This window comes from Canis lupus, chromosome 1, assembly GCF_003254725.2.
Source record: "Canis lupus dingo isolate Sandy chromosome 1, ASM325472v2, whole genome shotgun sequence".
In the NCBI taxonomy this organism is placed as follows: Eukaryota; Metazoa; Chordata; class Mammalia; order Carnivora; family Canidae; genus Canis; species Canis lupus.
Window position 1 is genome coordinate 25,512,459 of NC_064243.1, and position 72,089 is coordinate 25,584,547.

A 72,089-nucleotide genomic window follows, 5' to 3' on the forward strand; every position below is an offset into this window, starting at 1 on the left:
GACTCTAAATTCATATCTTTCAATAGTAACTCAGAATGTGAATGGACTAAATGATCCCATCAACAGACGCAGGGTTCCAGACTAGATAAAAAAGCAAGACCCATCTATTTGCTGTCTACAAGAGACTCATTTTAGACCTAAGGACACCTACAGCATGAAAATGAAAGGGTGGAGAACCATTTACATCGCTATGCAAGCATCCCTCAAAAAATTGGGAAAAAACCTTAAACATGCAAGCTAACCTCACACCTAAAGGAACTGGAGAAAGAACAGCAAATAAAACCTACACCAGCAGAAGAGAGTTAATAAAGATTTGAGCAGAACTCAATGAAATGGAGACCAGAAGAACTGTAGAACATATCAACAAAACCAGGAGTTGAAAGAATTCATAAGAGAGAGAAACCATTAGCCGGCCTTATTAAAAACAAAAGAGAAAAGACTCAAATTAATAAAATCATGAATGAAAGAGAAATCATAACCAATACCAAGGAAATACAATTTTTTTAAATTTTATTTATTTACGATAGTCACACGCAGAGAGTCAGAGAGAGAGAGGCAGAGACACAGGCAGAGGGTGAAGCAGGCTCCATGCACTGGGAGCCTGACGTGGGATTCGATCCCGGGTCTGCAGGATTGCACCCTGGGCCAAAGGCAGGCGCCAAACCGCTGTGCCACCCAGGGATCCCCCAAGGAAATACAATTTTAAAAACGTATTATGAGCAGCTATATGCCAATAAATTAGGCAATATAAAAGAAATGGAGGCATTTCTGGAAACCCACAAACTACCAAAACTGGAACAGGAAGAAATAGAAAACCTGAAAAGGCCAAAAACCAGGGAGGAAATTGAAGCAATCATCACATACCTCCCAAGACACAAAAGTCCAGGGCCAGATGTCTTCCCAAGGGAATTCTATCAAACATTTAAAGAAGAAATAATATCTATTCTACTAAAGCTGTTTCAAAAGATAGAAAGGGATGGAATACTTCCAAACTCATTCTATGAGGCCAGTATCACCTTAATTCCAAACCAGACAAAGACTCCATGAAAAAGGAGAATTATAGACCAATATACCTGATGAACACAGACACAAAAATTCTCAATAGATACTAGCCAATAGGATCCAACAGTACATTAAGATGATTATTCACCATGACCAAGTGGGATTTATCCCCGGGATGCAAGGCTGGTTCAACACTTGTAAAACAATCAACGTGATAGATCATATCAACAAGAGAAAAAACGAGAACCATATGATCCTCTCAATAGATGCAGAGAAAGCATCGTTTCCTGCCTTTTGACTAAGATCAAGTGTAGATGCAGAGAAAGCACATGACAAAATACAGCATCCATTTCTGATGAAAACTCTTCAGAGTGTAGGGATAGAGGGAACATTCCTCAGCATCTTAAAAGCCATCTATGAAAATCCCACAGCAAACATCATTCTCAATGGGGAAACACTGGGAGCCTTTCCCCTAAGATCAGGAACACGACGGGGATGTCCACTCTCGACACTGCTATTCAACATGCACTAGAAGTCCTAGCCTCAGCAATCAGACAACAAAACGAAATAAAAGGCATTCAAATTGGCAAAGAGGAAGTCAAACTCTCCCTCTTCCCAGATGACATGATACTGTACATAGAAAACCCAAAAGCCTCCACCCCAAGATTGCTAGAACTCATAGAGCAATTTGGCAGTGTGGCAGGATACAAAAATCAATGCCCAGAAATCAGTGGCATTTCTATACACTAACAATGAGACTGAAGAAAGAAATTAAGGAGTCAATCCCATTTACAATTGCACCCAAAAGCATAAGATACCTAGGAATAAGCCTAACCAAAAAGGTAAAGAATCTATACCCTAAAAACTAAGAACACTTCTGAAAGAAATTGAGGAAGATACAAAGAGATGGAAAAAATATTCCATGCTCATGGATTGGAAGAATCAATATTGTGAAAATGGCAATGCTACCCAGGGCAATGTACACGTTCAATTCAATCCCTATCAAAACACCATGGACTTTCTTCAGAGAGTTGCAACAATAATCTTAAGGTTTAAGTGGAATCAGAAAAGACCCCAAATAGCCACGGGAATATTGAAAAAGAAAACCAGAGCCAGGGGCATCACAATGCCAGATTTCAGGTTGTACTACAAAGCTGTGATCATCAAGACAGTGTGGCACTGGCACAAAAACAGACACATAGATCAATGCAACAGAATAGAGAACCCAGAAATGGGTCCTCAACTCTATGGACAACAAATATTCAACAAAGCAGGAAAGACTATCCACTGGAAAAAAGACAGTCTCATCAATAAATGGTGTTGGGAAAATTGGACAGCCACGTGCAGAAGAATGAAACTAGACCACTCTCTTTCACCATACACAAAGATAAACTCAAAATGGATGAAAGATCTAAATGTGAGACAAGAATCCATCAAAATCCTAGAGGAGAACACAGGCAACACCCTTTTTGAACTTGGGCACAGCAACTTCTTGCAAGATACATCTATGAAGGCAAGAGAAACAAAAGCAAAAATGAACTATTGGGATTTCATCAAGATAAAAAGCTTCTGCACAGCAAAAGAAACAGTCAACAAAACTACAAGACACCCTACAGAATGGGAGAAGATACTTGCAAATGACGTATCAGATAAAGGGCTAGTTTCCAAGATCTATAAAGAACCTATTAAACTCCACAGCAAAGAAACAAACAATCCAATCATGAAATGAGCAAAAGATATGAACAGAAATTTCACCAAAGAAGACACACAGACGGCCAACAAGCATATGAGAAAATGCTCTGCATCACTTGCCATCAGGGAAATACAAATCAAAACCACAATGAGATACTGCCTCACACTAGTGAGAATGGGGAAAATTAACAAGACAGGAAACAACAAATGTTGGAGAGGATGTGGAGAAAGGGGAACCCTCTTGCACTGTTGGTTGGAATGTGAACCGGTGCAGCCACTCTGAGAAACTGTCTGGAGGTCCTCAAAGAATTTAAAATAGAGCTACCCTATGACCCATCAATTGCATTGCTGGGGATTTACCCCAAAGATACAGGTGCAGTGAAAAGCCGAGACACCTGCACCCCAATGTTTGTAGCAGCAATGTCCACAATAGCCAAATGTGGAAGGAGCCTCAGTGTCCATCAATGTGGTCTATATATATAATGGAATATTACTCAGCCATTAGAAACGATGAATACCCTCCATTTGCTTGGACGTGGATAGAACTGGAGGGTATTATGCTGAGTGAAGTAAGTCAGTCGGAAAAGGACAAAGGTTATGTGGTTTCATACAGGGAATATAAGAAATAGTGAAAGGGATTATAGGGGAAAGGAGAGAAAATGAGTGGGAAATATCAGAGAGGGTGACAGAACATGAGAGACTCCTAACTCTGGGAAATGAACAAGGGGTAGTGGAAGGGGAGGTGGGTGGGGGGATGGGGTGATTGGGTGATGGGCATGGAGTGGGGACACTTGACAGGATGAGCACTGGGTGTTATACTATGTGTTGGCAAATCGAACTTCAATGAATAATATACCAAAAAAAGAAGGAAGGAAGGAAGGAAGGAAGGAAGGAAGGAAGGAAGGAAGGAAGGAAGGAAGGAAAAGGAAGAAAGAGAAAGAAAGAAAGAATTTCCTGCATTAAAATCAGAAAGGATAAATTTCTAACTTTTGAAATTCTTTTAACTTCTTTTGATGATTAGAATGGAAAAAAGGATAGATTATAAGGCAATACTTAAAAGTAGTTGCTCAAATAGGCAGTTTTATTTTTTTTATAATTCTCAGAATTGGAAAACTTTATTTTTACCACAAGGAAGGACAGAAATTGGGACACATCAAACTGCAGAAACCATGATCAGCAATCTTTCCCACCCTGCTACTGTGCCGCTTTGTTATGAGAGTGTGAATGGATCTTGTGTGAGAACTTCCTACTTGCTTGGATCCAGGTTGATTCTGTACTCAGTGTTTCGTTTTGTATCTTTGCTAGCTGTGTTTGGAAACCCCCGGGTGGTGATTTCCATCCTGCATGTCAAACAGCTGCACTCTCCAACCAGTGTTATCCCCTCTCTGGCTTGTGCTGACTCTCTGGTGCGGGTGACGGTCATGTCCTTCATCAAGGTCAGGTCTGTGGACAGCTGCCAGTACTTTGGGCCAAGTTTCTGTACCTTCCACATGTGCTGCAAAGTGGCATTTTGCTACTCCTCTCTCTTCCACTTGTACTTCATCTCCATTGACAGGTACCTTCCTGTTACTGTCCCTCTGGACTATCCCACCAAGTTCACGGTGACTGTGTCAGGGATATGCGTCAGCATCTCCTGGATCCTGCTCCTCATATACAGTGGTGCCATGTTCTACACAGGTATCTATGATGACGGGCTGGAGGAGTTAGTAAGTGCCCTCAGCTGTGTAGGAGGGTGTCAGACAGTTGTAAATCAAGACTGGGTGTTGATAGATTTTCTATTCTTTTTTTTTTTTTTTTTTTAATTGGTGTTCAATTTACTAACATACAGAATAACACCCAGTGCCCGTCACCCATTCACTCAGATTTTCTATTCTTTATACCTACCCTTGTTAATGATAATCCTCTATAGCAATATTTTTCTCGTGGCTAGACAACAGGCTAACAAGACTGAATATACTGGAGGGAAAACAGAATCATCATCAGATAGTTAGAAATCCAGAGTGGCCAAGAGGGAGAGAAAAGCTGCTAAAACCCTGGGTATCACGGTGGTAGCATTTATGATTTCACAGTTACCATATAGTATTGACTTATTAATTGATGCCTAAATGAGCTTCATAACCCCTGCCTATTTTTATGAGATTTCCTTTTGGGGTGCTTACTATAACTCACCCATGAACGCTTTGATTTTACCCATGGTTCAGGAAAGCCATAAAAGTCACTGTGAGTGGCTGGGTTTTCAAGGACAGTTCAGCCACCGTGAATTTGTTCTCTGAACAAATGTAAACAAATGGGCTGAAGAAGTTAAAGAAATCTTTACAATTTCTGAATGAAATGAATTTTTGAAAATCAAACAAGACTATTCATGAGGAGAAAACACAATACCCTTCAAGTTTAATTAGGTAGATCAATGTTTTTCCAGTCATGTTAAATTGTGCACTTCCTTGTCACTTCTCCAAAGGCATGCACTTTCCTAATAAATGTTAAAATTTTATTTGAATTACTTCAGAACTCAGCCTATCCCATTTCTAAAAACACTTCCCTCCCTCATTTCTTTTAATTCACTGACTCTTCCCTTTGTTCTGGGATGTCACCTGAAAACATCTTTCGTCTTTGATACCCTTTCCTCTTGTCTTACAAAGCTTTTTACTCTCTCGCAACCTGTCAGATATTTCACCTGTGAATTGCCTTCGCAAGGTTCCTGCTTTCTGTTGCTTTTCTTAATTTCCCAAGGGAGGCTTTTGGGGGCAATTATTTGTATTGTGCCTAATGTCTGAGGAGAGAGATCTGAAATAATTATCTATAAATTGTGTGTAGAGTAACACAGACACCTTGTCTGATTCACACTCAAGACCTCTTGGGGGTTGAGGGTCATCTGCAAACATAAACACCATCCTGACCAGGCTGTTATCATTGCCAGACAAACTTCCATCCTAATTATGTCCTCCCCCAATGTGGGAAGCAGAAGCCATTGCACTTCCCTAAGTGATGATAGGATGATTATTTGTCTGTTCTTCTTACTACTAGTAGTACTACTACTATTCAAAACTGTGTTAATGGTCGGTACGGATAGCACTCATTGCTATGCTATTCTGTTCAAATACATTGAATATTGATTTTTCATTCAGGAAGAGTCTCCTTTGAATGAAGCCTCTAGTTCTTTCTTTTTCTGTGACAAAACTTAACTTCAACAGAAAATTTGCTACTTTTAGGAGACAAGTGGAATATACATCAATAAAAATATTCATGTATTCATCTTTCTTTTTTTACTTATAAAGCATGAACCACATGCTCACATTGTACCAAATCAGTGCTATATTATATAGAAATAGGTAATAGGCACATACTTTATCTTTAAGAATCTGTAACTCTGGCAAGAAGCAATGTTGTTTAACTGCGGAAAATTTTAAAAGGACAAACACCAGCTCAGCTAGATTAAGGTTAACATCAGCACTGACAAGTCATGTTGATATCAGAATGCCCTTGTATGATATGATAAAAATGACATGTATTTCTACAGTCTTTTTACCCAAAACTTATAGCCCCAGTGAAATAGTGAGAAAAACATCAAACAAACTAGTCATTGAGGACTATCCTACAAAATATCTGACCAGTGCTTCTCAAAACCATCAAGGTCATCAAAAATAAGGGGAGTAAAAGAAATTGTCAGGGTCTAGAGGACCCTAAGGAGACATAACAACTAAATGTAATGTAGCATCCTAACTGGGAAGCTGAGACAGAGAAAGGAGATAAGGGGAAATGAGGAAATCTGAATAATGTGTGGAGTTTTTAATGATACATTAATAATAATATTGTTATAATATCTTTATAATAATAATGTTGGTTCATTAATTTTAAGAAATGTATGACAATAGGAGAAATGGGCTGCAGGGTATAGGAATTTCTGTACTATCTTTGCAAATTTTCTGTAAATTTAAAACTATTCTAAAATAAAAAGTTTATTTTTAAAGATATAGGTACACAATTATGTGATGACAACAGGCATTGATCCTTATACTGACTCATTCATTGATCCATTTCACAAATATCTCTGAAGACTTGGCATTCTGAGTTCTGGGTTCAGAGTTTCAGGAATACAAAACAAAAAACTTAGAATATCTTGTAGAAAAAACCTGATATATTGACAATTATGGCTTGGGATTCACAGAGGTTTAAATGATAAGAGGTGTGTTTGAGGAGCACAAAAGGGAGGAGATTGGCACCCCCATGGAAGATCATGTAGGCATACTAGAAGTAGCATTTATGCCGGGCTTTAAGAGATTAAGATTTTTTTGCAGGAGGGAAAGGAGGGAAAGGTATTTTTAGGCCGAAGGAATAGCTGACCAAAGAGACTGAGAAAGTACACAGAGTATTCAGAAAATATGGAGATAAAACAGCTAAACAATTACCAAGGGAATTGTCACCTCTTCCACCTTCCTAAGGTTGACATTCAAGCCTCTCCCTACAGCTTCCCAAGCATTCTCCATTTCAATGTAAAGACTTACCTCCATCCCTCTGCTCAGGTCTTGACTCCTCTAATTCTCATTATCTTCTGAGCCAACATTTACTAAATGGGGTTTTATCAGTCATCTTATAAAGTACTCTAGGGAAAAGAAGTTTCTGCATCAGCAATGTTTTGGAATTGCTACATATTATATCCTGCTCTTGGAGAATAACACGAGACATGGCATAGTAAAGACTCTTGAGACATCCTGTTTCAACAAAAACCTGTCTAGCAACACTTAAATATGCATTTTTAAAAAATTATTTATGTGGAGTTCCACCTTGTGATACAGCTGAGTGTTCTTCTAAGACAGATAATGCTATCTATGTTCAGTGGAGTGGGAATAGGTGTGGATTTTATTCTAGGAAGAGGAAAGTAAGTTTTTTAGAGTGGTGACTGATTTATACTTTGCAAATTATATTTATTCTTGTATCTAAGGCACAGTGTTCCTTGATGTCTCAAAATTGTATATGTTAGGATGAATCTTAATTTATAATTTTTTTCATTTAACTATGTGATAATACTTGAGTTAATTAAAAAAGAAAGAATAATTACTCCCAAAGAAAAATTAAGCATTAAAAATACATTGAAAGGGATCCCTGGGTGGCGCAGCGGTTTGGCGCCTGCCTTTGGCCCAGGGCGCGATCCTGGAGACCGGGGATCGAATCCCACGTCGGGCTCCCGGTGCATGGAGCCTGCTTCTCCCTCTGCCTGTGTCTCTGCGTCTCTCTCTCTCTCTCTCTGTGACTATCATAAATAAATAAAAATTTAAAAAAAAATTAAAAAAAATACATTGAAAAATGTTTACAATAAATATTTTTTTAATTAAGAAAAACAGTAAAGCCAATTTATCTCTCTAGCCAGAAAGAAAGAATGAAATGAAATAAATTTGCTTCAGCAAACTTCAATGACAAAATAAAACATTACTTTTTTGGATTGATTGGTTTATGTTTGTATCTATAGTACATTTATTTGTACTTCAGAGACCTCAAATTAATTTACAAGTAAGTTTTCCAAATAAGCAATTATCAATTTGAAAAATATTCAGTGAGAAATGTGGGAGTTTCTAGAGACCTGTAGGAAAAGATTTAGGAAGAAGACAGAACCAAAATGTACATAGAAGATGTCAGTACCTTTACTGGTAATAGCCTATAAGAAATACTTGGTTCAAAGTGGAACAAGAATGTGGCATAGGTACTTGTTTTTCCAAAGAAAATCATATACTAGTGTCCCGGGAAAGACAGTAGGTCTAATTTATGTGATTTTTTTTTTAAAGGAAGAAATATTATAATGGAATGATGTGGATCATTACCACTTTACAAAATATTCCACTATTTCCAAGTTTCAATTATTAAAGAAAAGGAATAAAGCAACCACAAAAAATTATTAAAGAAAAGGAAGAAAATATTCCTTCAAGAATATAGTACATTTAGTCAGTAATCATTGAAATGGATGAAGCCGGCTTAAAATCCTGTTTAGTGGTGGGGTTCCAAGGAGACAGGCATTCTAAAGGGAACATTTTGAAAAAAGAAATAGTCTAAACACTTGACTATGATTATGAAAAGTGATGTGAAATTAAGATTCAAACAACATTTCCCAACGTTAAATTGTACAATATTTGAGCTTCAGGATACCTTAGAGAACAAACATTGTGAAATCCTGATTTTCTAGCTGGAGCTCTGTTAGATGGGGAGGAATTCAAAGACTGCCAAAATAGCGTCACCCAACACTGCCAGTTGGCAGAACAAGGAGGAGAATTCAGAAATCCCGACCTCATGCTCTTTTCTCTCCACCTCTGTATCTCCTCCGTCTCAAGGAAGTTATAAACAAGGAACTGAATATTTTCACAGAATTTTAACTTATCCAACAAATATCTGGTTGATTTAATTTTCTCCTTGTCCTAAATTCTACTATAGAAACATTCAATAAAAAGAGTGCTATATTTCTTTCTGACTTAATAAATTGTTTTTTTTCTCCACCACTTAACCCATGGTGCCTAAAAAGCATGCCCACAAACTCATGACACAACACAGCCCACTGCCACAGCACGACTCATCCTTCCTGCAAAGACCTACCCCTTTCCTGCATTCAGTTGAAGAAGTCATTCTTGGTACAAATCAATAGTGGGTGTCCGAGGTGAGAAGATCTCCTGACTCAGGCAGAGTTTCAGTGCCTTTCTGAACCACCGGTAGGAAAAGACATAGATGATAGGGTTGCAGGCTGAGTTGAAATAAGCAAACCAGATAAAGATGTCAAAAACCAGTGGTGGTGTGATGAAGTTAAGGAGGCTGTCAACCAGAGTGTCAATGGTGAAGGGAAGCCAGCACAAGAGGTATATGCCCACAGCGATGCCCAGGGTCTTGGCAGCTTTTCTTTCACGTTTGGCAGCCCCAGCCAGGTTTTTGCTCAAGGTGCTGATCTGCTGAGCCTGCTTAGTAGCAACCACAAAAATCTTCACATACAAGCTGATCATGATGAGGCAGGGGAAAAAGAACATAGGAAAATTTAACCAGCCCCAAAACTTATTGAATAGCAGCTGGCAACTGCCCACACAAGGCATCTCTTCCAGCCACTGACTGAGCCCATTTTCTACCACATCTGTGTAGAGGAAGAAGGCAGTGTAAGCCGCTGGAATCCCCCACCCTGCCAGGATGTACCTGACAGCCACCCTGACTGTGAACTTGGAAGGATAGATCAGGGGCTCACAGATGGCACAGTGGCGGTCAATGGAAATGAAACAGAGATGAAAGATGGAGGTGAGACAGAAGAGGGTGTCCAGGTAGGTATGCAGGCGGCAGAGGAAGTCTCCAAAGAACCAGCAGCTCTCCACTGAGCGAATGGTACTGAGGGGCAGCACCAGCAGACCCAGAAACATGTCAGCCAGGGCCAGGGAAAGCAGCAAGAAGTTGGTGGGAGTGTGAAGCACTTTGAAGTAGGACACAGCAAACACCACAAACAAATTTCCCAGGACTGTAATCAGCATGCCTACTGCACAGGCCATGTAGATGGCCAACTGGATGTCCAGAGGATGGACTGTCCTGGGGCAAGACCCATTCACCTGGTAGCAGAAAGTGGTGGGGCGTTCTTCAGAACCTTGGCTGAGGACAGTGTCCATTTATGGTTTCTACTCTTCGTCTCTCTCTCTGGGAACTGACCACCTGTCTCACTGGGGGCGGGGTGGGGGGAGATAAAGAGGAGAAACTGAAGGACAGTTTGGAACCAAGTACAATTTCCTTGGCTACTGAATCAAATGTGCTTTGAAAATCAGTGCAGCATGGGACTTATGGTCTCATAAGAGTCACTTCTCTACTACCTCTGGTTTGTCTGATTGGGCATTTCTGAAATTAGCATAGACTGTATCTTTAAGGAAAAAGAAGAGCACAGGCTAAACGTTCCCTCAAAAACAAAGCAGGCGATGTTACAGCAGGTACTACACAATTTATTGAGAGCACGTCTCTTCTATTTTGTTAAGTTCACCTATGGTCAAACGTATGAATCTGAACCAAGGGAAGAATTAGCTCTTTGCAACAAATCATTACTTGGAGAAGGAGTAACTTCTGATTCCTCCTTTCAAAAATTAAATAAATTTTTTAAAAAATTAAATAAATTGACAGTGAATAAATAGATTAAGCATTTTAATTACATGTCAACTCTTCTAAAGAAAATAATTCAAAATATAAATAATTAAAAGAGTAGAGAATGACCCAATTTCAGTTTTGCATGTTACACAATTTTTAAGGAGAACACACATTGTTTATACATTTTGAAAGAACTATCTGATATGATATGAAAAAGTATTCTATATATCTTAACAGTCACCTGTGACATTTTAAACAGGTTCTAATGAATTGAATTCAACATTTCTAAGCTACTTACAGAGGTAAGAATTAGAGTCACTTCATCAGAAGAAGCCGTTCCTATAGCCAGTGAGCATAGATATGTAAAATTCTCTCCAATCAGCAAAGATGACAGATGTGCAATCAGTTAATGATCTTACACTCCAAATAGAAACTAGTCCTCAGTGTGGTATCCGTATGAGGGCTGGAGGAGCACCTAGGGACCTAGTTTGCACTATTCACAAATCTCAGTAGTTTGAGGCTCCTACTCAGGACAGGATCATTTATCCTGCCAATTAATTAAAGATGAAAATTGAAGACACTGGTTTTATATATCCTTTTGTTTAATTTTATTTTCAATGAGTTCCATATATTCCTTCTGTTTTGGGATTATTCATGTACATTTCTTTCAAGAAAATAGTTGAGAATAATTAATTATAAGCTCTTTGGTTTGTGCCCCCCACACTGAATTCATCATGGTGTTTTTTGTTTTGTTTTGTTTTTAAGTTCTATGCTTTGTGTTGGTTAAAGAAATCCCAGTAGATGAGGATCCCTGGGTGGCTCAGTGGTTTGGCACCTGCCTTCGGCTCAGAGCATGATCCTAGAGTCCCAGGATGGAGTCCCACATCAGGCTCCCTGCATGGAGCCTGCTTCTTCCTCTGCCTGAGTCTCTGCCTCTCTCTCTCCCTCTCTCTCTCTGTCTCTCATGAATAAATAAAATCTTGAAAAAAAAAAAAAAAGAAATCCCAGTAGATGAAACAGTGTCCTGAACACAGCAGAGTTAGATTCTGGTTCTGTTACTGCCTGGGTCATCACTTATCCTCTTCATGCCTCTGTCTCCCCATTGGTGAGAGTACCTACAATTAGACTTATATGTCCATGTTTTACATGGATATTATCAAGGAAAATAACATATTCAATCATATTCTGCTCTCTCTAATTTTTGGTACCAAACCTCTAGAGGATTGAACACCTCTTTATGGCCTTGAAAAGATCATTGTATAATGTAAGTCAAACTGATGTTGCAAAAATAACATAATTCTAAAGGTGACAAGAGATTATATCTGCCAGTGTGGCCTTTAGTAGATGGTGTAAAGGCCAAAAAAAAAAAAAAAAAAAAAAAAGAAGGAAAGAAAATGGAAAAAAATGAAAATGAAGGAGGTTGGCAGGCATTTCCACCTTCTCTACAAAGTCTGGGCTAAACCCAGTGGTGACTGCTAGAAACATGCCTTGTATCAAGTCCATGTGCATGGAAATAGATTTCTGACTCCAGAGCTTAATAATCAGACCAGAAAGGATCCTGGATTGTCACATACCATGACACCCCTCAGTTTATAATAACACTAAAGCCACTAGCCTAGGCTATAAGGCAGAAATATTAATGTTTTCCCCCCAAAGCAATGTCAGACTACTTTGAAATAAACTATTAGTGTCGGTTCAGGAGATAGAAAAGCTATTAGGAGATATTCTCAAAAAAGAAAAAATCTAGTCCATGATCCCCAAGGAACCCTCAAATGCTCATCAATATTTGGGACAGGCAGTCAGTAAGTTTTTAAGAATTGGCTCTATTCATATTTGTAGTCTGAAACAGCAATCACACTGATCACTAAGGTCTAAGGAAGTGAGGGCTTTTTTTTTTTTTTTTTTTTTTTTTTGCAGAAAGAATAGTAAAAACAATTCCCTTGAAGATACAAATAAAGAAGCATTTCAGATCTTGATTAGGGAATATAAGATTTCTAGTTTTTAGTAGCTCCTCTGCAATCCAAAGATCAACTAAATGCATACGAAAGGGAAAACCTAGATTAGCAGTAGATGAGGTAAAAAGCATGAACTTTACCAAGAATTAGACCTGGTTTTGAATCTTGTAATATTGGAAAATTGCATGATCTCTTAAAGAAACAAGGATTTATGCTAGAGATTAGAGGGAGTGCTAAAATCAGATATTTCAGTGGTTGGAAGTAGCTCAATCTAATCACATTCCTTTGACCTAAAATGAGGACAGTCTTCTTTACATCCCAAGCTGGGCAAAATATTCCTCCTCCACATTCCTATTGCTTATTGTGCCTGGCTCTATCATAGGACAAATTACCATGTACTGTAATTGAGTGGCTATGTCTCTCCTGTTAGACTATATGCCCCTTGAAACCAGAATTTCAATTTTATTCATCTCTAAACCAAAAACACTCAGAAGTAGCTCTTGGCACATAGTAGATGCTCAGCAGTGAATATTTATTGAACTGAGTGGTTTTCAATACAGAGCAAAGTGTCTATGGCAGCCACCATCCTCTTGAGATAATGGCTGCTCTATTCAACCTAGATATGTTCTGGAAAGAAGAGCACTGGATTTGGAATAATAATGGAATGATTCACTTTTCCTCAAACTAGCTGTATGTCAACAGATAAATGAGTATGTACTGAGTGAATGGCTGCCCTTCCTGTTCAGTCCCTAGGCTCAAGCAGTTCAAATAGCCTTGCTGAATCCTTAAAGAGAGAGGAAGACCCATTATGGAAAGCCGATTGCAAAACGCTCCTGCCATCATGCACTGCTTTATCTACTGCCCCATCAGACCCAGAGAGGGTCTATCTTTGCCTAAAGCCTCAGAAACTCCTCCTGCTTCTTTGGTTCTTCAAAAGGAAGCAGTATCTTAGCCTCTGGAATGTTACCTTCAGGATTAGGGGCAGAGGAAATCTCCCCCTAAAGGACTGAATTACTGTAATCATTAAAGAATAAACCAATACTCTACTAAGCATCTCAAAACCTAATTTCAATTTCAATTCCTGTTCTTTGACAACAATAATTTGGTGAAACATCTCAAGACCAAATTTGCTATATTCAAATGACTAAATTACAAGCAGAAGCCCCAGGAAGCTCTTGATATTCAATAGAACACAGGCATACAGAGAGTATTGGGGATTCTCAACCTAATAGAGATGTTATTAAATGTGTTTGGAGTAATGAGTCATTCCTAATAGTTAGTCCACAGTGAGAATAGAGTCAAAAAAAACAAAAAGGTTCACAACAGCATTTAGGATATACATATAATAAACTTTAGAAACTTCAACCATATACGTATGTATGTATGTATGTATATGAACATTAGAAACCTTAAAGAGTAAGATGTCCTGCCTGGAAGTTAATGTCTCTTGGCCAGGTCAAAGAATGAAGACGGTATGGCTAACCAAACATTCTGATATTATTATAAGAATCACTGTAATAAAATGCACTTATCATTAAAACCTATGCTGATGGTAACAAGTTTTCTCCTTAAAACCTACCAGTGTCTGAAAGTTACATTTTGCAAAGTAACCTTACCTCCTACAAAAGTAAGCAAAGGTTATAAATAAATTGCATTGGCCACATATGAACAGTTATAAGTTTGTAGATATATTCTATTTGGCTGGAAAAGTCCTTTCATTGAATATCTCCATTTAAGAAATTTCCAACCTGTCAATCTATGAGATAGTTAACAATATTTTTACATGACCAAACCTTTCTATAAAACACTTCCACTATTGAGGTATTAGGAAAGGGAAGGGAAAATCTGATTTCTATTCTCTCAGGAAGCTCACTATATGAGCATGAAAGCTGTATTTTGAATATTGCAAGTGTTTCTGAGTCAATAAGCCATTTTCCACTATATGCCTTTGCTAGTGGGGTGTGCATAGAGGGATGATGCTAGATACGTTGAGTTTGAGATCTTAATGGAACATTCAAAAAAATATTTCACTGGTAGTAAGAAATGAGGGACTCAAAGTTGGAAGAAACGATACAGCTGAAAAGAAATATATTTAAAAGAAATCTAGACAGACATAGACATGGATGCTGTGAGCTTAGCTAAGGTTAAAACAAGTTTCTCAACCATGGACTCTATTGAAGTTTGGGGCCAGATAATCCTTTAATGTTGTAGCTGTCTGTGCAGCTCCAACTGTGCAGCAGTTGGAGACTGTTTAGCAGCATTCCTTACCTCTACCCTCTCAATGTCAGTAGTCCTCCCTCCCTGGTTGTGAAAACCAAAAATGTCTCCAAACATTGCCACATGTCCACAAGGAGCAAAACTGTCCCTGGTTGAAAACTACCAGGTTAGAGAGATGAAGAGATGGTGTGAAGGATGAAAAGAAGATTGTAACAAAACAAGTTTATGGGATAGAAGGAAGAAAAAGACATGAAGAGAGATTTGAGGCATTAAGTATTATCCTAAAACTCTGGGATAGGGCAGGAACTTAAGTTTGTGAATGAAGCTCGGTGAATAATTACTATGTACACACAGAAACCCAAATATGTGGCAATACCACCTATATGTATATACACAGGCCATATATATATACACACACACACACTCATATACATATATACATATAGATATACATATACACACACACAGTTATATATTGGGAGAAAGAAAGAATATATTCCCAAACTCTTTATTTATTCTTCTTATTCAATAAGACATTTCAATTTTATCAAAATATTACAAAACTCACATCAATTCTTTTTGAAAGAGGTTAAAGTCAGAACACAAAAAATGAAAGTAGTTGCGCTTGTCTGCTTTCTTCTCCCCTTCCACATCACTCACATGCTCAATAATCCAGGTTCCCAGTGTTCTCAAGCTCTCTCCCCCACTCTTCTAAGATACAATAACAGTGATCTTTTTTTAAAAGATTTTATTATTTATTTATTTATTTGACAGAAAGAGAGAAAGAGAGCACAAGCAGGTGTGGCAGGCAGAGGCAGAGGGAGAAGCAGGCTCTCTGCTGAGAAAAGAGCCTGATGCAGGTCGGGGCTCGATCCCAGGACCCTGGGATCATGACCTGAACTAAAAGGCAGATGCTTAACCAACTGAGCCACCCAGGTGCCCCAGATATAACAATTATCTTAAGAAAGATTTAGATAAACTTGGTGTGGCTGTAAATAAGTGTGACAACCAACTGTGTCTCTTCTTCTGATGTGTATAAGAAAAAAAAAAAAAGAGGATCCCCCATTGGGTTTAAGCCAAAAGAATGAAATTCTAAATCCCTGATTTTGTAAATTCAGGAATTAGTAGGCCATGCGACAGAGTTTCTTTTTATTGGAGGTGCCTTCCCCAGAACTCCAGAAACCAACCACTTTGGTAGCTCTGGTACACCCAGAAGGTTAGATCTATTGCTCCTACTTAAGTGTCCATAACACCAACTGGAGGAATCTCCTTACCCAGTAAGTTCATGGCCCTACTTTTGGGAAAAGATCATCCAAGATTCCCTACTAGGAAAGAATCTTGGAGAATGGAGAACATTGCCTAAGTATCTGCAGGATATAGGTTTAGGGTAGAAGAGTCAGGGTGGAAGATTGTTCCAGTGACAATCATCCTCAATGCTTTTCGAAACCAGGGATAAAACATGCCATATATAATGGGATTGAAAGTGGAATTGAAATAACCCAGCCAGAGGAAGACATTGTACAAATCTTCAGGAGTTGTAAAATTAATGAAAGGGTCTATGATTGTCAAGACAAAAAAGGGCAGCCAGCACAACACAAACACTCCCATGACTATGCTTAATGTCTTGGTGGCCTTGCTTTCTGTTTTGGATGATACTTTCATTTTGCTTTCTGACCCAGCTTGTCTCTTGATAGGACCCATGCCAATTTGCCTAGCATGCTTCCTAGCTACTGTGAAAATGTGTACATAAATCCCCACCATTACAGTTCCAGGGAGAAAGAAGGCTATAAAGGAAGCCAGCACCCCCCAGAGTTTATTAAATATCAATATACACAAACCTGTGCAGTCAATGGCTGCAACAAAGTCCTCTGTACCAATTAGGTTTAACTCTGAGAATACCAGGCCAAAGGCAAAAAAGATGGGAATAGACCAACTGATGAGCAGAAAGACCTCTATTACAGGGATGGTAATTTTGATGACATAATGCAAAGGGTCACAGACAGCATAGTAGCGATCCACTGAGATGAAGCAGAGGTGAAAAATAGAGGTGGTACAGAGCATGATGTCACAGCAGCTGTGGACTTTGCAGAAGAGGTCTCCAAAATACCAGCAAGACTCAATGGACCTGACCATACTGAAAGGCATGACCACACAGCTCAACAAAAAGTCAGTGGTGGCCATGGATAGGATCAGAAAGTTGGTAGGATGCTGGAGCTGTTTGAAGTGGGCAATGGAAATTATCACAACCAGGTTGCCCAACATGGTCATCACTATAGCACCAATCATGACAATATACATGGTACACACACTCAGCATAGACCTCATATTTCTAGGGCATGAATTGTTGACCAAGGCAAAGCAAAATTGTAGTTCTGGAGGGTTGTAAATGTCAGGTGAATTCATCATCTTTGTCCTGTGGATACTATTAGTCTTTTGCAAAAGTACTATGCTTCTCTCCTTTCTGTGAAAGAAAGAGGAAAAACAATAAAAAATTGTTGGTTGGCAATTTTTCAGAAAGGCCCAGCTAGCTGCATATCCGATCCCAGATCGAACTCCCTATCTACCAGAAGCATTGCTTCTCAAATATTAATGTACATAGGAATCACCTCGTGATCTTTTTAAAACACAGATTCTGATTCTGGAATGGAGGTTGAGAGTCTGCATTTCTTATTGGCTCTTGGGAGATGCCAATACTATCAATCTAAGGAATGCCTCTTAACTAGGAAGAGATTAAAAGCAACTAAATGAATATTGTCACCCAATGTCTGAGTAACCCAGTTAAAACCACCTAAGTGACCCAGGTAAGTGCCCATGTTCTGATTGCACTAATATGTAGTCCTTACTCAGGATTCCAGATCTACAGACACATCAAGACTTTTGTCTGTTCCACTTACATTAACCAGTTTGCTGATAAAAGCCAGGAATAACTAGGATTATTGAATAACCAGGATTTATGAAACCATCATTTAGTGTTTAGCTCAAACAATAATAACAATCTAAAAATTGTGTTTTTTCTCCCCGTTAACTTCTCTTGTGGGTATTTGCAAATGCTCTGGATCCCATTGCTTGACACATCTACTCAATTTAAGAAACATTTCTCTTTCCAATGTGAACAATATAGTTTTTAGAATTTAGAGCAATTTATGGTAAACTAAAAATGTGCTAAAGCCTACAAACTTATATACACGAGTAATCTAAAAAATAGGGAAGGGGATGCCGAAATGATAGATTCTGTAAATCTCATAGGTTATCTCCTTCCATTTAGCAACTGCATCCATGAATTTGAATTTAAGTTGAGGTCTCCTTGTCCATAGATTGCAAGGCTAATATTGGTAACAAATTGGACACACAGACGTGCTCACTGTGTAAACTGTCACTTTACATAATTTATGCTGTTGACCTAAAAATGTGAAAATAATGAGACTGACTCACCCAGAGTATGACTGAAGTTTGATTTGTTTTTCCAATGCCAGAATTGGATGTGTGACTCTGATGACCAAGAACAAACGTTACTGAGCTATAAGGCCAGGTTGAAGAAGTGGACTTTGGCTTGAGAAGAATACATTAAATAAGAATGCAATAACTTTGAAAATATTGACAGTACTTGCTACTATAGCTCAATAATTTTTTCCAATGTGTATTATTTGAAATGTTAACATTATGACACATTTTATTTGCTCTAGACATAATAACTTAATGTCTCAGATTACCATTTTTCTTTAGATATGTTTTATCTAATCATACACTTATCCAATCAAATATTATGCGATGGAGTTGAACTTGAGAAACCAAAACATAGGGAGAAGTAAGAGGTAAGAAGGACAAAAACTTATTCAAGTCCCATTTAAATTGGATTATCGATTTTGGAACACACGGTACAAATAATTTCACTACTTAATCACTTTAGCCATAAAATACTGAATATAATGAAATCTTAAACACCAAATTAACTTTCTTAATAAATTAACTTTATTCTGATTTTTATTTTCTTTATTTTTGTGACTTTAAATTTTTTAATTCTTTAAAAAATTATCTTTAAAGGTGGATAACAGGTATCACAAAATTACTTAAGCATTTGTCACTGTACATCCACAGACACAGCATTCCTTATAAAAAAATATACACCCTTCACTAGTTGATGGTATAATTTGGAGAGTCTGAAGTTTCATTTTTGAAAACTTAATGCCTGAAAGAATTGGTATAACTTTCTAGGTTTGCAAAGTGAGTATCATTGATTTCATCTTATTTATTTTGTGTGGGAGGAAACAAAGTATAAAACAGCTGCCTGAATGAAATAGCATCATCTAAAGATTGTGCTGCAAGGTTACATATATCAGGTAAGTGTTTAAACATTTAAGTGTTATAATAAGACTAAAAGAATAATGCATACGTTTACTTAAAAAGTTATTACAGAGGTGAATTGTGAAGGTAATGTCAAAGGTAATAATACTTTTAAGTTCTTGGCCACAAATCACAAAAGCAAGTAAACAAATGCCTACATGGCTGCTGGTCTACTGCTTCCTTAAACAAGGAAATTGTCATGAAATCAAGCACAGTTGGGTTTTGTTTGTTATTTAAAACTGTAACAAAATAGATTCCTTTACTTTGAAGATTCACCTTCAAAAAAGATACAATCATTTTTAATAAGATTAAACAAAGTTAAATCTACTATGACATCTCACTTTTATTAGAGAATATTATCACATGTATATGATATATATATATTTCTTGATTTTTAACAATAACATTTCCAGATGCCAAATGAATGACAACATTGTAAACAATCACCAGATATAAGCATAGGAAATTGCTAGTTATTTTTGCTAGGAAGTAATAAGAAACAGTTGCAAACAACTCTGGAGAATTCCTTAAGGGAAAAGATAACCTAATAAGGAAAAGATAACCTAGTAAGGAAATAGACACAAGGACTCTGAAAGAATGATTTCCCCAGCACTGCAAAGAAAAAATGGAAAAGGACCTACATAATAATTTTCCCTAGTCATTAAATACTAATTAAATATTAATATATTTGCATTTCTCTCAAATAAGAGGGAAAATATCCATCAAGGTCAATAATGTATTGTAAATAAAGTGGAAATTTTAGGAAGGACATAACATACCTGCTTTACCAGGCATGATTTTTCTTCTCTTAGCTGGTGACATACCTCAGCTGTTTTACCTCTGAGACTATTTCTGCGGAAAAAAAAAAAAAAAAAGTTTTTATCTTATTTTGATGTATCTCACTCACACAGTAGTTTCTCCCATAAGGGCACTTACTTGTGAAGTATATTCAAGAAAGAAGAGCTGTGGGTCCTCTTATCATTGCCTCTTTAGAATCTCTGTGTTTTTTTTTTTAAGTATCGAGATATATTTTTTAGATCAGTATTTTAAGTTTGGTTCCTTTCAATGTGCAATCAATAAATAAATATATCTAATTTTTTTCCTTCTTTTATTATATTTTTCTCTGGCTCACCAGAATTTGTCTCATTAGGTAATTTGGAGCTAAAATCATTGAGAGATGAATTATCTGTTGTACTAAGGTTTCTTACTGTGCAACTGGGCATCGTGCCTCATGGCTCTCCTCTTTGCTGATACCGACCAGGAAAGGCACGTAGGCCCAAGCTCTTCTGGGTAGACTCTCAGCAGGCTAAGCTGTCATCAGTACATATCCACAGAATATGCCTCCTGAGACTGCATTACCTACTTTTGTCCTACTTTGGATGGGTGTGCCCTTTAACAAGATTCAATGTGCTACCAGCAAAGCGATTACAGCAGATCACCAGAGAATTGGCTCTTGGGGAGTGAATCAGTTTGTGCGGTTTTCCCTTTGACTTCAAAGAAACAGCATGGACTAGCTTCACAGAAGGCCAAAGCGGAGAAAAATGAAAGGGAAGGAGAGACAAGGAAGGAAGAAGGAAGAGTAAGGAAGGAAAAATAATGAGTTAAAATCCAAAAAAAATGCTCACTCCACTTATTACCAAATGATAGATGTTGTTAAAAAGTTTAATCCCTAGTGAAAATTTGACTCATTTATACCCTTTCCTTTTACTGCCATCCACAGTTCAGTGATATTCACACTGCACTGAAGTCCATAATTTTCCATATGAAGGTCTCAGCCAAACAAAAGTAAGAAGAATCATGTTTCAAACCAACCAAATGAAAAGTGAAAACTCCCAGCACCATGTAGGTGTCATGTGATCCCTGGGGGAAAGTGTTTCTATTAGGCTACCTCAGTTCTGAACACTAAGCTTCAGCTTGTTTACATTGATAATTTTGTCATCCATCAGGGACACAGAACTGTTATATCTAAATACTCAATGCTTTAGACAGCATCAGAGCTTAAGTATTTATATTTTAAAAAAAAGAATAAAATTATTTGTATTTAAATTAACTAGTAAAAACTAACTTTATTTCATCCTCTGAGGATTTTTCTTTATAAAATGAAAAGCCTCAGCAAATAGGGATGGTTAAAGAGGTTGGGTTTTCTTTTAATGCTTATCTGGGTTTATAAAACTTCTCTTTCTAAGCTTCTTCCTAGACGGACCACCAGTAACTATAGTATATTTTTATAAATTTTCATTGTATCAGGCCGGGTCCTGTCAGGAGAGTAGAAAGGAAAATTGTTATTTTAACCAAAAGAAATTAATCATGAAATTTTCTTAAGAGATATTGGAGGATGTGTGACCTCTTAATGGCTTTAAGAGTTTGTCCAGTCTCAAGCTGAGGCTCCAATGTTTCAATGGTGTTTGACTCAACAAAATTATTTAGCATGAAGATAACTCCTCAGTGAGCTTCCGAGCTGATAAAGCATAAAGTACAGGCTTGGCTGACTTGGCTGCTGCAGTCAGATTCTGAGCTGTCTGACCAATGGTCACAGCTCTTCTGGGGCTCTACAGAGGGTAAAAGGACTTTTAGAGCACCAGGACTTAATTATTACTAAAAGAACTTAGTTTGCAAAAGGAAAAACAATGACCGTAGGAAGATTTTTTTCTTTCCTTGGCATTAATTTACCAGTAAACCACTCTCAGCTGTTCATCCCCGAAGATGCATAGAATAGTATAGGACAAAGCATAAATAAGAATAAATTAAAATAAAAGAAATAAGAATGAAGTAATAAAGAATAAAATAAAGATCAAAGATTAAAGTAAAAAAACAAAAGGAGGGAAGGAAAGGAGAGAAGGAGGGAAAGGCAGACAATTAATAGATACAAACAGCACACTTGAATTTTCAACAGGATTCTCTTCATACACTAAAAAAGTAACATATCTAAATTAAACACAAAATTTAAATGGATCAGGTTAGGTATATTATACCTGAGAAGCTTTGCGAAATATGTGTTCATTTGCCTTTATGTTTTCTTCTCTTTCTTCTTATGTTTCTTTTCTAGGATTCAAATTTCTAGAGCACAGGATTTGATTCCAGTTTATCACTGTGTCTGTTCTGGATCCCTCTGGTTAGGCATCAATAACTATGCATTGTGCTCAGTCACAGAAGGAGGAGTGATATACTGTAATCGTTGAAATGTGATAAAACAAATATCACAAAGCTAACAACTAAGGTATTTACTGATATCCAATGATGAATATACATGTGCTTACATGGATATTTATTGCAGCATGACTTGTTACAGCAGAAATCAGAAACAGTAGGGATCCAGTTAAATAAATTATGATATTTCCAAATAAAGGAATATTTTACAGACTTTTTGAACAATTAGGCAAAACTGTTCCCCAGTATAGAATGACTCCCTAAGATGTGTACTAAGTGAAAGAACTAAGTGGCAGAACAGCATGTATAGATATTTTGCCATTTTTTTTAAATTGTGAGAGAACAATATGTACATTTATGATTATTTGTGGAGATGCCTGTGTATGTCCAGAAAGATATGTAGGAAAGAGATTGCCTCTAAAAAAAGAGGTCTATAAGATGAAAGGACAAAGACTAGAGGGAAATTTATTTTTTTTAATGTACAGACCTTGGTTCCTTTTGCACTTTTTAATATGCATGCATTCCTTTAAAAAATAGATTTTTAAACAAGCTTTTCTTTATTTTATTTTTATATATGTCATTCAAACTATTAATTAGAACTTTATCTAGCTGTATGCAGGGTTTAAAAACCCTTATAACTTGGGACACCTGGGTGGCTCAGTGGTTGAACGTCTGCCTTCGGCTCAGATCGTGATCCCAGGGTCATGTGATCGAGTATCGCATCAGGCTCCCTACAAAGAGCCTGCTTTTCCCTCTGCCTATGTCTGTTTTTCTCTGTGTCTCTAATGAATAAGTAAATAAAAGTCTTTAAAAAAATACTCTTATAACTCATGCGCATGAGGCTCCGAATTAGTTATAGAATGCTGTCATCCAAATTCATAGTATTAGTATAATTTATGTTCAGCTTAAAAGTAATCTTTGTAAATTTGCCATTTTCAGTATTTGTAATATTTAAGAGAATTTAGCAGATTAGTACCTTTATCACCATAGCTTTGTGATTCCCACTTAAAATGTGTTATTATTTTTTTCTGTTACATTCTTAAAAGTTTTTTTTATTGTAGTACACATACCCAGTGCACAAATATCAAGCATACAGCTTATGAGTTTTTAAATGCATATAGACCTACATAGCCATAATCCAGAAGAGACATAGAATATTTCCAGCATGTGGGGATCCCTGGGTGGCTCAGCAGATTTAGCACTTGCTTTTGGCCCCGGGGCATGAGCCTGGAGTCCCAGGATCGAGTCCTGCATCGGGCTCCCTGCATCTCCCTCTGTCTGTGTCTCTGCCTCTCTCTCTCTCTCTCTGTGTCTCTCATTGATAAATAAATAAAATCGTAAAAAAAAGAGAATATTTCCAGCATGCAGATGATTCCCTCATAACCACTACTCTGTCTTCTTTCATCGAAGATTAGATTCTCCGGTCCTTGCAAATTTTTAAAAGTTTATTTCATTTTATTTTTTAGTAATCTCTATACACAACATGAGATTCAAACTCACAACCCTGAAATCAAGAGTTGCAGGCTTCTCTGACTGAGATACTCAGGCACCCCTCCTACAATTTTTATAGATGGGATTACAATATGTATACATTTAGTGGTGCTGCAATCTTATGTCAGGTGACCATATATATGTGGATCTGGTTCTGGAATTTCTGCTGTGTTCTATCCTTGCACCATGGTAACTGTGCAATTACTGTAGCATAGTAGTATGGAATACTTGCTGGGGAAGTCCTTAAGTTTGTTCTTCAAAATTGTTTTCTATATCCTTTGCATTTCAACATAAAGAATGGTTGATGGGAGGGCAGGATTTATTTCCAAATTTTGGACAACTGGTAAGTCTTCAGGAATGTAACTTAGATCCATGGTGCTTTATTACTTCAAAAGCCTTTTTCTAGGAAGATGAATCAGTGTTTCTTCTCTTCTTAAAATGATTCCCATAAATGTGAGCTCCTGAGATTTTAATAAGATTCAAAGTCATCTGTTACTAATTCATTTCCATATTTATTTATGTAATCATTTAAAATAACTCAGGAATGAGTTATCTGCTGCATTAAGGAAAGAAAAGTTTCAACTGCTTATTCTTTCCTGTTCTTGTTTATTCTATTCCATCCATTCATTTATTTACTCAACATGGGTTTATCTATTGAGTGCTCTATTCTTTTTAATTTATTGGAAGCTCCTCAAGAGTTTATTCTACCTATATAGGTATCTATAATAGTCAAACTCATGAAGCAGAGAATACAGTAGTGATTACCAGAATGGGGAAGTGGGGAGTTATTGTACAATGGATGTAAACTTTCAGTTATGCTAGATTAAGAAATTTTAGAGCTCTGCTGTACAACATAGTACCTCTAATCAACAATATGGTATTGTGTACTTCAAAATTTGTTAAGAGGCTAAATCTCATATAAGTGTTCTCAAAACGCACACACAAACAACTAAAACTAAAAAGGGATGGGCAGAAGGTGTTGGCAATGTCCATTACCTTGATTATGGAGATGGTATCACAGGTGTTTGTGTATGTCCAAACTAATCCAATTGTGCAGTTCTTTGTATACCAATTATACCTCAGTAAAGCTGTTAAAAAAAAAAAAAGAATTTGTGGTCAACTTTTACCTTGAACAATGACTTTTCTAGAAACTCCTTTGAACTACAAGTTAACATCTCTCCTAAAAATACTTAATACACGAAAACTAAGTGAGTTCACAGTGTTTTTCTTTATGCATTCTTTCAATATTTCAAAGTCTTCTTTTTAAAGAGTCTGTAGATGTTGTAAGAGTTTTAAATGGATATGACTGTTGAAATATATGGAAAACTGGGGCATTTGCTCCTCCTGCTTGTGCACTCCCTCTCAAATAAATAAATAATTTTTTTTTAAAAACGAAATATAAGGAAAATCATGTACCTATGGGTCAAACCATGAACCTGGGTCAATGCTTCATAGCTTCTCTACTCTCTATTCCCTTCCTGTCCTCTCCTCTGTCCTTCTCTTTTTCCCTATCCTCCTTGTTTCTCTTCCCTATGTTGCTTGAATTTTATTATTCATCTGAAATTCTAACTACTGGAGCCATGTCATATATGCCATCCCTGAGTGACTCATAGGGACCACCAATTTTACGTTCACAGACTTGAGCCAGTAAATCTCACATGATTCCCCTTATTGCTCACAGTGGGCTGAATGAAAAATAATGGACAAATTGGCATAAATCCAAACTCTTAGTAAGTTATTGCACCTGCTTTGCTATTTACTTTGGGGACATACACCTTACCATGAAAAATAAGTTCACTGGCTGGTTCTGGAGACATTTGACGGTATACCTCTCACAGTGTATCATATCTACTTAGTGGGTTACAGAAAAACAAGTCCAGTTTTGACTGAGTCAGACATAAGAGACTCTAGACCTACATCAGATTCTCCCAAGCCATAGAGATTCAACCAGAGTGCACCTTGGTGCAGGCAAGCATTTTGGCAGACTCAACTTAGTTTTGCCTTTGGAACCCTAAGAAAGAGCACAAAAAGTCCCTCTCTGGTCTCAAAGTGTCAGAAGCTCCTTTCATTCCTTCTGATTCTATCATTCTTTCCTGACTAACCCAGAGAAAAAAAGAATTTGTCATGACAGAGGAACCTGTGTCATGTTAGATGGAGAAGCTCCTTTCCCAAGACTCAGGAAGATTTCTCTTTACAAAGTCTTAGAGGATCTCTTTTGAGCTGGCTTCCACATGGCTCTCCTGTTTGCTCTAGTTTAGGGTTTATTTCCAAAGAAGAGGGAACTAGAACTTTGGACTCCGGGTTTTTCTTCTAGTCTGAACTTCACCTCTCCCTACCTGTGAGCTTCTGGTCAAAGGAGGTATGCTAGACTAGATGGACCTTACAGGTTCTTTCAGCTCTGAAAGTCTGTGAATGATAGGTAGCCAAAAGGGCATCAGTTTTAAATCATCTTTCTGTAAACAAATAGAAAGAAGAAAAACAGAAATAAGATGAAAGAAAGACAAGGAATAAAGGATGTGGCCCAATGTAGGAATTCATTGAATAGTACTTTAATTCTGAGGTACATCTGACCAAGTCTCTACCTCTGTAGATACTCCTCCACTCCTTTCTTCTTTTTCACTAAGGAAAGGCTATGAGCATTTAACCTGGACCCCACTTTAGCATACAAGTGATAGCACTGGATAAACAATTGTTGAATGTAATCTGTGTTAAAATATACACCAACTCACATCTTGTATTTTCTTGACTTTATCTCCTAAAATAAACTCTAAGTAACAACTACATCTTATCAGGCACAACTTTTTAATATATTATCATGAGGCAAGGAAGCTGTATATCTTATTAACCTCCGGATTCTCAGCACCTTGGTTGGCGCTTATGACAGACACTTTTCGAATGAATAAAAATATAAATTTTTGAATGAATAAAAATATAAATATTTTCGAATTAATAAAAATATAAATTTTCAAATGAATAAAATATAAGTAAATGATAAGTTTTGGTTTGTTTAAAAAAATATATGCATTCTTCCAATAAAAGCAGTTGCTTCAATATGCTTGAAACCTTGCTATAAACAAATAGACTAGATCCAAGAGCACAGTTCATGAGCTTATCTTCCAGGACTAAATTGCTTCTATGGTGCTATAAAATAATCTCTTGTTATTTAGGCAACATTTAGACAAGTAGAAAGATTACTGTAGACATATTTTACTGATCCCTTAGGCTACTGAGAAGAGGATTCAAGATACTGAGTTTAGATAAATACAAAAGAGTCAGTGGGGGCAGGGGCTCCTAACTGCTTCAGCTAAATGCACCTGGGAGGTGGTGACAGTGATGGCACATGACTCCTTGGCGTTTCATGAATGCATTAAGATGGGGTTATACTGGCTCTTTCCAGTCATTTATGCAATGTTTTAGCACCTTACCTAATCACTTCGCAGAGTTGGAGATTTTCTTCCAGCTGAAACTCACATACTCTCATAAATTAAATAGTGTATGGAAAGCACAGACTCACAATTAAACTTGCACAGTATGTAAGTCCTTGAAGACTTATGTACTTCAAGTATATTATTGCCCAAGAAACTCCCTGTCACATCTCAATTGCCCATATGACCTTAATGATGACAATTATGACCCTGAAACAACATCATGGGAGTACTGCATATAAATAACTGCTCCACTTTAAGGATTGAGAGGATTCTAGGAGGCGTTTTGACATGAGGTCAAATTTTCCACCTTGCACATTACTATTTTATACAAGGGAAACTTCACTTTCAGTACTTTGGTACTTTCAGAACTGGAGAAGACCTCAAATGAATGTTTACAAAGATGTATTGTGTGATGCAGTTTCCAGTCTCCTCACTGTCTTACATCCTACAGTAGGGCTTTGAAATCAGGCTGACCTGGTTTGATGATTGGCTCAACCACTTATTAACCATATTACTTTGGACAAGTTTTTCAGTGTCCCAGAGCCTCAGTTTCCTCTATGAAGTGGAGAAGTTGTCTCTGAAAATATTTAACACCATTAGCATTATTTTTACCTTCCTCCCTGCTTTTCCTCCTAAGAATTATGGCATCTCCTCCAAGTTTGCCTTATTTTGAATCTTCCATGTAATTTACTATGTTGAACTACATGCCTCTATGAAATTGCCATTTTTGTAAGTTTAAAATGTTCAAATATTGATAATTTGAGGAACTTACTCTGGGGATCTTTTTCTTTTTCTCCCTTAAGTTTCACTTTCAAGCACCGACTGATAAAAAGTTTGGCGTATCTCCAATCACATACATGTGTAAGAAGTCAGATTTTCAATGCAAGATTATATCATGGAGCTAAAGCTCATTGAAGAGAATCTTCAGTGAACACATTGATTTTAGTAGGAGGAAAAGGTAGCCCAACAGCAAATTTTAGGTTCAGAATCAAATTTCCATAACCTTAAAGTGCTAGTATTATATAAGATGTAGTAGAAAATGGGAAATTTATGATCCATGGTTCTAACAGAAGGAGGCAGATATTTGTACATGCTATCTGTAAGGCACCAACTAATACAAGTATCACCACTGCTAGAAAACACAATATCCTGTTCTGGATCCTATTTGGTAAAGAACTTAAAATCGCCATTGCCATCTATGTATGTATGTACGTACATACACTGTAATCCAAATTAAGATTTTTCTCATTTTTAACTGTTGAGAAATATCAAGTATGAAGGATCAGCAAAGGGAGATATGAATAATTAGTACTGTTGTTCTTTAATACACTGACTCAAATTAAATGTAATAAGGAGGAAATTTTAAAGTTTTTTTTAAAAATTTGAACACAAATTTGGATAACAAAAAAAATAACCAAATTTGGATAACATTAATAAATAATGTGCTTTCTTTTTTTTTTTTCTCCTTTGAATTCTGATTGTCCTGGAATTTAAGGCTGAAGCCTTGCATATTTCAACTGATTGCCCAACTGCTTAAGAAAACCACATAAAATTTCAAACTAGCCTCTGAAACCATGCACTCTTCTGAAAGTCTGCTCATGGTGTGCCAGTAAGAAAGAGTCTCTTATCAAAACCGGCACTGATTCAAAGGCCTAGAACTAACGCTAACAGTGTTTCATTTCTCTTACCACAAGTCAAAAAATGATGTCAATTTTAATATAATCTTCTAAGAAATTTATCTTAAGCTACAAAGTCTCAAATATGAATTCTGTTTTTAATGCTCTATCATCATGCTTAGCCTGATAGTAAATCTTACCCAAAGAGCAGATTTGTATTAATTTTCTATTGAATTTGTTAAACCAAGACAGCAGGGTGACAGTACAAGGTGTAAATAGTATAGGTAGTATAATAAAAACAAACAAAAAGCAAAGGTTTGAAATTTATGAAAATTCATATATTGGATCTTTTCTGCTTAATTCCTTAATACCTAATATAGTCTATAAGGACTATTTAAAGACTACAATCACAAAGACTCCTTGGAAGACATTTCAAGGATGACAGGTAGACTATATTCAAATATAACACTGAAAACTAAAAAACAGAAGGAAAATAGTTCTTTCTGTAAGGCTACTTTATAACTGTAGTAGTTTACATGTGATGACACCAAAAAGTAAAAGTAGCATCTGGCACGTAAATGACTGATTGATTCCAAATGGCTCACAGTTCGTGAGTCAGCCTTGTCTAATCACATAGCAGCTGGCCACGGATAGAGGCGACCTCTTGAGCATGTTGCCTTCTCAAAAGCAGCTGGCATCAGGAAACACATTTAAAGTGACAGTAAAAATGCACGGAGAACAGGCAGAGCAACCTGCATTTCGGAAAGCGAGGGCAGAAAGAAGAGCAAAAACAAAAAGCAAAGCCAAACATCTTTCTTATAATTAGCTATAAACAATGGCATTTTTGAAAACCAGCAGAACAGAAGAATCTCTGCTAAAATTATGCATCAGAGAAAGCGTTAGAGGACCCAAGAGGAACTGTTCTAAGTATACTTTTTATCAAGATCACATACACGTTTTCCGTTGGACACAAGGGAAAGAGCCTGAGAAAGCACACCCTGGCTAGAACAGCAGAGCATGCTTCTGCACGCTGCAAGTATATGTTACCAGCATCTGTCTGCTGCCTCTTCTTCCTGCAGTTGGCAATAGCACAGACACTCTGCCCACAGCGGTCCCCATACTGCCCTGCAAATGCTCACTCCATGGCTTAGCCAATCCCCTTTCCTGCACCTGATTGCCCTTTTCATCTCTGACCACTTCAAGGCTCAGCAGAAGTATCATTTCCTTCCAGGATCTTTTTTTGACTCTCCCAGTTGGAGTTAACCTCATGAAATTATACAGTATTAGGGTGGCCAAAGATCACAGAGATAGGTGATTCCACTTCCTCATGTTACAGGGACTTTGATTTCAAATACCTTTGTTTCCTTCTGGCACAATTGTTTTCTAAAATAGCCTTATCTTAACTGTAAATCTCTTTTTTTTTTTTAAATACGATTTTATTTATTTATTTGAGAGAGACAGAGAGCACAATGCGGGTGAGGGGAACAGAGAAAAGGAGAAGCAGGCTCCTACTGAGCAGGGAGCCCAAAGCAGGGCTCTATCCCAGGACCCTGGGATCATGACCTGAGCCAAAGGTAGGCACTTAACCTGCTGAGCCACCCAGGTGCCCCTTCACTGTAAGTTTCTTGAAAAAATTTTCTGTCTATCCCCATTACCCTTCCAACTCTTGCAACACTTTCTACAGAGCTGTGTACATGGCAGGTATGTAGTAACAGCTTGTTGAGTTAAATGCAAGGACACTAATCCCAACAACACCCGAAATCTGGTTAATAAGCATCTTCTCTCATGGTAGTAGAGACATCTGGTTTAGGAATGATTAAAATATCAGGAAAACAGTTAAGTGCTGCTCAGAACGTAGGTAATAAACTTCCTCCCAAAATAAACAGTATGCTAAATGAAACCCAGTCCACAATTAAAATTTTTTATGTCTTAAAGTTTCTAAATTACTTGAAAGGCACATTCCCACTATAACTAAAGCCTTGAAGTAACTATTGCCATTAAAGGCTGGAACCAACATTATAACCTAGGTCTTTTGGCTCCTGTTCAGTGACCCTCCCACCATGTCTTTCTTTCTCTAATTATGATAACAATTCACATCTGAGCTATTTGGACAGCAGAAAGTCTATGGCTTCATCTGCTTATCATTTCTCCCACTCGGCCTTGCTCATCAAAGCATGTTCCATAGAACAGCCACATTGTCATCTCCCAGGAATGTTTTGGGAAATGAAAAATCTTTTTTTTTTTAATTTTTATTTATTTATGATAGTCACAGAGAGAGAGAGAGGCAGAGACACAGGCAGAGGGAGAAGCAGGCTCCATGCACCGGGAGCCTGATGTGGGATTCGATCCCGGGTCTCCAGGATCGAGCCCTGGGCCAAAGGCAGGCGCCAAACCGCTGCGCCACCCAGGGATCCCCGGGAAATGAAAAATCTTAAGCTATCCCAAAGTGCACTTCTTAGCAAGATACCTATGTTATTTGTATGTTCAATGAATTCCAGAAGAACAATTCTAGACAATAAGGAAACTGCATTTTTTGTTTGGACTCTTTGTATCTGAAGTGAGTAAATAATTTTGAGCAGCAAAGAACAGCTGAATACCTTAAGTCAATGCTGCTGGCAAGAGAAAAATACCAAAATTGAAATATGTAGTGAATTAAGTAGAATATAACAAGAATTGTTTATTAAATTATAATATTAAAGGGGAGAGTACAATTTAGCATTATTGAGACATTTAAGTACCTTATATTTATTAAATCGAGTTTGGCATAGTTCTTGAATTTTATAAAAACATGTTTTATATGCCACCACATAGAAATTTACAAACCTTGCCAAATAAAGTTTGAAGGAAAATTTACAAAGTTTCTTTCACTTAAATTTCATAATAATCATTTTCCAGTTAGGAAAAAAATCCTACATCCTCTACTGCAACAATTTCTGGTTTTCTATGAAATTTAGTGATCTGGTCCAACTATTTTGTAAAAGAGAGTAAATTGGCTTTTTTTTTTTTTTTTTTAAAGGGATAGTACATTTCCAATTTTTTAAATTGACCCAGTACCTTCCCTCTTCTGAAAAGTTAGTTGGGAACCATTGAGTCTCTTATGGTGGCTTTACAGGTGTGATGTCAGGAAGTTCTAGGAAGTGCAGTGTTAAGGATTGAGATATCTGATTCATGTAAGTTTGCCTCTGCTCTCAAGAGACCTGAAGTGGGGTATTCAGATCCAGGAGCTCCAACAGAGGAGTAAAGTGCAGAGCCCCAGTGTAATTGCCCTTCTAACTCTCTTTCCTGGAGGATATTGAAATATTCTGTGTATTTTTAATGTCCCAAGTACTTCTCAGGTTTTTTTTTTTTTTTTTTCCCATATGAAGGACAATTTTATATCAGTTTCATGGGAATTTTGGCTTCATTCTGGGAGGATAAGGTAGCAAAGATAAGGTATCCTTCTATATATTAAAAATACACAGATATGTGTAGGCTAAATTAAACATTGGCTGATATCCAAAGGAGGGACAATTGTCTGATTTAGAAAAGATTGCTGTTTAGACCTTGACTCCTGAATGTATTAAGATATTGGTGGAAGAGGGAAGTATTTATTTTTGCTTTAGTGATTTATATCAATTTGACTAAAATCCTTAGTAAGAAAAGCCAATTAAAGTCTCACAAATCTTGAAAAAAATCAGTTCAGTCAGTGGACAAAGAACACTGCGTAAGAAGAGCCAGGTTCTAGTTCCGTTTTTATAACTGTCTGTATAATCCAGGACAGATCATTTAATATGTCTGGGCTCAGTTTTCTCATTTGCAAATTCCTTAAAAATCCTGGTTGTGGAAGGGAGACTACTTTACTAAATCTGGGAAATGATGAAAGCCAGACAGTATATAGGAAGATGTATTACTTCCTTCACTAGCAAACAAGTCAGGATGACTATATTCTGAAACCAAAAAGTGCCATGAAAACCTATAGAAAAAATGATCTGTTTCAATGAAAGGGGACTAACTGAGCAGAACTTTATGGAGGAACTATTTGATGTTTTTAAAATATGGATAGGATATCTAACAAAAAGAAAAGAAGCATTGTAAAAAACTTTATGGTGCACATAGAGCTAACAATTTTTTTAAAGACTTTATTTATGGGAGACACACACAGAGAGGCAGAGACACAGGCAGAGGGAGAAGCAGGCTCCCTGCAGGGAACCCAATGAGGGACTCGATCCCAGCACCCTGGGATCACGCCCTGGGCGAAAGGCAGACGCTCAACCACTGAGCCACCCAGGCATCCCTGGGCTGCCAAATTTTTATCACATCTGTAGGCACCAGCATAAACATCAACCACCATCACAAACATTATCCTTCTGTTAAAAAAAAAAAAAAGGAAAGAAAGAAAAGAATGTCTAAACCTCTTCAACAAATGTCAGCAAACTTACACCAAGATATTTAGTTTTATTTTCTAAAGTCATATGTCAAAGAATTGGGAGAAAATTTAATAAATATTAATTCAAAATGATTCTACTTTGGGCAGCCCAGGTGTCTCAGCGGTTTGGTGCCGCCTTCGGCCCAGGGCCTGAACCTGGAGACCCGGGATCAAGACCCACGTTGGGCTCCCTGCATGGAGCCTGCTTCTCCCTCTGCCTGTGCCTCTGCCTCTCTGTGTGTGTCTCTCATGAATAAATAAATAAAAATCTTAAAAAAAAGATTCTACTTTACAATAAAACTAAAATCTATTTTGCTTATGTATTTTAGCAATTGGTCTTTTAAAATAAAAAGAAAAAATAAAGATAGGGACATCTGTGTGCATGTGTTCAAATACCAAACAGCATAAACATCAGTATTTCATTAAAAAGAATTACCAAATAGACTCAATAGCATCCAACATACCATATTAGCTTTCATAACTGCATATGGCTTTAATTACTCTCTTCTTGAAAAATTTTTGTTTCCATTTATTTTGTACTTGCAATTTCTTTCACCATCTCAAAGGATCTCTGCCATTTTTCCTCCAGTTAAGGCTATAGGGAGGGACCAACCTATCGGCAGGCTAGCAAGGATGGAAGGTCTAGACCATAAGTGGCAGGGCTATCTTTGGGCAGGTGGGCAAAACTAATATTTCAGCTGATCGCTGAATGGTCATTGTTTGTGATTTGTGCAATTAAGTAATCAAAGCAGACTTACAGGCAGTTATGTAAACTTCCACAAAGAGGAAAAATTGCTAATCTGTTCATTGATATAGTGTAAAGAAATTAACCAAAAAAATTTTAGTGGAATGCGGTTAACACACACACTAACTAAAATTAAAATGTTGTAAGGTAATATTTACCCTTAATATAAGTGACATATTCTGAGATCTATTTTCTTCTGTTCTTTGCTTTTCATGAAAAATGTCATTTGCAGCCAGTGGTGTACTGGCACCACTCATATCCACTGACAAAAACAGGTTAAATTTTCAGGAATTCTGAAAGCCAGGTGATCTTACAATCATAACTTAAAACCAGCTAAATGTATTTAGCTAAATCAGCTAAATGTATATATACATTATATATATGTATATATATATATATATATATATATGAATCAGTTTCATGGAATAATGTAAAGGGCAATATATATACAATATATTTATATATTTGTATGTATATATATACATATATATTTGACATATATATATATTTGACAATTTTCTTGATATATATATATATATATATATGAAGAAAGAAAGAAAAATTGTCAAATTCTACAAATCAAAGCTTTCTCTTTCTTTGTTTTTCTTTCTTTCTTTTCAGGGCCAGGTGTTAAATACTTAGCAGCACACCACCAGTTGCAGACCACTAACTTCATTTCATGAGTTATTTATGGATCTTAGTTTACAGTTAAAAGGACACTGAATTAACAAATATATAGTTTCCAGTACCTAGAGCCCCCCCACACTATAAATATTAGTTTTCTTTTTAGCTTTCTCCTCCTACCACTCTAAGATTCAAAAATGTATGCATAAATATTAAGGCAAACAAACAAACAAAACACAACTTTTTGGTATATATTTACATTTATTAAAAATCAGAATACAGGAGCACCCAGATGGCTTAGTCCTTTGGTGTCTGACTCTTGGTTTCAGCTCAGGTCATGATCTCAGAGTTGTGAGATCCAGACATGAGTGGGGCTCCACACTGAGCATGGAGTCGGCCTGGCACTCTCTCTTTCTCTCCCTCTACCCTAACCCCCACTTGCACATGTGTTCTCTCTCTTAAAATAAATAAATAAATAAATAAATAAATAAATAAATAAATAAATAAATCAGAACACCAATCCACAAAATGTGGATGAGTCTCAGGGAGGAAGGAAACACAGAGTAGAAGTCTCCTGCAAATAAATAGAAAACTGCCAGCGGCTGTGGTTAAGATGATATATGTGTGAAATCTGTGGTCTTTAATGTGTGGCTGCCCTTATTTTTTTTAAAGAAAACTTTAACCTCACCACAGTAAAATCTAGTAAAGCTTTAACTCTCTGGTAACCAATGATTGGTTTCTGACAGATTATGCAATTTTTAAATTATTTCTATATTCATTTATCTGTGACTATTAGTTGATGTTTTAAAATATATCTGGTCAGGTGCCAAGGAACAAAAAGCGAATAGAAATAGCACACAAAGTGCTGGTGCTGGTAGGAGGGGGCAGCAGTCATTAAGCTCAGCTTGTGCCCTGATCCCTTCCAACTGGTATAAAAATCCTGTGTGTTCTCTTCACACCATTCCAGACTTTTCCTCATCTTCTCTTTATCTTTCTTTCTTCTTTTTTATTATACCTAAAAGTAGTGGGTGTATCATGTATTCTGAATAAGAGGGATTTGGAGTTCAAAGAGAAAATTCCTATTTTTTCCTCAAGTCTTAGAAATGAAAAGCTTGCCATGGTAGCCAAAAGCAGACACACACACACACACACACACACTTTAAGTGACTTTCTAAGTTCTAGGTTTTTTTCTTCAATTCATTCATACAGAAGTCTATTCGGTTTCTTTTTGAGTAAACAAATTAGTATTATGGAAATGTGAGCTGAAAATTTTACCTGGTAAAATGTACTTCAGTTCTCTTCAAAACCAGGGATAGAAGAAACAATATATTAAGGGATTACATGTGGAGTTAAAATAGACAAACCGTATCAAAGCATCAAACAAAACCACGGGAGTAGAGAAGTCCAGGAATGGATCCAATAAAATTGTGAAGAAACAGGGAAACCAACATAATAAGAAAACACTCATCACTATTCCTAAAGTTTTGGCCACTTTTTTGTCTTTCCTCATTTGATTATTTTGATTTTCTGGCAAGTTATTGATTGTATGAGCATGTTTTCTTGATACTGCAAAAATATTGCCATAAATCTCCACCATCACAGACCCAGGAGTGAAGAAACCTGCCATCAACAAGGTGGTTCCCCATAGCTTGTTGAACATCACTGGGCAGGAACTGGAACAAGCCACCAAGATATCATAGCCTTCTATACCATGGGCGTAGGCCTCTGAGAAGACCACCTAGAAAGCAAATGCTTGGGGGACGGACCAGCAGAGAAGTAGCAACCGCTTAGTGAGGGAAATCGTCATTTTTGCAGAATAACATAAAGGGTAACAGATAGCATAAAATCTATCAATGGCCACAGAGCAAAGATAAAAAAATGGATGGTATGCCAAGCATCAGGTCAAAACTGTAATGAATCTTGCAAAATGTAAACCCGAAATACCAGCAAGTCTCCACCGATCTGACAATACTATAGGGCATGATTGGTGAGTCCCAGGAGGAAACCAGTGACTACCATGGAGAGGATGAGGAAGGTGGTTGGTGTGTGAAGCATCCTGAAGTAGGAAATGGAAATGATTATGGCAAGATTGCCAAACACCATGATGAATATGGCTCCTGCCATAAATGAAAACATAACAGCTTGGACACCCAGTGGTTGTCCAAGATCCATTTTGATATCCTGGGCAAGATCCATTTCCATATGAAGAGCAATCCCATATTTCCTTCAGAAAAAGCAAGGACACATGAAACTTTGTCAGATATATAATATAGGGGGCACCTGGGTGGCTCAGCAGTTGAGCATCTGCCTTTGCCTCAGGGCGTGATCCCAGGGTCCTGGGATCGAGTCCCGTCTGCTTCTCCCTCTGCCTGTGTCTCTCATGCATAAATAAATAAAATCTTTTTTAAAAAGATACATAATGCAGTACATAATACATAAAATAGTCTATATTTTATATAAATTTTCATAGAAAAATATAGAAGACTCAAGGAAGAGATTTAATTTATGCTAAAATATTAGTTATGATCTTTCTCATTTATTTACCTTAAACTTTATTTTCAAGTTCATAGAATGTTAACCTGAGTTTAAATGGTCGTTATTCACTGTATACTTTCCTGGTTACAAATTATATCACTCACATTTAGCAAGCTCTTACCTTATGCCAGGGCCAGAAATTTTAAAAAAGAAGAAAAGTCCAGAAGACTGGAAGGGGAGGTGAAGGAGAAGAGAAGCAACCAATTAATTATCTAATTTATTGTAACTGATGTTCCTTATGTTCATAGAAAGACTGAATATGTATTAGAAAATACAGTCACTTCTTTCTCAAATAAGTCTGGAACAAATAATCAGATTTTATTTAATTGAAGTCTACTGCCTTGTGGGACCAGGAAATTATTTTCACTTGAAAATTGTTTCATTATGTGTTGTGTTCTTTTCATGGTGTCTTTTATTTTGAAAGGGGGAATCACTTAAGGATGTATAATGATTGGAGACATTCGTCTTCAGCCAGGTGTGGAGCTTTGACTAGCATCTCACTAACCAGAGCACCTGAATCAGACACAGGTAGACGCCAAAGGTGGGCCACCCTTGCTTCTGTGTGAGGGGCAAGCACACCTCTGTGGTACTTCTCAGAGCTCTGGTCAGTACAGAACGGGCAAAAATGAAAGCCTGATGTTTTAGTATGGGGGTCACATAGAGAGCTAGCAGCAGACACTAAGTGAGCTTTAGGATGACAGGCTGTCTCCACTCCCTCCCCTTGTTGGCTCAGTATCTTCATTCTGCATACAGAAATTTGCAAAATACCATTTACATGTATATTTCTTAAATTTAAATTCAATTTGCCAACATGTAGTATATTAGTTTCAGATGTAGTGCTCAACAATTTATCAGTTGTGTATCACATCACATCACATGCTCAGTGCTCATCACATCATGTGCCCTTCTTAATGCCCGTCACCCAGTTACCCCATTCTCCCACCCACCTCCCCTCTAACAACCCTGTTTGTTTCCTATAGTTAAGAATCTCTCATGGATTTTCTCCCTCTCTGATGACTTCCCAGTCAGTTTTCTCTCCCTTTCCCTGTGATCCTCTGCCCTGTTTCTTATATTCTCTGTATGAGTGGAACCATATGACGATTGTCCTTCTCTGATTGGCTTACTTCACTCAGCATGATACCCTCCAGTTCCATCCACATCGAAGCAAATGGTGGGCATTCGTCCTTTCTGATGGCTGAGGAATATTCCATTGTATATGTAGACCACATCTTCTTTATCCATTCATCTTTCAGTGGACACTGAGGCTCCTTCCACAGTTTGGCTATTGTGGACATTGCTGCTATAAACATTGGGGTGCAGGTGTCCCGGCATTTCACTGCATTTGTATCTTTGGATTAAATACCCAGCAGTGCAATTGCTGGGTCGTAGGGCAGGTCTATTTTTAACTCTTTGAGGAACCTCCACACAGTTTTCCAGAGTGGCTGCACCAGTTCACATTCCCACCAACAGTGCAAGACGCTTCCCCTTTCTCCTCATCCTCTCCAACATTTGTCGTTTCCCGTCTTGTTAATTTTCCCCATTCTCACTGGTGTGAGGTGGTATCTCATTGTGGTTTTGATTTGTATTTCTATGATGACAAGTAATGTGGAACCTTTTTTCATGTGTCTGCTGGCCATTTTTATGTCTTCTTTAGAGAAATGTCTATTCATTTCTTCTGCCCGTTTCTTGACTGGATTATTTGTTTTTGGAGTGGTAGATTTTGATAAGTTCTTTTGGAAGGCAACATGCTCATGAATTAGGATAACTTTCCTTTTTAAAGTACATTGGAGAAAAAAGCACTATCTACTACAAAGCATAACATTTAATACTGTAGAGAGTCTTTGGCCATTAAAGATTTCACAAATATCAGACATGACCAGTTACTAATAGACCAAGTGATAGATCCTCAGCACCCATGAGCACCATCACGCATTGAGCAATAACTATTTACTGAGTGCCCACAACACACAAGACATAGTGAAAGAACAAGAAAGCATGAACTAGTCCCTGGCTGCAGAGATTCTACAAATCAGCCGATAAGGCAAAACACACCAACACTTAAAACCTAAATGATTCTGCACCACAGATAAAAAACAACTAGGTCTAGGCAAAATATGTAAAACAAAATATGGACAAGAGAATTTCAGGCTGAGGTAGACAAGAATGATCTGGTGGGGGCAAGACTTTCCATCTGGTTCTCAATAGATGAGTGAAATTTAAACAGAAGAGAGAAAGCTGGTTCCAAGCAGAAGAAAAGCTGAAGAAAAAGCATGAGGTTGTTCAGAAACCTTCGTTCTCAGGGTCTCTGAAACAGAGAAAATAAAGGTTGAGGAGAGAATAGAATGGGAGGAGAGAGGGTTTCTAGTTTCATTGTTGCCCCCTAAACCAGTGGTCTTAGCCAGTAGTCAAGGAGTTTCCCATTTTGTTCTTACATTTAAGTAATGATTTAAAAAAAGAAAAATGATTTTAAAAAATACATAAAACAATTAAGAGAGCTGCAGGATGATGAATGCAGATTTGAAATTTAAAACTTTCTTCAACTGATTCTTTTTTTATTGAAGAATAATTGACATACAAGATTGTATTCATTTCAGGTGTACAAAGTACTGATTTGGTATTTATAAACATCACAAAATGATCCTAACACAAGTCTAGTTATCATCTGTCGTCATGCAAAGTTGTTACAATACTGTTGACTATATTTCCTATGCTGTACATTACATCCCCATGTCTTACTTATTTTTTAACTGGGACATGTACCTCTTAATTCCATTTACTTATTTTGTCCATCCCCACCCTTGTCCCTTCTGATAACCATCAGTTTGTTCTCTGTATCTATGAGTCTGTTTCTGTTTTGTTCATATGTTCATTTGTTTTGGTTTTTATGTTTCACATATAAATGAAATCATTTGGTATTTGTCTTTCTCTGTCTGACTTATTTCACTTAGCATAATACCATCAAGGTCTATCCATGTTTGCAAATGGCAAAGATTCATTTTTTTATGAATGAATAATATTTCAATGTAAATATATATACCACATCTCTTTTACCCATTAATCTAATGCTGCAGTAAACATAAGAGTGCATATGTCTTTATGATTTTTTTTTTTTGTTTTCTTCGAATAAATAGAAGTGTAATTACTGGATCACATGGTCGTTTTTTGAGGAATTTCCATATGTTTTCTATAGTGGCTACACCAATTTACATTCCTACCAACAGTGCACAAGGACTCCCTTTTTTCCACATCCTTCCAACACTTGTAATTTCTTATGTTTTTGATAATAGCCATTCTGACAAGTGTGAGATGGTATCTCATTGCGGCTTTGATTCATATTTCCATGGTGGTTAATTATGTTGAGAGCATCTTTTCATGTGCCTATCGGCTATCTGTACATCTTCTTTGGAGAAAAATAAAAATATCTATTCAAGTCCTCTGTCCATTTTTTAATTGGATTGGGGTTTTTTCTTTTTCTTTTTTCTTTTATTTCTTTTCTCTTTTTCTTCTTCTGCTTCTTCTGCTTCTCCTCCTTCTTCTTTTTGATTTTGAATTATGAGTTGGGTTTTGGCCCTCCAACTGATATTTTTGGATGCTAATTCTCCAACTAATTTTAACTGTTGAATCCAAGGCAGTTCTATCCTACTTATCCTTCCTGCTCTGGCGTCTTATCCCCCCTGTGGAGAAATAATAGCCTAACTATTTTATGGGACACATTTTAGCAATGGAATTAAAGATAGAGAAGGAGGAACATGGCTGTTTACAACCATATAGGGATGCTACCAAACTGCATTTGGGATCTCTGCCAGCTAATCCCCCAACTCCTGTTTACAGAAATGACAGATTTATTCCTGAAAGATAGATTTAGCAAACATTTTCACCTAAAAATTTCTAAAGTAAGTACCACTAATTCTCAAGTTACATTCTTTTTAAGCAATTACTATAGGGGTTTCTAATATGCATATAACATTCATGTGCTCCTCCTACATCCTCATAGGAAAAAAAGGAAGATGAAAAAAACTGAAGGTGAGGAATTTCATTCCCTTTCTTGTACCAAGGTTTTTTGTTTTGTGTGTGTGTGTGTGTGTGTGTGTGTGTTTAAGCTAATTACCATTCTTTTTTTTTTTTTTTTTTTTATACATAGGATTTTATTTTGCACTGCTGTAACAATTTCATTATAGACCAAGGGAGAGAGAGAGAGAGAAAAAAAAGGATAAAACCATCACACTGAGTAAATTACTAAAGCTTTTCTACTTTTGACAGGATTTTCCATCTGGTAGATTTATTGTCATATCCCCTTCAAAACAGACAAGATGCTTACCATATTTTAAAGATTATAGGTTGCCACTGAAAGAAAAATTTTACACAGTCACTGTACATCAAGGTTGAAAAACTGTCCTGCATGAAAAATATACTTAGAAATCATGTGAATAAAAGCAAAAGAAAACATTATTGTGTTTAAGGAAAGATTAAAGTCCTCATAATGTGCCATCTAAATGTGGACATTCATTCTTCTTGGAGTCGCTTAGGTGTAGGGAGTTCTTGCTTCTGCCCATTTCACTCATTATACTGTGTTTCTACCCAACAGTATTCATTAAGGCAAACAAATCCTTTTCTGAGGAGGTCTTAAAGAAACTGTGGACATATAGCAAACTTTTGGCATTAAAACAGGTTAACACATACATAGCCTTTAGTAATGTACATTAAGCATATTTTCTTGGACTAGTGACAAGAAAAGATGAACATGCTTGTTAACAATGTCAAAAAGTTTAAAATTCAGTGTCCAAGCAATTCCTAACAATGCTTCTGTAGCTTTAAGCTCTAAACAGTATAGAATTTATGCAAATGCATTAAAGAATTCAAGCTTGGCAAATTACACCCAAGCAGGTTAAACTGTATATACAGAAAGTAAATGATAAATACAGAATTAAAAGAGTCCTTCTGGTTTTCCTTATAGCCTTGAAAACTGACAAACTTTTTGAGGACAGTTCTAGAATATTAAACATTAGGTCCACAGGTGTCGGGAAACCTAACCACACAAACTGATTTAAAATACTCAAGATGACTTTGTAGTGTTTAATACAGTTCAGTTCGTAGGTAAGGGCACAAGACAACATTCAACAAAAATAATCACATCAATTGACCTAGAAATCAAATGCAAATAGATATGAATACAATCTCCAAAATCTGTCTTTTTTAAGTGAACATTAACCATTTATTCAAAGTTATACAAGAATTTCGAAGGATTAGAGTCTCCTGTGACATAAAGCCATTTCAAATAGTTTCATGTCTCAGCTGAGCAGGAGAGTGAAAGAGGAAGTGAGGAGCCACATTTGGGCAGTGAGACGGTAAAAACGGACTCAACAGCAGCCTCCCCCGGCCTGCTGTCCTCCCTGATTGCCCGCGTGTGTGGCATTAGTAGCAGCGTGCTGAGGGCCAATTTTAATGCCGTTTGCCTCATTATTAATGTCAAAGACTCCTTCTTGGATTTTCTCATAAATTTCTTTTGCTGTATTAATAAATGCCTCTTCTACATTGGAAGCAGTCTTAGCAGAAGTTTCCATGAAGATAAGTCCATGTTCTCGTGCAAAAGCTTCACCTTCTTCTTTTTTTACTTCTCTTCTAGATTCTAAATCACTTTTATTTCCAATAAGCATAATGACCATGTTGGAATTGGAACGCTGGCGGGCATCTTCTAACCAGGTTGTCAAGTGGTTGAATGTATCTCTCCTTGTAATATCATACACTAGTAAAGCCCCTGCTGCACCTCTGTAATATGACCTTGTGATGGAACGAAAGGACTCTTGCCCTGCCGTATCCCATATCTGAAGTTTTATCTGTTTCCCATCAATAGTTATCATTCGAGCACCAAACTCTACACCGATAGTCAGGTCATGCACTGGCTGAAACCTCTTGTCTGTAAACTGTAGCAATAAGCATGATTTACCAACACCTGTGTCGCCGATGATGATGTACCTGAAGAGACAGGCGTACGCCAAGGCCGCGGCCGCTCGGTGCCAGGGCACACGGCTCCTCCTCCCGCTACTGCTCCTCCTCCTCCTCCGCGCCCCTCACCCCAGCGCCACTCGGCCTCGAAACGCCAGGCCCCGCCCGCCGCAGCCGTCGCGGTCAGCCGCCGACACTTAAGGGCCGAGAGGAAGCAGGACAAACTGACACCCGCACAGCCGGTGGAGACAGCTCCCGACCGAGCTCAGTCGAACAATCGCTAATTACCATTCTTGTTAGCCACCTGTTTACCAGTTAAGCATCAGCATGGAAGAAAATACTGGGAGAAAATGTAGTAGCCAACCGTGAACAACACAAGTTCAAACTGCACGGGTTTACTTATATGTGGATGTTTTTCAATAATCAGTACTCTATTGTAAATGTAGTCTCTCCTCCTAATGATGTTCTTCATAGCATTTTCTTTCTTCTAGCTTACTTTGTTGTGAGAATACAGTACATATAACATATAAAACATGTGTTAATCAACTCTTCATGTTCCTGGTAAGGCTTCCAGTCAATTGCAGGCTACTAGTAGTTAAGTTTGGGGGAACCAGAAGTGTATTTTCAACTTTGTGGGGTGGGAGGGTTGGTGCCCCTAACTCCCAAGTTGTTCAAGAGTCAACTGTACTATAAAATAGAAAGGAAGTTTCTAATAACCTTCAGTATACTCATCAAAAAGCATAGGAAAGCCAAAGAAAACCTTGTAGATTTATATTTAAGTCACTTTACTTTTTTTTTCTTTTAAGACAGGAAAGGAGGGGGGTGGGTCAGAGGGGAAGGGAGAGAGAATCTCAAGCAGGCTCCGTGCAGAGTAGAATGCTGACAGTGGGTTAGCAGGGCTCTATCTCACAATTCTGAGATCATGACCTGAGTTGAAATCAGGAGTCAGATGCTTAACCAACTGAGCCACCTGGACACCCCTTAAGTCACTTTACTTCTTAGAAAGTAAAGCTGGGATGCCTGGGTGGCTCAGTGGTTGGACTCCTATCTTCAGCTCAGATTGTGGTTCCAGGATCCAGGATTGAGTCCCAAATAGGGCTCCCTATGAGGAGCCTGCTTCTACCTCTGCCTGTGTCTCTGCCTGTCTCTCCGTGTCTCTCACGAATAATCAAATATTTTTTTTTTCAAATATTTTTAAAAAAGGAAGTAAAGCTAAAAGAAACAAATAATTTCATTTTAATGAAAATGGCACACACATAGTATTCTCATGCTAAAGACAACTCTGTGACAATATATTTTAAGATTTAATTGCAAATTTTGTGATCATGGTTTACTGACTTTGATATTATGATCATCCTACTGCCCATTTTTGGAAAGTCATACTCAATCCTTCTAAGCTTCAAATCATAGGACATGAGCTGACCTCCCTTTTGTCTAGAATTCAGGAACCTTAATTAGCAAATCAACTCTAAGAACTCTAAGAAAGTTCTTTGAAACACATAGCATGATGCATACATTAGTATATGTCTTCCTCATACCCTCACCATAGAGCAGGGAGGGGTACAGCAGATGACTATTTGGTGACTTCATCAAACAAAACTTTGAAGTAACTTCTCTCTGAGAATCATTGTCTTCTATGGTGTATTTGGCATGTTTCTTGAATGTGACATCCATCATCAATTTAAACCCTTTGATGGCCGTATCTTTCATATCTTTCACAGTCATTGTCTGTGGATGTTAAATGCATAAAATACTTTCAAGGCTATATTCTTCAAGTGTCAATATAAGCATACATAGATACATGAATGGCAAGAAAATTAAAGTCTAGTCTTTTCTCCATTATTGTTCTATCTATAAGAAGCACAAAATTAGACTCAGAACATAACAAATTGCTTGCCTGTTCATGAATAATAAATAAATACCATATCTAAAGTGTATTCTATTAAATTGCTAAAAATAAAAGTATTTTCTACATTCCCTGGGAAAGTAATTAAATTGCAGGACCATGACCACAATAATAAGGAATTTTCTGATTTTTCTAATGCAATCTCATTTCTCTTTATCTTTTTAAATTTGGTAAGTGCTGCCATAGTAAATATTTCTTTGCTTTAGCAACCACTTTTTAAACTTTTAACAGATTTTTACAAAGTCCTTCTTCCTATTAATCATTCTTTTGACCTTTCTGGAATTATTCTACTTTAACTCAAGCTATTGATTTCTTTCAGTTTTTCAGCTCCTATCAAATATTCCATGTCAATGAATCATAGCATATTAAATAACACACATGAACAGCCTTAGCTCTGTATCAGGCATATACAAAGAACACTATCAAGATGGCTTTCTTCTCATCTTTCTTCCTTCCTTGTTGGGATGAACACCACATTCAAGAATACATTTGACTAAAAAATACGGTTCCTAAGCAAGTAAAGGAATAAGATTGCATGTAAAATCCTAGGTCTCCATCAACTCTCTCTACACTAATTAGGTGAACACCAGTGATAATGTACTCAGTCACTTGTGAAGAGGTAACCCTTTCCAGGATTCCATATCTTCTTCCCAAGAAACTTGTTGCACTGCCAAAAGGAAACGTATTATCCTGTTCACATAACAGAAAGACTCTGCCTTTTATTACAAATTCATATTAAATCCAGCACCTACCATCTTTCATGTTCCTCCATTCTCTTTGTACATGACAAAAATGCAGAAAAGAAGAATCAAGTAACAAGTAATGCTATCACATAATTAGAGTGGCAATTTAGTTCTTAACAAAACCTCAAGAGAGAGAAAAGACAGGTCTGTCCTTAATCCCTTCTCCACAAACCTGTTGTACTGCAGAAGATGCCATTGTTATTTCAATTCCTTCTGGAAGGAACTTCACTGCCTTTTTTCTTTTATATGCAACTAGAAGATCTGAACTATGTGAATTGTGCTTTTCAGAATTTATCAATTAGTCTCGAGGGAACTGGGACTGAAAATTTTAAGGGGGAAAGAAAGTAAAAACAAACCCTCTCTGTTCTAAAGTTGAAAAGCTTAATAAACCTAAAGCATTCCCCCATCCTCTCAGGAATTTCTGCTTACCTAAATTGTTGTCACCTGACCTGAGGTCTCTAAGTCTGCCATTACATAATGGCTGTAGAAGCAAATCTGAACTGTTGCATTACAGGTGGCCTTAAGGGACCTGATCCCAACCACACAGGGATGGGATCAGTGGTTCCAGTAGAAAAATGCATATGTGTCCTCCATCTCTTTAGGAAAATCTGAGAATGTGGGGATCCCTGGATGGCTCAGTGGTTTGGTGCCTGCTTTCAGCCCGGGGCGTGATCCTGGAGTCCTGGGATCGAGACCCACATCAGGCTCCCTGCGTGGAGCCTGCTTCTTCCTCTGCCTGTGTCTCTGCCTCTCTCTCTCTCTCTCTGTCTGTCTCTCATGAATAAATAAATAAAATCTTAAAAAAAATTTTTTTAAAAAGGAAAATCTGAGAATGTCACAGTCCACATTTGTTTCATATCCCAGTCACTGAGAAGCTGTACTATCCATTGTTTTTCTTTTTCTTTCTTTTTTTTTTTGCCCCCACATAAATGTGACTAAAGAATAAATATCATCAACTCTCTGAGATCTGGAAGAATGGAGCAAGTTGCTGAATTCTCTTATTACTTAGAAAAAAATTTTTTTGGATTTTCTTCGCAATTAATAATACTATCTATAAATAATTACGGCTTTGTTTCCTCCTTTCCAAGGCTTTTGGTTTCTTATTCTTAATATATAGTGCTAAGACCTCTAGAACAATGTTGATTAAGGCACAAGTACGAAATGATGAAGTTGCTTTTAGAACAAAACTCATACGTCTTATGACACTCAGAAAGTCTTTTAGAGATAATATGATTCAAAACCTTCTGGAAACTCCTTTCCACTAGTCTTAGATTCAGACACAAAAAGCTAGCCATTTTAGGGTAGTTCATGTTCCTTTCTAGGAAATAAATACCACAGCTTATTACCCAGCCAAATCACTTCGGCTTAAAGTGTTTCTTACTGTTTCTGAAAATCCAACTCACATTAAAGATTTTTTAAAAGTGTATAGTAGCCTTTCACAGAGATCCCTGGGTGGCTCAGTGGTTTGGCACCTGCCTTGGGCCCGGGGTGTGATCCTGGAGTCTCAGGATCGAGTCACACGTTGGGCTCCTTGCGTGGAGTCTGCTTCTCTCTCTGCCTGTGTCTCTGCCTCTCTCTCTCTCTCTCTTTCTCTCTCTCTCTCTGTGTCTCTCATGAATAAATTATAGAATAAAATCTTTGGGAAAAAAAGTGTATATTAGCTATTTTAATCTGCAAAAAAGAGAAGTACTTTTACTTTAGTCTGATAACGACTGCTCTGAATTAAAAAAATACTTACCGTGGCAACTTTCCTTGTCACTCAAATGCTTTGTACTGAGATTTTCAGTTTACACTGCATGACTGTACTCTGTTTCCATTTTATTTTTATCCTTATCCTTTCCCACCCCAAACACATACTAACAAAGTAGATTTTAAACAAAGAATTTTTATACTATGAAAAAGAAAAGAATTAAGGAAAGGAAGGAAGGGAGGGAAGGGGGGAGAAAAGAAATGAGAGAGGCATGAAAGGAGAAAGACATGTGTGATATGATCATGCTCAAAACTCTCCAATGGCTTCCCTTCTTGAAATAACATTCAAAGCTCCAATTTTGGCTTAAAAGGTCAGCTATTCTGGCTATCTATTTGAACTTATCTTCTACAACTCCCCTTCTTAAAAGAAAGCATCAGATTCAATAGAAAATAATCCAGCTGTTTTAAAGAAATGCATCTAAAACATAGGGATGGTTACAGACATTTTGAAAATGAAAAAAGAGAAAAATATTCCAAAAAATATATATCAGAAGAAAGCTTGTGTAGTCATGTTAATATCAGATAATATGTATGTTAAGGCAAAAGGTATTACTAGTGAAAAGGATACATAACAAAAAGAATTCCATTTGCCAAGATGATGAAATGTATCTAAATTTAATCACAGTCTATGAATCTATAAAGGAAAAAACTGACCAAACTACAAGGAAAAATAGAAAAAATCCACAATCCTTGTGGGAGATTTTAACATATATCTATCAATAATTGAAGGAATAAGTACAAAACATCAGTAAGATTTTAAATAAGCTAGACCTAGTGAAAATAATAGAACACAACAAAACAACTGCAGAACAGTCTTCTCAGATATTCGTAAAACATTTACAAAAACTGATAAAATATTGGGATATAAAGTAAAATCTCAACTAATTTCAAGGGACTGATATTATATGTATCAGGTTGTCTAAGTGCAGAGCAATTAAGTAAGAAATAAATAAAAAGATAACTAAAAAATACCCCCTTGGGATATTAAAAATATACTTCTAAATCACTTACTACCTAAAAAGAGAATCAAAGAGTAAGACTGGGACTTATTTTGAACCAAGCAATGATAAAATATATTAAGGCTTGAAAGAATCATCTAAAAATAAAACTGAAAAAGAAATTTGTCCCTTAATTGCTTATATTAGAAAAGAAGAAAGACTGAAAATTAGCTAAATAAACATTCAAATTAAGAAGTTAGAAAAGACCAATGGAATACCCAAAGAAAAGGAAGGAAAAAATAATAAAATAAGAGCAGTACTTGATACAGGAAACCAACATACAAAAGAAAGTCTAAGTAAAGTCTAGATATTTTTGAGAAAGAAAATAATATTAGAAATTAAAAACACTTATGGCTATGTGTAACTACATATTCAGCAAATATTAAAAAGGTAATAGGATACTATCAACAATTTTATACCAGGGGCACCTGGGTGGCTCAGTCTGTTAAGCAGCTACCTCCAGCTCAGGTCATGATCCCAGGGTTCTGGGATCCAGTCCCATTGCAGGGTCCCCACTGAGGGGCAAGTCTGCTTCTCTCTTCTTCTGCCCCTCTCTCCCCTACCCCCGACTCCTGCTTGTGCTCTCTCTCTCTCTCAAATAAATACTATCTTAAAAAAAAAAAAAAAAAACAACTTTATACCAAAAAAATGGAAAACCCTAGAAATACCTAGAAAAATATATTTCATAGAAACTGACTCAAGGAGAAATGGGAGATAGTCTGTTGGACAGTGTGTGTTTCCATACTATAAATTTGCTCATATCCAGTTGATCCATAGCAAGATGATGTCAGTTGATGTCCTTGTAATTCAGAACTATATGTTGATTCTCATGTGATCTTTCCCAACACATTAATGTTTTGAAGTAATTATGACATCTTCCTCACAACTGAAAAAAGAACCCTAGCGAGATATATATAGGTCTTAGGGATCTTCCTGAAGCATAAGTAGTATAGCTGCTTTGGTGGTTTTGAAGAGTGGCTTTCCTTGCAGCAGCATGAATCTTTCTGGGGAAGCCGAGAGTATATGTAAAAAGGTAACAGAGGGTGCAGCCCTGGTGGCTCAGTGGTTTAGCGCCATCCTCAGCCCAGGGCCTGATCCTGGAGACCTGGGATTGAGTCCCACGTCAGGCTCCCTGCATGGAGCCTGCTTCTCCCTCTGCCTGTGTCTCTACCTCTCTCTCTCTGTCTCTCATGAATAAATAAATAAAATCTTAAAGAAAAAAAGGTGACAGAGGTATTTCCTCCAATGTTAACTTTTTTTATTGATAATTAATGGCATGCCTGAGGTTATATTTTTAATTTAGATTTTGTTATTAAACTGATCTCTATTGGAAGCAAATGTATTAATGAATCCAGAAGCAAAGGCACAAGCAGAAGACCCATCAAAGAAATTCACTGTGAAACTGAGTACAAATTCCAGGGGAAATTTACTGTATTAATGCTTTTGTTAAAAGTATTATTGCTTTTGTTAGGGCCCCAGTTACAGTGCTACATGGGGCTTGGGTGGTCTGCCAGTAATCCTATTACCCCATTAGCTCTATTATTCATTCATAGAGCACAATTTTAATAGCATTGGTTTCTCTGGTACCCACATATTACATTAGAGTAGAAACACCTGTGACTAGTCTAGGACCATTAAAATAAATAGTTTGAAATGTTCTCATAAGGAAAATTTCATGTACAGATCGTTTTAATAGCAAAACCTACTGAACATTCCAGAACCAAATGCCTGTCTTACACAAACCATCTAGGACACAGAAAATGGTCAGTCTGTCAGCTGATTTTATGAGGTTAGAATAAACATATGAGGTTACCAAATCCACACAAGGATATATAGGATAGAAAAATTAAAGTTTATTCTTACCCCAAAACAGAAATGTAATAGACTACTGATTTTCTTATTTATTTATTTTATTTTTTTTAAAGATTTTATTTACTTATTTATTCACAGATCAGGGTGGCGCAGCGGTTTGGCGCCTGCCTTTGGCCCAGGGCGCGATCCTGGAGACCCGGGATCGAATCCCACACCGGGCTCCCGGTGCATGGAGCCTGCTTCTCCCTCTGCCTGTGTCTCTGCCTCTCTCTCTCTGTGTGACTATCATAAATAAAATTTTTAAAAAAATTTAAAGAAAAGATAAATTATGTGTACATTTTAATCCAGGTATGTAACCATGGTTTGACATTTTGACTTAGGACATGACTTGCAGTCATTCACAAGAATGTCAGAATAAGAGCAGAGATAATCATTCAATTATCTCACTTGACACATGGTAAAAATCAGATCTATTTATGACTTTAAAAAATAACTTACAGCAAACTATGGGGAAAAAGTTATTTCTGTAAACCCAATTAAGAGTATCTCTGCAAAAATGAAAACTTTACAACAGAAATCTTACTTAATGAGGAAACATTATTCTCTTAAGAATGAGGAGAACACTCTGAAGCCCTCTAAAACCACTTAATTTCCTCCTTTTGCTGAAGGCTTTTGCCAGCTGCTGAAAATCAGAAGAAAAATGTATAAGGATTGGTAATGGGGGAAAAAATGTTATTATTGACAACTGATACAAATATCTATGTAAAATATTCAAAATATATGTTTACATTTTCAGAATTAGTGAGATTAATAAGGTTGCTACTAAAAATCAGTGTACAGAAATATATTGCTTTTCTAACGAAAAAGGATTAGGAAATCATACCTTTTAAAAGTTTATCTTTACAACATAATCAAAAAATACATAAAGGACCTTAAAAAAGAGTTGTGAAAGTTCTTTGTGGATAAGGTTTAAAGTTTTATTTAAAGGAGGGGGCGGGGCAAGACGGCGGAGGAGTAGGGTCCTCAACCCACCCGGCCCCATCAACTTACCTAGAAAACTTTCAAAACATCCTGAAAACCTATGAATGAGACCTGAGATTTAAAGAGAGGACAGCCGGAAGCCACAGGAGAGAAGGGTTTTCGCTTCTAACAAGGTAGGAAGGCAGAAAAAAATAATATAAAAAAGAATCCAGTGGGGGAGGGGCCCGCAAGGAGCCGCGCTAAGGGGGCGGCGGGAGCCTCCAGCACAGGAAAGCCCAACTCCGAGAAGCAAAACTTAAAAAATCCCCACCGGATTCTTCCCGACAGAAAGGCGCTCAGCAGGGAACCCGGGCAGAACCGCGGGAGGGGCAGTGGGGCCTCCAGTCTCCCGGGGTCACTAATAGATGAGGGGCCCCGGGGCAGACGCGCCACACCGCGGGGCCGAGCGCGGTAAGGGGCTGGAGCGCCCCGCGGGGCCTCGGGGAGAAGCCGGGGGTCGGGCGGGCTCCACGCAGAGGGGGCTGCACCTGCTGCCTTCGGGAGCCCCGCCCGGGAGCGCGATTCCAGCAGCACAGGCCCCGGATCCCAGGGTGCCGGGGGACACAGCCCAGGATCCCGAGTTCCCCCGGGACAGGCGGAGGCGGGGAGGGCACAGGACAGCGAGGATGCTCCTGCCACCGGGGCTCCCAAGCTGTGCAGATCAGGGCCCCCCAACGCCCGGGAGCATCCAGGCCAGTGTGGACTGGGAGACTGCGGTAGTTACTGGGGGACCTGATCCAGAGCTGGAGAGCTGGCCCCCGGCAGTGTTGTTGTTCCTCCTGGTGTCACCCGAGCCTGGGAGAGGAGGGGCCTCCAGGGACCGGAGGCATCAAGGGGTAAACAGCTCCCACTGAGTCCGGCACCTGGCAGGGGGCGGGGCAGCTCCCCCAGGTGCACACACCTGAGAGTCAGCATAGCAGCCCCTGCTTCAGAAGACCAGCTGGAAGGACAGGGGAACAGCAAGTTCTGGACCAAGCAGCACTGGAAAGCTCCAGGGATTCACAGTATATAGAACCAGAGGGTACCAATCCTATTTTTTTTCTTCCTTTTTCCATTATGACCTTTTTTTAAAAAAAGATATTTTATTTATTTATTCATGACAGACAGAGAGAGAGAGGCAGAGAGACAGGTAGAGGGAGAAGCAGGCTTCATGCAGGGAGCCCGATGTGGGACTGGATCCCGGGTCTCCAAGATCACACCCTGAGCTGAAGGCGGCGCTAAACCACTATGCCACTGGGCCTGTGCCCATTATGACTCGTTTTTATATCAGACTGTAAATTTCCAATTTTTTTCCTCTCTTCCCACCTTAACTACAGTATTTTACCACCTCTTCATTTTTAAGATTCTTCATTTTTGACTTTCATATTTCTACAATTAGAGGTCCTAGATATATTTTCCACTTCTAGATTCTCTTCAACATACTCAGCTTAATTTGGGGAGATATACAAGATATGTGGTTTTTTGTTTTGTTTTGTTTCAGTTTGGGTTTTTTTTTTTTTTTTTTTTTGTCTTTTTTGTTTTCTCTGCCTCATTTTGTTCTACAATGGTGGAAGTTAATACCTTCTAAAACATGACCAGCATGCACCCAGAACCAAGTGGTATACTGTGCCAGTTCATTATGTGAGATTCCTCATTCCCATTCTGCCTCCCTCTTTTATCTCAAATGTTTTGGTGGTCAATGGTGGGGCCTTCTACAAGTATTTCTGGTTTATATAAATTTGGGACTGAGCATTATTTCTGACATACAGAACTTAATATACTCAGAACCAAGAGGATTACCCTCCAGGAACCCTCAGGTACACTACATTCTCCCTCCACTACAACTTTGTCACCACCACCATCTCCCAGTCCCCTCCCCCTTTTATTCTTTTTTTTTTTTCCTCTTTTAAATTTTTTCTCTTCTTCTTTGGGATTCTTGGCCTTTTATTTTTTACTACTTTAATTTAAAATTTGTTTTTCACTTTAGTGGTTCTTTTGTTTTATTTCATTCTGATCTTTGTTTTCAATTTCAGGTCTCTGACTTTGGCAGAATCATCTAGGGTGAAATTTACTTAGCTCGTGGTAGACATTCTTGACTCAGCCCACTCATACAGCCACTCTGCACTCAGCAAAATACAAGAAGGAAGAACACGCCACAAAAGAAAGAATCAGAAACAGTACTCTCTGACACAGAGTTACAGAATTTGGATTACAATTTGATGTCAGAAAGCCAATTCAGAAGCACAATTATAGGGATACTGGTGGTTCTGGAAAAAAACATGAAGGAATCAAGAGACTTTAAGACTGCAGAATTTAGATCTAATCGGGCTGAAATTAAAAATCAATTAAATGAGATACAATCCAAACTGGAGGTCTTAACGATGAGGGTTAATGAGGTAGAAGAAACAGTGAGCGACATAGAAGACAAGTTGTTGGCAAGGAAGAAAGCTGAGGAAAAAAAGAGAAAAACAGTTAAAAGACCATGAAGAAAGGTTAAGGGAAATAAATGACAGCCTCAGAAGGAAAAATCTACATATAATTGGCATTCCAGAGAGCACCGAGAGGGACAGAGGGCCAGAAAGCATATTTGAACAAATCATAGCTGAGAACTTCCCTAATTTGGGGATGGAAACAGGCATTCAGATCCAGGAGATACAGAGGTTACCCCCCCCCTACCTCCCGCACAAAAAAAATCAATAAAAACCGTTCAACTCCTCAACATTTAATAGTGAAACTTGCAAATTCCAAACCTAAGGAAATCCTTAAGGCAGCAATTGACAAAAGATCCCTAACTTATATGGGGAGAAATATTAGATTAACAGCAGACCTCTCCACAGAGACCTGGCAGGATACATTCAGGGTCCTAAATGAGAAGAACATGCAGCCAAGAATACTTTATCCAGCAAGGCTCTCATTCAGAATAGAAGGAGAGATAAAGAGCTTCCAAGATAGGCAGAAACTGAAAGAATATGTGACCACCAAACCAGCTCTGCAAGAAATATTAAGGGGACCCTGTAAAAGAAAGAGGGAGCCCAAAAAATAATCCACAAAAACAGAAACTGAATAGGTATTATGATGACACTAAATTCATATCTTTCAATAGTAACTCTGAATGTGAATGGGCTATATGATCCCATCAAAAGATGCAGACTGGATAAAAAGCAAGACCCATCAATTTGCTATCTACAAGAGACACATTTTAGACATAAGGACACCTACAGCCTGAAAATGAAAGGGTGAAAGGGTGGAGAACCTTTTACCATTTAAATGGTCCTCAAAAGAAAGCTGGGGTAGCAATCCTCATATCAGATAAATTAAAGTTTATCCCAAAGACTAAATAGATGAAGAGGGACAATATATCATACTTAAAGGCTCTATCCAACAAGAGGACCTAACAATCATAAATATATATGCCCCTAAAGTGGGAGCTGCTAAGTATATCAATCAATTAATAACCAAAGTAAAGACATACTTAGATAATAATACGTTAGTAGTAAGAGACTTCAACACAGCACTTTCTGCAAATGACAGATCTTCTAAATACAACATCTCCAAAGAAACAAGAGCTTTAAAGGATACACTGGACCAGATGGATTTCATAGATATTTACAGAACTTTGCATCCGAACATAACTGAATACACATTTTTCTCAGGTGCACATGGAACTTTCTCCAGAATAGACTACATACTGGGTCAAAAATCAGGTCTCAACAGATACTAAAGACTGGGATTGTCCCCTGCATATTTTCAGACCATAATGCTTTGAAACTTGAACTCAATCACAAGAAGAAATTTGGAAGAAACTCAAACATGTGGAGGTTAAAGAGCATCCTGCTAAAAGATGAATGGATCAACCAGGAAATTAAAAAAGAATTAAAAAGATTCATAGAAACTCGTGTAAATGAAGATACAACCATTCAAAATCTTTGGGATACAGCAAAAGCAGTCGTAAGAGGGAAATACATTGCAATCCAAGCATCCATCAAAATATTGGAAAAAAACCCTCAAATATAGAAGCTAACCTCGCACCTAAAGGAACTGGAGAAAGAACAGCAAATAAAACCTACACCAAGCAGAAGAAGAGATTTAATAAAGACTCGAGCAGAACTCAATGAAATAGAGACTAGAAGAACTGTAGAACAGATCAACAAAACCAGGAGTTGGTTATTTGAAAGAATTCATAAGATAGATAAACCATTAGCCAGCCTTATTAAAAACAAAAGAGAAAGACTCAAATTAATAAAATCACGAATTAAAGAGGAGAGATTACAAACATTACCATAGAAATACAAATGATTTTTAAAACGTATTAAAAGCAGTTATATGCCAACAAATTAGGCAATCTAGAAGAAATGGAAGCATTTCTGGAGACCCACAAACTACCAAAACTGGAACAGGAAGAAATAGAAAACCTGAACAGGCCAATAACCAGGGAGGAAATTGAAGCAGTCATCAAAAACCTCCCAAGACACAAGAGTCCAGGGCCAGATGGCTTCCCAGGGGAATTCTATCAAACGTTTAAAGAAGAAATAATATCTATTCTACTAAAGCTGTTTCAAAAGGTAGAAAGAGACAGAATACTTCCAAACTTGTTTTATGAGGCCAGCATCACCTTAATTCCAAAACCAGACAAAGACCCCCCCAAAAGCAGAATTATAGACCAATATCCCTACTGAACACAGATGCAAAAATTCTCAACAGATACTAGCCAATAAGATCCAACAATACATCAAGATGATTATTCACCATGACCAACTGGGATTTATCCCCGGGATACAAGGTTGGTTCAACCCTTGTAAAACAATCAATGTGATAGATCATATCAACAAGAGAAAAAAGAGAACCATATGATCCTCTCAATAGATGCAGAGAAAGCATCAGTTTCCCACCTTATGGCTAAGATCAAGTGTAGATGCAGAGAAAGCATTTAACAAAATACACATCCATTTCTGATGAAAACTCTTCAGAGTGTAGGGATAGAGGGAACATTCCTCAGCATCTTAAAAGCCATCTATGAAAAGCCCACAGCAAATATTATTCTCAATGGGGAAACACTGAAAGTCTTTTCCCTAAGATCAGGAACATGACAGGAATGTCCACTCTCACCACTGCTATTCAACATAGTACTAGAAGTCCTAGCCTCAGCCATCAGATGACAAAAAGAAATAAAAGGCATTCAAATTGGCAAAGAAGAAGTCAAACTCTCCCTCTTCCCAGATGACATGATACTGTACATAGAAAACCCAAAAGACTTCACCCCAAGATTGCTAAAACTCATACAGCAATTCGGCAATGTGGCAGGATACAAAAATCAATGCCCAGAAATCAGTGGCATTTCTATACACTAACAATGAAACTGAAGAAAGAGAAATTAAGGAGTCAATCCCATTTACAATTGCACCCAAAAGCGTAAGATACCTAGGAATAAACCTAACCAAAGAGGTAAAGGATCTATACCCTAAAAACTAAGAACACTTCTGAAAGAAATTGAGAAAGACACAATGAGATGGGAAAATATTCCATGCTCATGGATTGGAAGAATCAATATTGTGAAAATGGCAATTCTACCTAGAGCAATGTACATGTTCAATGCAATCCCTATCAAAACACCATGGACTTTCTTCAGAGAGTTAGAGCAAATAATCTTAAGATTTATGTGGAATCAGAAAAGACCCCGAATAGCCAGAGGAATATTGAAAAAGAAAACCAGAGCCGGGGACATCACAATGCCAGATTTCAAGTAGTACTACAAAGCTGTGATCATCAAGACAGTGTGGTACTGGCACAATAACAGACACATAGATCAATGTGACAGAAGAGAGAACCCAGAAATGAGTCCCTCAACTCTATGGCCAACAATATTCAACAAAGTGGGAAAGACTATCCACTGGAAAATGGACAGTCTCATCAATAAATGGTGCTGGGAAAATTGGACAGCCACGTGCAGAAGAATGAAACTAGACCATTCTCTTATACCAGACACAAAGATAAACTCAAGATGGATGAAAGATCTAAATGTGAGACAAGAATCCATCAAAATACGAAAGGAGAACACAGGCAACAGCCTTTTTGAACTTGGGTTCAGCAACTTCTTGCAAGATACATCTATAACGGCAAGGGAAACAAAAGGAAAATGAACTATTGGGACTTCATCAAGATCAAAAGCTTGTGAACTGCAAATGAAACAGTCAACTTACGAAAGTGGTCTCTGGAGGCAGTGTAGAATCTTCCTTAAGAGAATGGGGTCAGGTGTTTAAGAAATATTAACTTGATTTCTGACTTTGCTGTTTGCTGGTAATATGACATTGGAAAAGCAACTTAAATTCTCCCAAACTCATCATAACCTGTAAAGTGGGAGTAATGATATCTATTCCATCTGGTTATTGTGAGGATTAAGTGAAAATACTACTTTAGCACTTAATTCTATTCATAATAAGTTCTCAATTAGTATTATTCATATATAATAGAAATAACTTTAAAAATATATTTTGAGAGTTGCTTGGGTGGTACAGTCAGTTAAATGTCCAACTCTTGTTTTTGGCTCAGGTCAGGATCTCAGAGTCATGAAATTGCCTCATGTAGAGCTCCATGCTCAGCTTGGAGTCTGCTTGAGACTCTCTCCCTGCCCCTCCTGCTCATGCTCTCTCTCTAAAATAAACTTTAAAATCCTTAAAAATATTTCTATGTATTTTGAAAACATCAGTGTACCCACAGAAACATGCCATTTGTAAAAATGATATCGTTATTCCAAATACAAAGATACCTCAATTTTGTTCTTTGCAAATATGATAAGAGAGATAAAGCTAATAATTAACTTGTAATTCATTGGGCTTAGATAGTGGACATTAAGACATTTACTAGTTTCTTTTTTTTTTAAGATTTTATTTATTTATTAATTCATGAGAGACAGAGCAAGAGAGAGAGGCAGAGATGCAGGCAGAGGGAGAAGCAAACTCCATGCAGGGAGCCCGACGTGGGACTCGATCCCAGAACTCCAGGATCACTATCTGAGCCAACGGCAGACACTCAACCACAGCACCACCCAGGTGTCCTTAGTTTCTATTTTTTTAAGTGTGTGTGTATGTGTGTGTGTGTGTGTAACAAGAAGGAAAAAGAAACTAACTTGAATGCCTAAGGCACATAGTCAAAACACTTGTTGATAAAAATCATGCTAGAATAAGATAATAAAAATGTAAAATATGATTCTTACCAATTAAAATATTTTAATTGTCCACTATGAGATTATATTATTAAAATTAAATAATAGATTTTTGTTATATTTCTCTATTCTAAATTTAGCCTGTTTGTGAAATTCTCTGAGACCTTTCCAGATTCAGCTTTTATGTGATCTCCCGTGGGCAATCTTTCCCAGCTACCATGTGTGGTTTCCAAATCTCTCTTATGTGCTCCCATAACTCAGCCTTTCTATTTCCAGTCAGCACTTTGTCTATCACACTGTGTCCATTTGCCCATCTAACTCACCATTAGCTACATATTCCTGGAAGGAAGAATCATAATTATATTTTATCCCACAAGCTTACCACCCAGTCAACTAAATAAGTGTTCAGGTTAAAATGAAGAATGTGACATAAAATGAAAAGAAAACTTGCAGAGCAGTTTTATATTTAACACAAGTGAAATTATGAGAATTCCATATTCACTTAATACTTTAATTGAAAAACCTTTAAAATGAATAATTGACTTAATTATAATTTATTACCTTTCAACCAACAAATATTTATTAAGCAAATGATTTGCAGGCACGGTTTCAGGTAATTGGGGAAACAGTAAGGAACAAAGCAGATGAGATCTCTGATTTCCAAGAGTATAATAAACTCCACTAGGTGAGGCCTTGTGCTTGCTTACAAAGAAACTCACAAAATGACAGATGTGTGTATGATTCAGACAAACACTGAACTCATGTTTGGATAGATGAATGAAATTTTCTATTTACTGTTATAAAAAGTGAACTTGTATGTTATTCCTTGAACCAACCTTTAATATCTGGAAATCTCTGAAAAAGGAGTTATATTAACCCAGTAAAATGCCAACTTCACTTAGTAAAGGGTAATCTACATTTTATGCTTTTTTTGTTTTTGTTTTTGCAAAGGCAGCTTTTGTTAATGGCTATTTAGATAACAGGTGACCCAACGTGTGGTGTCAGTGTTTCTGCAAGGCAGGAGAATGGGGTAATAGATCTCAGTGGCTTCTTTCAGGAACACAATTAACCCAGTAATTTGTTGCCATGAAAATGCTGTATAACAAACCACCCCAAAACTCAATAGCTTAAAATAATAGTAACTTATGTTCATGAATCTGTGGAATCAGCTAGAGTGGCTTGTTCTGCCCTATACTGCATATTTCTACACCCCAATCTGGTCCACATGTCATCCTTTTTGGACCAGTGGGCTTCACTGGGGAATTGTCTCCTTGTGGAAGGGCATGGAAGGCATTCACAAATATGAAAGTCCTCCTAATGACAAGGCTTAGAACTTGGCACACTTTTATTTCTGTCTATATTCTTTTGGCCAAAAAAGTAAAGTGGCAAAGAAAGCTGAAGTTTGAAGGATAGGGAAGAACCTTCCATTCTCAATGAAGACAAGACACAAGTGTAGATGCTAGGAGAGTGAAGAATTAGGACCAGTAATAGTCTATCATAATGATCTTATGATTTCTGTGGCAGAATAACAAATAGACATAGACGAGAAATTGCACTTGTTAAGCTAGTTATTTTGTCAGAAGGATCTGGATCCCTGTGGAAGAATGTCATTTTGGAAAATTTATTTACATAATATTTTATTTACATTATTTACATTTTATTTACATTTACATTTACACAATTAAAAACATTGGTGGACTACATATATGTGACCATTTAAGCTCTAAAGCAGTGCTTCTATAATTGTGATTAGTAACATTATTGTAATATAAATCCCAGTAATTAAAAAAAGAAATAAAATAGAAAATATCAGAATGGGTTGAATGAAGTAAGCATATTTTTTAGTGAAAACATTTGCTTCTGTTATGGATGCTTACCTACATGTATATTGAGTCATGATATAAAATATATTTCTTCCTATTGTGGTTAAAACAAAGTTTGAGAAAGCCATTGTTTTAACTTATTTTCCATCTATAGGATGTTATTGGGTTTAAGTATGTTCTAATTTTTCAAAATAGTCCTTTGGCAGGTATAAGTTACCTGTTTCAAAACTGAAGTGTTTTTTAGTGCTAGTTATTTCCTTTGTAAAGATGTCTAATATAGTTCTTTTCTTTCAAATCAATCAACAATTAAGGCAGTTTTAACAGACATGTGTTTTTATATATATATGCTGCTAACACCCGTGACTGGTGGCTCATGTTTGAGATTATTTTGAAAGTAATGGTATTATTTACCTTCTCTTTTTAGCTTGCTCACTGCTAGCTTCCTGATGCTGGAATAAAAACCTCTCCCAGTTATATGTATCAATAATATATTGTTACTTTGCTTCAGAAAGATTTATTATCAGCTTATCTTTTCCAGATTTTAATATCTGTATCATTTGTCTATGTGAACTGTGGCCTACCACAGCGCAGCAGTGGCTATAGCCAGCAGTAGCTCTGCAGGACACAGATGCAGTGGACTTCCGCCCAAAGGCTGTGTTTCTGTTCCCAGCTCATCCATTCTGTTCACTCTTAGCTAAGAAGGTAGGTCTGAGGGCACTCAATAGCCACATCAAAAAGCAGGGATTAAAAAAAAAGCAGGGATTAGCCTGGGGCTTTAGGGAATCTTTTATTGAGAGAATGCTGAAGACCATAAAAGTTATCAATGGTTTAGTACTTACTCCTACATTAAAATTTACAATCATTTAATAGAAAAGTAACAAAGTTTCTGTAATTTAGTTACTTAAATCCTGTGTTAGTAAGAGAGGTCAACTAGTAGTTACATATTTTTAAATCACTTGCTTTACATGTGCTTTTAAAATGTTTCGCTTTTATTAAAAATTCACCTATGAAAACCTAGGAAACTTGAAAAGTTGAAACGCAATTTTTTATGTCCTTTTCTTGTAAATGAAGAAGAAAATTCATTCTGTGTATGTTAACTGGTTTTAACATTATGAAAGTATTCATGGAGATTTTTACAGGTTTTGAAGTTAAACACTCCTGGCCTATTGTCGAGTGACTTTATTCCTGAGTGGGTGGGGTGTGTTTTATGTGTGTGTGTGTGTGTGTGTGTGTGTGTGTGTATCCATATGCCGTATATTAGACTAACTTAAAAATCTTTTAGTTATGATGACCTAAAGCTAATATATATTATCTTATGCAGGTCTACACAGCAGAAAAACTTTCAGGTATAGTCTATTTACCTATCATGATATTGCTGGAGATTGTTTTTTCTCCTGTCAGTCCATGTTGATGGATAGGCAAACAAATGGAATTTGCCAGGCTTCCTGTTTCTTTAAGATGGAAACAGATTGCTTCCAGTGATGTCCCCCCACTGAGACTCAGAACTTAAATTTTTGAAAATATGGTTTCTCCTGACCCTTGACATTATCTCTCCTTTAAAATAAGTATTTTTCAAAAATACTTTTAGCATTTTAATAAGATAAACTACACAGCTGTAAACATATTTTTGAAATACAATTATTATCAAGTTTATTTCTAACTCTATTTCTAAATTTGTATTGGACAAAAACAGGATATGGGTTTAGTTCAGATATTTAGCAAAAAATTTAATTTTAAGATGATGCTAAAATGGATGAGTAACTCAAAATTATGCAAGTGCAAAGAGCACAGATTGTATCATTTGTAAATAATTATTCGCCACTGGTTTTTTTATGTTTCACTAAACTGTCATTTGGAGCAATTCATTTAATTTTATTAAATAATATTTTTCTAGTTATGAAAGTGAGACATTCTCATAGTAGAAAACTTGGAATATGTAGAAATAATAGAGAAGAAAGTAAAACTCACCTGTTATTTTATCAGCCAGGAAAACTTATTGCTAAAATTTGATATTATTTTTCTTTTATGTTGTTGTTTAATTTTTTTTTTTTTTTAGTTTCAATCTCAACATCTCTGAATAAATGATATTGAGCATTTGGAGTATACCATTCCACACCTATTTTCCATGCTTATACAAATATGTGTGTGTGGCTGTGTGCATTTGTGTGTGTTAGTATGTGTGTCCCTATATATGGTATTTTAAAACACTGTATAAATGTTTTTTCTTTACTTGACAACATGTGCTTGACATTTTTGTGGAAGCTGAGGAAATTAAGGCCATTCCACCTTAAGTTCAGCATTAGCATAAGTACATCCATCTCAGGCCCCTGTGAATAAGAGCTGAACTTTACCTTACTTCAGTTACTGTGTGGGGGGAGGACGGGGGACAGCTTAATGCCCTAGAAAGTCCCATATTAGAATGAGAACAGAGCTCAAGGCCCATGGCAGAAAGTCCCGTATCAGAATAAGAACAGAGTTTAATGCCTTTAAAAGCCCCATGGCAGAAAGTCCCGTATCAGAATAAGAACAGAATTTAATGCCTTTAAAAGCCCCATATCAGAATGTAAACAGAACTTGAGAAATTCCTCCACCTCTTCTGGAGGTCCCCTAGACCAGCCCATAAAACTAAGCTGGAACCCACTTTGGGGTCCATGTCCCTGCTCCGCTGTGTCAGGTATACTTGGACCCAAACTCGAGCTTGTTAATAAATCCTCGTGTACTTGCATTGGTGTTGGCTCCTCGGTGGTTTCTCAGATTCGCAATCTTGGGCACAACAATTTTTCTATGTCTCCACATTTTTTTTTTTAAACCATGACGGAGAGTTTAATCACAAATATGCAGCATTATTACATAACTAGCAGAACAGAATTTGACATTTAAATATATATTACAATCTACTTGTCTCCCCAGAAGTTGCCAAAACCAGTTTACAATAGTTAGGCTTCATTTTGTCCATGGTTCATGGCATATTCAAAGTCTTTAAAGCTGAAAAGACCATCTGAGTCTTGATCTACTTCCCTAAAGTTACGTATCCAACTGGCAACAAAAGCAGGATAGAACACCAGGTCTCTTGATGGACAACTCAGTTCTACACCCAGCTCATAATAATTCTGGGCTTTCAGAGATCATGAGGACCTTTGTCAAAAATCCACATAGGTCCTAAATACATCCAGAATAGTCCTTTCTGATAAGTTGGGAACTACCAGCCTAAATGCTTTCTTGAAATCTTCCAAAGCTAAATACCCACGATAGTGCCTGTCAAAAGCTGTGAAGATGTGTCTTGTTTCATTCCAATGGAGTTGGACATTAAAAAGAACCAATTCATTTAACAACTTATTTAATATATGTCATATCTACTGAAGTGTATATGTCTTATAGAAGTTCAGACTATTTTAGTTTTTACTTCTGTTGCTGTTACAAAAATTACTGCTGGGTTGAACAACACGGGCATTTAAAACTTTAAAAAATACTGCTAGAAAAGTTGCCAAAATAAATGATTAGCTATGTATCTTGTCATCTTGTCAAGAAGTTTAACTTGCTAGCCCCTCATCAACCTGATAACAATTGGGGGTCACTGAGATAGTTGAGAATTTAAGTTCTAGGTTAATATTAAGTGTTTTCTTGAAATACATGTTTTCTATTTCAAAAATCCTCATTCAACAAGCATTCTTTTCTGTCCTATGATCATAAACCTTTTTGGTTTTATTTATTTATTGATTTAAAGATTTTATTTGTTTATTCAGGAGAGACACACACAGAGAGAGGCACAGACACAGGCAGAGGGAGAAGCAGGCTCCTCGCAGGGAGACTGATACAGGACTCCATCCCTAGACCCAGGATCACACCCTGAGCCAAAAGCAGGTGCTCAACTGCTGGGCCACCCAGGCATCCCTCCTTTTTGATTTTAAATAAATCTTGATTTTGGTAATATTACTCACAGTTGTGGCTTTTTTTCTTCATCTCTTGCTATTTAGAAATTTTTGGTTTGATTTAATTTTTATATTGCTGGAGTATTTTGTAGAGTTTCTCAGAAGGTGATTATAAATGCACATTTACTATCTTTCTTTTGCCTTTCTATGACTACCATTTTGGCTGAAGATTAGATGATTGAGTTGCTATTTCCTTAATAGTTTCTAAACTCATTCCACTGCCCACTGGCTTCTAAAATTACAAATAAATTCTACAGTAGCCTGATCATCTTTCTTTCTTTGTTTTTTTTTAAAGCAGCATTTTTGACTTACAACTGATATGTAAAAAACCATATATTTAATATGTACAACTTGATGAGTTTGGACATATGCAAGTACCTATGATACTATCACCACAATGAAGGAATTTCTAACTGGATAGCTAACGTTTCCTTTCTTTGGAATCAGAGCCAGGCTAAGTGTATTTGCCTTACTTTATATGGTCATACCCATATAAAACTGACTTAAGAAACTTAAATAAGAAACGACTCTGAATGAAATATCTGAATATGAACTCTGGAGCTAACTGCATGGATATGTGCAAAGGGGAAGAGCAATCAAGGGAGAGGATGCAGCAGCTCAAAGGACCTGAGATGGGAACATGCTTTAGTGTGTTTGCAAAGTTAGCAGATGTCAATGTGGTTGGAGCAAACCCAGCAAAGCAGCAAAGAAGACATGGGGAACCTGTGGAAGCATATAAGGCTACACTGAACAGAGCCTTACAGGTCACAGTAAGAATTTTAGCTTCACCTTTGAGTGAAAAGGGAAGGCACTGGTGGGTTTTGAACCCAGCAACATGATCTGACAGATTCACCCTGCTGCTGTGCAGAGAACAGAAGCAGAAAGTAAGAACAAAGGTGAAGGAAGCAGCAGTTCTGAGTGTGGGAAGTAGTGGCCAAGTCTGGAAATGTTCTGAAGATACAGCAGGGAGAATTCACACATGGACTGAGTACAGGCTGGGAGGAAGTTATCATGGGAAACAACAAGGCTTTTGGTTTAAGCAGCTTGAAGGGGTCTTCCATTTATGAAAGTGGAAAAGATGGTGGTTGGAGAAAGATAAGGAGCAGGAGGAAATTGGGAGTTGGATTTTGAATTTGTGAAGTTGGAACTGCGTGCTGAAGAGCGTGGCCTATAGTGCCCACTGCCTCTGTTCTATGCTCCCTGTGGCCCATATAAAGTAAGTCACCATTCACCCATTCTGCGCCTTTGGTCAGGCTACCCAACCTCTTGAGGTTACAGATTTCTCATGCAAAAAAGAAAGAAAAGGAAGAAAGAAAAAGCAAGCAAGCAAGCAGGCAAGCAGACAAGAAAGAAGAAAAGCAAGCAAGCAAGCAAGCAAGCAATTTTCTAGGCTTTCTTGCATGAGAAAGCTGTAACCCCAAGAGGTTGGGTAGCTCCTTATCCTTCTCCAACCGCCATCTTTTCCACTTCAGATCATGTTGTTGGGTTCAAAACCCACCAGTGCCTTCCCTTTTCACTCAAAGGTGAAGCTAAAATTCTTACTGTGACCTGTAAGGCTCTGTTCAGTGTAGCCTTATATGCTTCCACAGGTTCCCCATCTCTTCTTTGCTGCTTTGCTGGGTCTGCTCCAACCACATTGACACCTGCTAACTTTGCAAACACACTAAAGCATGTTCCCATCTCAGGGCCTTTGGCTGCTGCATCCTCTCCCTTGATTGCTCTTCCCCTTTGCACATATCCAAGCAGTTAGCTCCAGAGTTCATATTCAGATATTTCATTCAGAGTCAGTTTCTTTTTTTCTTTTTAATTTTTTTTTTTATTGGAGTTCAATTTGCCAACATATAGCATAACACCCAGTGCTCATCCCGCCAACTGCCTCCCTCAGGGCCCATCACCCAGTCACCCCAACCCCCTGCCCACTTCCCCTTCCACTACCCCTTTTTCATTTCCCAGAATTAGGAGTCTCTCATGTTTTGTCACCCTCACTGATATTTTCACTCATTTTCTCTCCTTTCTCTTTATTCCCTTTCACTAATTTTTATATTCCCCAAATGAATAAGACCATATAATGTTTGTCCTTTTCCGATTGACTTATTTCACTCAGCATAATACCCTCCAGGTCCCTCCATGTCGAAGCTAATAGTGGGTATTTGTCGTTTCTAATGGCTGAGTAATATTCCATTGTATACCTAGACCACAGCTTCTTTATCCATTTATCTTTCAGTGAACACAGAGGCTCCTTCCACAGTTTGGCTATTGTGGACATTGCTGCTATAAACATCGGGGTGCAGGTGTCCCAGCATTTCACTGCATCTGTATCTTTGGGGTAAATCCCCAGCAGTGCAATTGCTGGGTCGTAGGGCAGATCTATTTTTAACTCTTTGAGGAACCTCCACACAGTTTTCCAGAGTGGCTGCACCAGTTCACATTCCCACCAACAGTGCAAGAGGGTTCCCTTTTCTCCACATCCTCTCCAACATTTGTGGTTTCCTGCCTTGTTAATGTTCCCCATTCTCACTGGGGTGAGGTGGTATCTCATTGTGGTTTTGATTTGTATTTCCCTGATGGCAAGTGATGCAGAGCATTTTCTCATGTGCTTGTTGGCCATATCTATGTCTTCCAGAGTCAGTTTCTTATTTAAGTTTTCCATGGCTACCTTATCCTGAAGTTCAGTCCTCTCCCTAAATATTGCAGCTCTCTCTTTGCTTTATTTTTCCCCTCAGCAAACATTGCAATCTAACTTCTTATTTATTGATCACATTTATCATCTGTGGCTCCCACCCCCACTGGAATGTAAGCTCCCCAAGGGACAGGAAGTTTTGATGTGCCTGTTCATTGCAGCACCTAGTGTCTGACAGAGGGAAGGCATTCACTCAATATTTATGAAAAAGAAATAGTGAATTTCTCTTTCTTTGTATTGTAGCTTAGTGTGTGTGATGTTCTTCCACTTGATTCACAAGGTTAGTGATTTGGTCTTCAGCCGTGATTATTCTCTTTTATAAATCCTTTAAGGATTTATAAAATACCTGATATCATTTCCTTTGGTTATAGAGTATTTTTCTGTGCTGTTATTTAATTTTTCTTGTTTTTTATTATATTTTGTTTAAAGTTCTCACTTTTCTGCCCCTAGAGTAGCCACCATTCCTAATTGACTTGACCCTTCTTTGTGCTACTACTGCTATTTTCCTAAATGAGTCGTGAACTTTGACAGTTCTTGTCAGGGCTGTAGACATTTTTGGCATCCATGAAGATCAGGCTGTCAAAGTCTCTTGGGTGGAAGCTTTTCTTTCACCAGCAAGGCTGTTTATAATGCTTGTTTCCAATTTATAAATGGTATGGTTTACCTCTAACTTGCTTTTAAAACATGTATCTCTTCATCAACTGCATTTCAATTACAAAGCAAATTTTATGGGGTGCCTGGGAGGCCCAGTCGGTTAAGCATCTGCCTTTTGGCTCAGGTCATGATCCCAGGATCCTGGGATCCAGCCCCACATCTGGCTCCTTGTTCAGCTTTTTTTTTCTTAAAGCAAAATTTGCCAGAATTTAAAGATTTTATTTATTTATTTGAGAAAGAGTCAGAGAGAACACAAGCAGGGGGACAGAGACAGAGAGGCCGACTCCTCACTGAGGGGGGAGCCTGACATGGACATGGGGCTCAATCCCAGAACTCTGAGATCATGACCTGAGCTGAAATCAGATACTTAATCAACTGAGCCTCCCAGGTGCCCCTGCCAAAATTATTTTAAACTCAATCTTTTGTTTGATTTGCAGAAAGCTAATTATTAGTCCTTTTATGGCTTCATTTCCCAATTCTTGAGATCCTAATTCTCATGCCTTCCATAGCACCTGATGCTTCTCTGCAAATAATTTGGTTTTCCTTTTTCCAAGTACATGAGTACTTTTCCATAGTACATGAGTACTATGTTTTATGAATATTGGAATATAATAGACCATCTTTCACAGTCTGTAAGTACATATTTCCACATTTAAAATTCTCTAATTTCAAAATTTTCTCCTCATAGCTCCTTATACTGAGGTCAGCCTTATTTTTGTTCCTGTGCAGGTACATTATTTTGAGGTTTGGGATTTATAGGAAGATACCACATTGTATCTACTGTATTTCAAAGTTAAGTTCTGGACTGTATTGGCTGTAAATGCATGAACTTACCAGGTATCTTTAATTAGAGAAGAATGTGAGCTAGCCCTACAAACGTCAACAGTTTTAGTTTCTCCAGAAACTTTGACAGAGACACATAGCCTCTGGCAACAATCTCACACAGGGTGGGATCTTGCTAGTTTAGAAAGTTCAGGCTTGCTATGTCCACTGCTCTCTGTGGAGCCTTGAAAACCCTTTCAGAAGATCTTATTCTAAAAATCATCTTTCCATTTTAGGACATGATTAATAACATCCTGCTTTCTTGATTCTGGAACCAAATGCAAGATCAACAGGTTTCCAGTCCCATCTATTGGGAGAAGGCAATTATGGTCTCTAAACAAACTTGGGGACTATTTACTGGATTCACACAGACTGTATGGGTTTTTCCTATTATACTTTAGATCCTTTATCCCCTTTGAGCATCATAGACTTGTGAATTTTCATTAGCTCAACTGGTTGCATTAGCTGACAATGTTTTCTTATGAGGCTCAAATGGTCACATATTGGTCAAGGATCATTTGAAACTTTGAAAGTTTACCAATAGTTTGAGTACAATAGTTTATGTAGGGCCATACAATAGTTTAGAATATTATCTAGAAGTAGTAAACATCAATATATGTGGGTTAAAACAAAATTTAGTTGCAATTTTAGGTCCATATTGCTTTTAAATTCCCTCCCTCAAGTCAGTCAGGATATTATATACTTCAGAGTTTTCCATATAAAAGCGAGTACAGAATATCCATGGAAAGTTCTAGAACAAAATATAAAATCCTGGGTTATCCCTCATTTTATATTATGTGCTAACTAAAGTCACCATCTAGAAGAAACAGAAAGTCACTTAAAAAAAATAAATCCAAACAAGCCAACAAGGTGTTGAGATTTTGGCTTCTATCTGGGTCAAGGACAAGTGTTTATCCTTAGTTTCCTTTAAGGTATAAGTGGTCTTTGCCTTGAATTCCCCAGGAATTCAATTGCCCTACATCTACTAGGAAACTACTTTTGCATTTCTGTCTGGCTTCTGCATTTGCGTTAGAACATACCAGAAGGTTCTGCCCTGTCACAACTCCAGACTACTTTACTGTTGTTGTCCTTGAATAACTGCTAGTTTCCTTGGGGTAGAGGGCAGAAGATCTCGATGTCTTCCTAAATGTACTTTGGAACTCAGGTGACTGTCTTCTGTAGGGTTTTGACATGCTGAGAAAGTTTTCATCTAGACTTGTATAACTTCTGCCTGTCCCTAGTTCTGTTCCCCTGGACACCAGTGACTGCTGCCTGGTTTTTTAAAAGCCGTGACTGGGGAGGTGGGCCAGGGGGTGTGGGGCGCGGTGCCCTGGCCTGGCCTCCTTGGAGCTCCAGCCCCGGCGCAGGATGCTGCAGTCCCGACCTGCGAGCACTGCAGCGGCACAGCTGAGAAGCTGCCTCCCCGGCCCTAGGAAGCCACGTGTGGTTCTCAAAAACTGGCATTCTGATGTGAGTTCGTGTATTAAAGTAAAAGGTGATTTAGTTTGTTTGGTGTATAGAACGGACCACGCCCGAGTCCTAAAGATTGAGAAATTCTAGAGTCAACTAACACGACTTCCTGTAACCAAGAATTCTGCAGTGTTGCCATTGGAAACGGACTGAAGGGATTGAAATGTTCTTAGGAAGTATTTTTTGAATCTGAAAAAATGTTGTGAAAGAAAATACTTCGTGTAACTAAGTGGACTCCTCAGAAGCTGAAAGATTATTTTTTTGTACTTTGTTTCTGAATGTTTAGAGAGCTAGGAATGTAAATGCTTTCAGATAGAAAGCTTTTATTTATTTTTGGAAATTGAACAAGAAATGTATCTATGTTTGGATACTTTTTGCAGATTGATGTTGGGCAAAATACATAATTATTCTCTGGTAAGTTTGTATCAGTAATTTGAAAATGAGGTATCAATAGAAGGCAATTCTTCCTTAAAAAAAAAAAAAAGCTATGACTGCTCTGTACTCTATGATTACCTTTTCAGAGGTTCCTGTGGGCCTTCCTTCCTTTAACTTTATAACTAATTATTACAACTGATGGCAAACGGAATGAATTTCTCCTTTGCTTAACATCAGCTGTTGAACACACTTTCCACACTATCCACAGAAATCATCTATCTTCTTTACTTTTTATGAAAGAATGGGGAGGAGGGAACCAATCCATTCCTTGGCTTTGAAGCTATGTACTCAAATCAATCTAGAATTAAATTAGAAAGGAAAGGGGGAGAAAAGCAGCAGGGAAACCAGTTGGGAGGCTACTAACCTGATAGTGGTTGGTAGCTTGGACCGTGAACACTGGTCCAAATATGGACATATTTCCAATGAAGTGTCAAGATACTTACTGATGGATTGGTTATATTATTGAGTATGAGAGTAGCCAATAATTACTTCAAGGTTTTGGACTGAGGATTTTTCAAGAATGGAGTTGCTTTATTTACTTATTTATTTGGGACACAGAAAGAGAGGCAGAGACACAGGCAGTGGGAGAAGCAGGCTCCTGGGGGGAGCCCGATGTGGGACTCAATCCCAGGACGTGGGCTCACACCCTGAGCCAAAAGCAGACACTCAACCGCTGAGCCACCCAGGTGTCCCAGGGTTGCCATTTTTAGATGTGTTGGAAGCAAGAGGAGCTGGACACATGCTGTGGAGAAGATTTGAGGCTTTAGACATAGTGGTGATATTCTCTAGACAGCAGGAAAAGTTTGTCCAGAGGGTAGGGGGGAGGTCATGGCTGGACATATTCATTTGAGATTCCTCAGCATATAGATTAGCTTAAAGCCAGGAGACTGTAAGGAATCACCTAGGGAGCAGATGTAAGTAGAGAAGAGACCCACAAGTGAGTTGAGGGAAGAACTGGCCAGGGGGATTGTAAAAAGGAGTCATTGAATTCAGAGCTGCAAGGGAAGGAATTGTTTTGAGAAGTATCTAGGGGGTCAAGCAAGAAGAAGCCTGAGAATTTGCTACTGGGTATAGTAACCTAGGACAACATGATCTGAGCTTTCAGCCTTAGGGCCCCCTTCTTGGAAAGCCCCTGCCATGAGAGCCAAGTGGAGGAAGCAGTGAATGTGCATGCAGGCTGAAGGGGAAAGGAAGAAAGATGGAGCAGAGTCCAAGTAGACTGCTTGTACACCTGTGGAAGCCACAGGAGCAGAAATAAGGAAAGCCAGAGGCCAGGGATGCTGGTATCAGTTTTTGGTCTGCATGCCTACTTTCTAAAATTTGATTCAGTGGATCCAGAACATTCATTGCCATCTGAATGACCACCTTTGAAAGACCCACCTTCCTCATACCCAGATAGTCCCTTTTGTTCCTTTGCCCTGGATCTATGACTTTCAGGACTAATTCTGTTTTCATTTGGGGCCGAATGTGACACGTGTGCAATGAATCATCTCTTCTGCTGTCTTAGCTGGAAAAAACAAAACAAAACAAAACAAAACAAAAAAACCACTCTTTTGGTGAAGCATTGACAATAAAAGTCTTGTTACATTATATTCAAAAGGTTAGTAGAAGAATGAAAGATAAGGAGTGTGAATGACTCTTTCAAAGAAGTTTTGTTTTGTTTTCCTTTCTCATAAAGGGGAAATACAAA

General features: G+C 37.6%; 3 protein-coding genes and 2 pseudogenes across 3 annotated transcripts; 1 reads left to right on the forward strand and 4 right to left on the reverse strand.

Annotated features, from left to right (window-relative positions):
* The first annotated feature begins 3,863 nt into the window (after window positions 1-3,863).
* Window positions 3,864-4,977, forward strand: LOC112643803 (trace amine-associated receptor 6-like; annotated as a pseudogene).
* Window positions 4,978-9,296: 4,319 nt separating this feature from the next.
* On the reverse strand, window positions 9,297-10,310 carry TAAR5 (trace amine associated receptor 5). The gene has a single exon (XM_025425304.2). The coding sequence runs from the start codon at window positions 10,308-10,310 to the stop codon at window positions 9,297-9,299; it is 1,014 nt and encodes a 337-aa protein (XP_025281089.1).
* A 5,378-nt stretch (window positions 10,311-15,688) lies between these two features.
* On the reverse strand, window positions 15,689-17,401 carry LOC112643763 (trace amine-associated receptor 4). The gene has a single exon (XM_025421884.3). The coding sequence runs from the start codon at window positions 17,349-17,351 to the stop codon at window positions 16,305-16,307; it is 1,047 nt and encodes a 348-aa protein (XP_025277669.1). The 5' UTR covers window positions 17,352-17,401; the 3' UTR covers window positions 15,689-16,304.
* An 18,554-nt stretch (window positions 17,402-35,955) lies between these two features.
* LOC112644133 (trace amine-associated receptor 2-like) lies at window positions 35,956-36,983 on the reverse strand (annotated as a pseudogene).
* A 4,545-nt stretch (window positions 36,984-41,528) lies between these two features.
* On the reverse strand, window positions 41,529-43,494 carry LOC112644134 (ras-related protein Rab-2A-like). The gene has a single exon (XM_035705384.2). It carries the CDS (start codon window positions 43,133-43,135, stop codon window positions 42,635-42,637), a length of 501 nt encoding a protein of 166 aa, XP_035561277.1. The 5' UTR covers window positions 43,136-43,494; the 3' UTR covers window positions 41,529-42,634.
* Between the last annotated feature and the right edge of the window lie 28,595 nt (window positions 43,495-72,089).

What these genes read in the sequence shown, in the direction of transcription:
- LOC112643763 (XM_025421884.3), bottom strand. Translation starts at nt 17,351, where the DNA reads ATGATGAATTCACCTGACATTTACAACCCTCCAGAACTACAATTTTGC.
- LOC112644134 (XM_035705384.2), bottom strand. Translation starts at nt 43,135, where the DNA reads ATGATAACTATTGATGGGAAACAGATAAAACTTCAGATATGGGATACG.
- TAAR5 (XM_025425304.2), bottom strand. Translation starts at nt 10,310, where the DNA reads ATGGACACTGTCCTCAGCCAAGGTTCTGAAGAACGCCCCACCACTTTC.